The 72089-nt window shown below is 35.9% G+C and overlaps 1 protein-coding gene across 7 annotated transcripts; it reads right to left on the bottom strand.

The window, feature by feature from the left end:
• Positions 1 to 16641: 16641 nt before the first annotated feature.
• Positions 16642 to 47160, bottom strand: LOC140956447 (uncharacterized). Of its 7 annotated transcripts, none has more exons than XM_073413167.1 (30): positions 46976 to 47160; positions 46481 to 46829; positions 45945 to 46214; positions 45505 to 45665; positions 43531 to 43596; positions 43125 to 43242; positions 42921 to 43030; positions 42716 to 42811; positions 41975 to 42098; positions 41022 to 41089; positions 37337 to 37423; positions 37027 to 37179; positions 36859 to 36954; positions 36649 to 36708; positions 36426 to 36544; positions 36202 to 36289; positions 35501 to 35605; positions 35317 to 35421; positions 35184 to 35236; positions 35025 to 35088; positions 34768 to 34902; positions 29013 to 29125; positions 28831 to 28924; positions 27600 to 27819; positions 26694 to 26824; positions 26008 to 26154; positions 24460 to 24588; positions 19767 to 19865; positions 18931 to 18969; positions 16642 to 17188 (listed from the first exon to the last, which is right to left on the bottom strand). In XM_073413167.1, the coding sequence occupies exons 3-30, from the start codon at positions 46183 to 46185 to the stop codon at positions 17051 to 17053; spliced, it is 3159 nt and encodes a 1052-aa protein (XP_073269268.1). In that variant the 5' UTR covers positions 46186 to 46214; positions 46481 to 46829; positions 46976 to 47160; the 3' UTR covers positions 16642 to 17050. The 7 variants fall into 7 exon arrangements, with proteins under 7 accessions (XP_073269268.1, XP_073269270.1, XP_073269269.1 ...); XM_073413169.1 differs by having other exon boundaries at positions 45945 to 46265; positions 46771 to 46829; XM_073413168.1 differs by having other exon boundaries at positions 46771 to 46829.
• Positions 47161 to 72089: the final 24929 nt, after the last annotated feature.

Raw genomic sequence — 72089 nt, 5'->3', positions numbered from 1 at the left:
CCATGGGTATGATACTCAAACAATGAATGAAGGGAATGAGAAATATATGTGTCTTACCACATATAAATCAGGAAAGAAATATGTGATTGAAAAACTACCAATGCTCCCTACTGGATTGCATTACCCACATATAAGTCCCATTGAATCAAACATGGTAGTTGATAATGCTTCAATATTAACCAATTGGTATGATCGATTAGGACATCCTGGTTCAACAATGATGCGAAGAATTATAGAAAATACACATGGTCATCCGTTGAAAGACCAGAAGATCTTTCAGAATAATAAGTTTCAATGTAAAACATGTTCTCTTGGAAAACTTATTATAAGACCATCACCAGCCAAAATCCAAACTGAATCACCAATTTTCTTGAACGTATTCAGGGTGATATTTGTGGACCAATTCATCCACCATATGGACCATTCAGATACCTTATGGTATTGATAGATGCCTCCAGCAGATGGTCATATGTATGTTTATTGTCAACTCGAAATGTTGCATTTGCAAGATTACTTGCTCAAATAATAAAATTGAGGAATCAATTTCCCTATTGTACAATCAAGAAAATTAGACTTGATAATGCTGGTGAATTTACTTCCCAAACTTTCAATGACTATTGTATATTTATGAGAATCATTGTTGAGCATCCTGTTGCTCATGAACATACACAGAATGGATTGGCTGAATCATTGATTAAACGTCTGCAAATGATTGCTAGACCAATGATTATGAAAACAAAGCTCCCTTTCTATATGGGGACATGCAATTTTACATGCTGCTGCATCAATTCGCATCAGACCAAGTGCATATCATAAATACTCCCCATTGCAGCTTGCATTTGGTAAAGAACCAGACATTTATCATCTGAGAATTTTTGGATGTATGGTGTATGTACCTATTGCACCATCTCAAAGAAAGAAAATGAGACCTCAAAGAAAGATTGGAATTTATATTGGTTATGATAGTCCATCAATAATTCGATATCTTGAACCTCAGACAGGCGACATGTTCACAGCACGTTTTGCTGATTGTCATTTTAATGAGGAAATCTTCCCAATGTTAGGGGAGAACAGAAACATACAGAAAAAGAAATTACATAGTATGTATCATGATTGTTACATTCGGATCCAAGAACAAAACAGTGTGAAAAAGATGTACAGCAAATTGTGCACTTGCAAAGAATAACAAATCAAATACCAGATGCATTTACAGATGCAAAAGGGGTAACTAAATCATATATACATGCTGTAAATGTTCCTGCTCGAATTGAAATTCCGAAGAAACAAATTGAACAAAGTCATGATGTCGTAAAACGCCTGAAGCATGGAAGGCCAGTCGGTTTCAAGGATAAAAATCCTCGAAAAAGAAAATTCATAGAAAAACAANAATTCACGATAAATTGTATGTTGAGCCAATTGATATGAGGCCAATTAGAGTGGTTAGATAAGACATAGAAGTGTAACTTTCATGTTGAGAGAGTTGCCAAAATATGAGGAGAAGCGACGTTGCGATTCGGTTTAGTTGCGAAGAGTATTGTTGGTTCAGAGGAGAGTGCACCCGCACTCCAAAAGTTAGTGCACCCGCGGTGACCAGAGTGCACCCGCACTCCAAAAGTTAGTGCACCCGCGGTCCACTGTTTTGGAATTTTTGGAAGAGGTGCCGAAGGCATAGCGCACCCGCGGTGCAAGGGCTAGCGCACCCGCGGTCTATGAACAGTAAAAACGTGTTTTCGAGATTTAAGTGATATAATAGAAGAGTTGGTTCACTTTTCCCTCATTTCTCTCCTCACTTCTCGATTATTCACTCCAAGGAAGAGCTAGGGTTCTTATCTCCTTCAATTGTTCCTTTGATTCAAGCTTCTTGTTGGAATTTTGAAGTGAGATCAAGTTCATTTTGGGTTCAAGGAGCTAAGGTAAGCTTATGGTTTAGTTATTGTTGGATTTTGATGTTGGGGGAAATTATGGAGATTGAGATTGTGTTGGTTTTATGGATTCTATGGTATGGTTGTTGGATTATTGAGTTGTTAATGGTTCTATTCATGGTTTATTGTTGTAGGTTTTGTACCAAGAGTTTAGAACCAAGTGTTGCAAGTGTTGTAAGTGGAATTCATTCCTTGTGCTCACATGAGTTATATGTATTGTATTTCAATGGTTTTAACATGCTATTCCCTTTCATTTGATTCATGTTATGCATTGATACATTTGTGGTATATTAGAGGCATTTTATGTCTCAACTATGTTAAAACGAATGCAAAAGAGAAGAGTCTTCAAAGTGTTTGATTTAATGTCCAAGAGAGAGTTCAAATGATTTATTGGATTAATAAATAGATAGTCAGAGACTGCATGCAATTAGTTGATCAACGACCATAGGCTTATATCCCGACAGAGTAATCGATTTATATCGATGGGATATAGGTACAGAGACAGAGATACTATTTAGAGATCAATCCAACAGAGAAAAGAGAAATACCATCGTTATAGTCATGTTATACTATGATATTCTATATTTCAAGAGTTAGATGGTATTTAATGATTTCAAAGTCATGTTTTACAGAGTATGATTCATGTTCATTGCTATGTAAGAGTTCCACTTGCTGAGTTTTATAACTCATTCCAGTTATTTCATGTGATGCAGATAAGAGTGACGGACCAGGACGTTGATTGGAGCCGAGGTCATATGCATAGAAGATGGAAGAAGGAAGGAAGAAGATGTTTTGATATACATGATCAAAATGATGTTTTGTATTTTGGTACCATACTTTATGGATCATGTATATACTTTTGGGTTGTATAATTTGAAATGCGTAATGTCAAGAAAATTTAAATCCTTCTTTCCTTTAAGAAAATTTTAAATTCCGCTGTTATTTTAAGAAATCGGTCGAAGGTGTTACATTTAATTTCTTAGTTTTGTGGCTTACCGGGGTAATTAGAACTAACAACTGGATCGAGATTCATGTTTGAGAGTAGAAGTCGGATTATTCTAAACATTGACACGATTCTGAGCTTGGCACGCACAAAATTTTTTGAGATGAACGGTGGGACCCTGCCACCAAAGCAGCGAGAAAACAATGAGAATGACGAAAGCATGCTGCAAAGTCCAGTAGGTTTATGAACCATTGGAAGGAATGCACTCAGTAGATACTTGAAAAGGGGGATATATGATTTCTGATTTTTCATATAATGATTTTAAACATGATGAAATTGAATTTCTCAAGAAGCTTTTGCCAAGGAAAGATGTAGATCATATGATGAATATTATTGTAGGAGTTCATTATATGAATGGAATGCACGAACAAATTGTTGGGAACATGGATATCCATAGAAAAGATTTATTTGCCTAATTTATAGTCCAAATTAATTAGGAAACATCAATATTGTTATCTTTTGGTTTTATAAACATGTATACACGAATTTTTGACATTATCATTGAAGATTATTGATAGCTTTGTGAGTTTTTATCTCAAACCAAAAATTCTTGGCTTTGTTCTTTTCAAAAATAAACTTATCAAATTTTAATCTTTTGGCGTTTTTCAATCGTTCTTCACGCGGATCGTCAAAGATGAGTTTATTGAAGGTTCTCTTGAATTTGTTTGTTCTTTATCGTTTTATTTGTTATTAAACTTTATAATAGTTTAGGGATGAATTGCACAACTTTACTTGTTTCAAAAATCGGGACAAACATATGCAAATCCTTTTTTATTGAATCGAAAGTGGAAATACATCCAAATTGTGATTGATTTTCCTATGTACAAGGATTCATATCAATAGTAACCACAAACAAAATGTCGAGTTTTGAGAATCATTAGGGAATTGTCATCACCACTATTTCGATGCATCTCCAGGTCACTCAGATGTGGAGGAAAATATTCTAAATCCAGATTTTGTTCATTTGAAAGAAGATTTTACTCAGGAAGATGGTCTAATGAATAAAGATGAAGAGTTTTATGTTTCCAAAATTTACCGAATGATATGGATAGCTCGGGGGCTGGGCAAAATAGAGGAACATGATATGTTGATTAATCAAGAAAAGAAAAAAAAATTGAAAAAGAATGTGATGAAAAAGTATTGGATTCTCAAAGAAGTGATATTTGATTAAAAACAATGGTGCCTAAAGGTGAAGAACAAGAATTATCTCCAAGAAGTCACAAAGAAGTGTTGGGTACCCTTTAATATTATTTTTAAAGTCAAAGAGAGAAAAGATAAATGTTTCAAGATAGAGGATAATCACTATTATAGGAGGAAGAAACCTAAAAGTTGGGGGATTACAAGATATAATAGAGGATCCATGGCCAAAAGTTCGGCGAGACAATACCTTGGTGGAAGTTCATTTGCTAAGCAATGAATGATAGAATAAGAGCTGACCAACAGAAATTCGAGAAGGTGCCTTGGAAAACACCATCCCCAGTTAAACAAGAAAAAAACGAGAAGAATATGAAAAAAATGATGAAAATATATTTGATTCCCAAAGAAATGATATTTGAGGTAAAATACTCATGTTCAAAATAAGAAAGGAAGAATTCCCTCAAGAAATACATAAAAGAGTGTTGGTTGCCCATAGATAAGATGTTTGAAATGAATGATAGGTATACAAGAAGTTCAAGCAGAGAAAATCATCATTTTAATGGGTGTAATGCACTTGAAAGATGGGGGGAATACAAGGGACAATAGGGGATCCATGGCCTAAAGGCCAAGGAATCAAGAATATCATCGAAAATCATCAAATATAAAACCAAAGAGCCAAGAATATTCCGGGAGATCAAAAATTGGAAGATCGGGGATCATTGATTATGGTGGAGTATTATTGGCCTCAAATATAAGAAATCAACAAATCGTTCTTCAAAGGTCAAGAGAGTCAACTTAGGTCGAAGATTGTAGCTCAATATGGAAGATCTCCACGATATAGGTTGGGGGATCAGAAGCATCTTCAAGTCAATACTCAAGAGATTACCGATCCTCTTACTCAAAAGATCAATTCAAGTGATATGTAATTCGTACTTCCTTCTAAATCGATTAAAAAAGAATAATGGATGGTGGTAACCTTCCATAATTGTCAACTTCCACCTACTAAAATTTAACAGAGATTTTTTGAATAAGACAAAATTGGGGAAGGAAGGAACAAAATTAAAGATATTGGGGTGGAAGGATGATGATGAAGAAATGATACTTGAGGGAAAGATTCATGAAGAATAATATAGTTTCTAAAAAAGTAATGGAGTTGTAGTCGAAAGATCTATATGTGTCTTGTACTCAGATGGAAGATCAGAGTTGTCAGTGTATTTAAGGTAAGTTGTCTTTGAGTCTTAAGATGAATTTGAATTTAATCATATTATATGCTTGGATTTTTTGCTCTGGATTATGTTGTTGTTTGGTGTATGTAAAGAGAATAATTGCTGCTCTGTTTAATTCACTGTGAACTCTTCAAAAATTTTAGAATAGGAAATTCACGATTGAATTCAATCTTATGCGTCCCTTGTGTTTGCTTCAGTTTTGGTTGTGTGATCTTTATAAGCCTGCATATATTCACATGAAATTCTGGTTAATGGACGATTACCTGTCTGAAATTTTAATATTCCTTTAGCTTAGCCATCCATTCTATATGATGTCTTGATGGAAAGTATATTGTGCAACTATTTTTATTAGTTTTGCTCTATTTTGTTTATAACGTGTATGAAAGAATTATGTAAGGATGTGAAGAATATGTTTATAAGCCATTCTTTGCTAAACTTCTTTGTAAATAATAGTGAAACACTTGTGAATAAACAAAAATGATTTCTCGTCAATTTTATGTAGTTTATGATATTCTTGGAGAGTTTTTTTTGGTTTTGTTGTCCAAGTTAATAGTAAGGTAGAGTTGGTTGTTGCACACCTTGAAGATTTGGTGAATGTTGTGAAAATGTGTTGGTTGGTAAGAAAAATCAGGTGGTTTGTAACAAGTATTGATTGACATGTTTGTATATAATGTTGAAGCAAAACAGGCTTGTTAGCCGTTTTTTTAGTTTTTAAAAAAATTTGAGCAGATTTTCCCCTGCAAATATGACATGCCAAAAATACAAGTACATATAGACAAATCCCAAACAACATATATAATGTTAGTAACTTGTTTTCAAGAACAAAGTTAGGCTTTCAAGTCACTTTCTCAACTCTACAAATCAGAAATACTCTTGCCAAACTATGAAAAACATGTACAAAAATTATGGCTACTATTTCTAGTCTATGTTTTTTTTTAATTCTTCCAATGTGTGGTATTTAGTATGTGCTCAGCTACTAGCAAATTTTCCACCTGGAATTGATCATTTCTTTGAAGTTGGCCAATGACATTCCTATATGACAAACTTCTTCATTTTCATTGGACTTTGAAATTCTCATATCCTCGTCTTTTTCTTACGGGCCATTTCTGTAGAATAATTGAGAACCAGGTGAGAAATAATGGATTAATGATCTACAAAACTATGGATGCTCAAGTAATATTGTAACATAACAAAATGAAAGAAGAACATCTACCAAGCAAGATGTATGTCGCCCAAGAGAATATTTTTGCTTCAAAGCATAGTATCCAAATAATGGTTTTTCCCTCAAGTTCCAAGGTCTGGATGAATGTAGTGTAAATGTGATACAATTGGATAGAAGATCAAAAAAATGTTGATGATAAAATTTATTATTGTCAGAGATATTGTCATGAAATAATATCATATGCCGTGAACTTGAGGAAAGTAGAATCCAAGTATGAGTTTTTCTTAAAAGTTATTATTTGTAACTCTTTGTACATATGCTTGTTGACTCATAGAAGAGGGAATGAGATTTAACTCAAAGAAAAATAAATCCAACCAGAAACTTAAGATCTTGATAGATGAAGTTCCAAGGTGAACCACAAAACAAACATTGAATACACAATTCTAATTCAAACAAAATATTAAACACTTGAATGAATGAGCATAAATGCAGGAGAAATTCAAAAGCATTTGTGTCATGAAGAATGAGAAAAAATATTGAAATATACCTGCTTCTTGAAGTGGTGTGACTATATGCGAAGGAGGTTGAGGGTGATGATTTTCAGAAATTTGGATGTTATCACAAAGGCAATGTTGTAACGACCCGTACTTTTAAGCTATTTTAAAATTTACGAATTTTTTTTTCTTAAATAAGAAATAAACCTTCAAATTTCGATTTAAAATAAACTGTTCATCCAAAAAAATTTGTAATAAAAAGATCACAAATAGAGTTTGCTAAAGAAAATTTCACGTTTAAACATCATAAACCACTTCATGAAAATCAGAGTATTTGAAACAACATGTATAAAAGTATTCATAAAAACATGGGCGGTCCTCGGGTTTAGCCTCCTACGCAGTCCAAGTCGGCTTATTGATCTACACCCATCGTCTCCTCAAAGTCATCCTCACCTGCATCGATCAAGTCTAGTGAGCCTAAAGACTCAACATGTATAAACTGGAAATAACAAGTAATATGTAATAAAACCACATGTATATTGAAAATAGAGCATACATACTTGAAGCTTGAACATACATACATACATAGACGTGCCATCAACATAAACTTTTCGTAAACATGCTTGCATCATACATAAACATCATTATTTTGAGTAGAGATCTTTCAAATCAAGTGACTCATACATAAAAGTGCCTGATCAGACTAAACCACGGTACTGGGCTGGCAGGGAAAGTCCACTACCACATACATGATATCCCCGTTCATGCTTTAATGGGTGGATTGGTCCCTGTTCATGCTTTACCGCTTTCCAATCCTTATCTAAACCTGGTCATGTTTTACCGGGGTGGAGAGGTCCTCGGCCACGTTCACCGACTTCCAAACCCATTCATAATTTGGTCACAAGACATTTAGCATACCTCAAAAATTTAAAAGTATTTTCTTTTGCACATCGAACACACTTACTTGGCATTGAGGGATTCGTTTGGATCTCGCTTGGGGCCACTACTGCACATACTAACACGAGTTCAAACATTTATCTTTCATAGCTTAGACGTAGGTATTTGTGCTCATCACGAATTAAATAAATAGCTTATGACATTCTAGATCACTCGGGACTTGGCCTCGTTTAATCATCATACTAAACCATGCCATAGAACCCCAAAACAAATCCTCTATTTTATATTCATAACCACAAAACAAATCCTCTATTTTATATTCATAATTAAAAAATAATAATTTTTTTTTAAAAAAAGGGAGTACACGAACCACGTGTAAGGGTCCGAGTAGGGGTCCGGGTAGGCACTGGAATTTCGCACTTTTGAAGGAAAAAGGACACGGACTCCGTGTCGGGGTTCGGGAAGGGGTCCGGGTAGCCTCTGAACTTGCAAACTCTCAAAAATTCACTAACTTATTGATCCATTTTTCCAATCCAAGCCTAGGGACCATGAAATAACACCTCTAGACTCATCCTAGGATGCTATTACATTGATTCAAACCCGTACATATACCCCAAACGTCCCCAAGCATCGACAAGAAACTTCAATACAACAATAACCCGTAATTCGACATCATTTCTCTTCCTACGACTTCTATTACATCCCAAGCCAATCCCGACCCAAACGAACCACCAAATAACACCTAAATACATCCCATAACATATCTAAATACAGTAGCACCAGCCCGGCGGTGCCCAACAAAGCCTGCAACTCAAAAACTTCAAAACATGATGAATATCATTTTCATAAGATCGCAGGTTTGAGCAGTCACACGAAAACAACCATAACTCACTCATTTCTTATCCAAATATTTTGAATTTACTATTAAACCAAATGTATCAAAAAGTTCTACGTTTTATATGTTAAAAGTTTTTCAAGATAAGCGACCAAAAATTCGCAGCACACGAAAAGACAGCAGAATTTGAGTTTTCGATCCAAAAATCATTTCAAAACCGATCCAACCATATTTTGCTCAAACTTTTCACAACATACATGAAATTTCACGCATAATAAATAACAAAACATATAATATTACAATATCGATGTAAGAATGAAAGAATATACATGCCTTTGATCTTTAAAGCTCACGATACGGTGAATATCGAAGCGACACGGTGCGGGAAATGATCCGGGTGACTTGAGGCACGATTTTTGCTGCAAAATCAACGAATAATTTCTGAAGGATATTTGGAAATGAAGGTGCGGCTGCTACTAGCTTAAGAATCCTAAGCTTGCTTTAAAAAAAACAATTGAGAAAGCAATGAAATGTGTGTGTGATATCGTGAGTGAGTGTGTGAGAAAGTGTGTTTGAATACATGAATGTGTGTGTGTGGTGTGTAGTAAACCACATGGGGTGTGTGAGTGAGCAACGTGTGTGTGTGTTATTGGGTAGTGGGTTAATGTGAATTAAGGTTCTAAATTAATAATTAAGACTACTAACCCACTATCAACTTTGCTAAAAATCTCAAAATAAATAAAATAAAATTCACAATTGATGAACTTTGAAAGTTTAAAATCTTAAAAAAAATCACCTAATATTTAAATTAGGCTTTAAAAATACTAAAACTAAATAAATCATTTAAAAGGCCCCCAATCCTAACTTAAAATAAAGTAATACATTTTAAAATTGCCAAAATCGTCGCTGGTCTCTTTTCCTCGATCCCGCATCGAATATCATCTGAAACAAAAACTCGAGAAAACATTTTAATGTGCATCAAATAAACATAAATAATCAAAATAATACAATTTCATAAATCATGCATCTCTAAAATCCTTTTAAACTTTAATAATTTATTTAACAATTTAAATAAATGCATATGTTTTACGTGTACTGATTTTTGGCTCTACAAATGTACTCGGCAGTGATACTACTAGACTTGTGATCTCCATGAGCGGTTGATTGGTTGTTCGAAGGTGAAGGAGGATCGGTTGTGATTGCAGTAAAGAATTGGAGGAGTTTGATGGAAGAAAAACTGGAATGGTTGACACATGGTTATTACTGTGAAATTTAAAAGATGAAGCTGGAGTTGGAGGAAAACCACATCTTTTTTCTGTTTTTCTCTTCGTCCTCATCATATATGTCGTATTATGCATTTGAACCTAGTACTTGTAAATGGACTTGGACAATTGGGTTGAATTAATAAATATATCCAAATTGGATTTGGAGGGGGCATTTGTTAGCCACAGAATTATAATTTACCCAAGTCCTGAAAGCCCAGAAAAACAAAAGGCCATGGAGTTAAAGTACTCGGATAGTTTGAGAATCTGACCCGCGTTGTTGAAGAAGTTAATCCACGATCCACGACCAGTGATCGCAGAATTTGGGAGAAATTTCTTAGAGGAATGAACAAAAAGGAGATGAAAATCAGACAAAAACTTGTGTGAGACGGTCTCACGGGTCGTATTTGTGAGACGGATCTCTTATTTGGGTCATCCATGAAAAAATATTATTTTTTATGCTAAGAGTATTACTTTTTATTGTGCATATGGGTAGAGTTGACCCGTCTCACAGATTAAGATCCGTGAGACGGTCTCACATGAGACCCACTCTGAAAATCATCAGAGTTTATCTTAGTTCATTTATTTCTAGTTATCAGTAACACAATTCTCTTAGTTTTTAGCATATTTTTTCAGACTTTATTTTCATTTTTAGTTGTGAAATATGGTGAACACAATTCATAATAGCATAATTAATTTTGTTGTTGTTCATGAATTTGTTTTATGTAATTTCTCAAATTCTTCATCCTGCTTCTTAGTTTTGTGGCTTACCAATGAAGTTAGAACTAGCGATCAAATCGTAATCCACGTCGTTTGAACGTAGAAATCGAATTATTCAAAACTTTGGAACGATTCATGTCCGCAAACTTTGTGATAAACACACACACATATATACATACATATGACCTCATATATTTTGCAAAAGTTAGGAAAACATGACATTGATAATTAAATGGCGTGACGAAATTTCTTAAGGAGATGATTTGATTGGTTGTGCAGCCTTTAGGTACATATATATATACCGCACCATACTCCAACTTGATATATTTTTGTAAATATATATTGGTGGATAAGAGTTGTATCTTACGTGCCCAACAATTTTAACTTGTTTTCTATTTTCTTTTCACCAAGAAAACAGTTTTTTATTTTATTATTGAATCAGTCTTTTCCAAATTTAGTAAGACTAGATTGAAGATATACGTAGTTTCGAGATTTAAGACTTTTACATATTTTCATTTATTATATGCTAATCAATGTTGGGCTAAAAACAAAATTAATAATTTAGATATTGATGAAAATCTTAAAGATAAAATCAATAAAATAATAATGGATTCTAATCAGAATTCAGATAGTGAATCTGATAATAGTTTAGAATCTTATAATTCAGAAGAAATTTTAGATAATGATTACAGTTCTTCAGATCAAGAAGAATGTGATAATTGTATACAAGGAGAATCTTGTATCAATAATTTAAGTGATATTGATAATAAAAATGATGAGTTTTATAAACTTATGTCTCAATTTAAAGATTTAAATATTAATGTTTTAACTAATAATAATATTTTAGAATTCCTTAAAATGATTAAGGATCCCGTATTAAAATCTACTATCATAGATCAAATGGAAAACACTGCTTCAACAAGTAGTGGAAATAATATAATTGTTAAACAAGAACAAGCTTATTCTATGAAAGAAATAAAAAATATTTTACAACAAAAATATAGTAAACAGAATCCTGTTACTATACAAGATTTGGTAAAAGAGATTAATAATCTCAAAGAACAAATAAAAATTTTACATCAGAATAATACTCATTTGAGCTATCGTATCTCTGTTATTGAAAATAACAAAGAAGAATCTGATATTATTGATAATAATCAAAATATTTCATTTAAATTTTAGAATTTGATGAAATATAAGGGTTAATGGTTGGACATAAGGTTTAAAGACGAACCAGGAAATAGTAAACACAAGGTTCGAAGTTAATTAAGAGGCATAAATTCATGTTGTAGCCCTTCAGCCTGCTTAGCCGAGAGATGGCGTTTAAGGCGTTCATGGGTGATTTTTATGAATTTATGTTTCTGAAGTTGTCTTCGGGAAATCCTCTGTTGTTTAATTTCTCTGGTATATCTTTTGTAATTCCTTTTATGTTTTGTAAAATTGCCATAGCTGAACCTTATATTCATTCTTATTCTGGAAATTAAATACCTCCTTTTATTAGTTCAGTGATTTGAATATGGTATATAGGCTGAAAACCAATAATCTCCATGTGTGCGAAAGCCACTAAGGAAACATTTGGTAAACAATGCCACGTATCAGATTCAATTTGTATTCCAAGCCTCACATGGTATATAATCAAAAGTTTATTATAAAAACTGATTGTAAATCAGCAAAATTTATGTTTAATAAATATAATATAATATATAAATATTATGTGTGGTATGTTTATGATATATTTTTATTCTAATTATTTTAGTAATGAATCTTTACCAAAAAAATATGTTCAAATATTTTATTTAGTTATGAATTTTTGCACTAAAAGTGAAATATATGTATAAATAAATTAAAATGTGATTTATCATGTTGTTGGGTTTAGTTGAAAAAAATGGAAATCAGCTTCTTAAAGTGTTGAAAGTACTAAAACATATGTGTAATGAAATTTACATATCAAACATAATATTAGGGAAATCTGGGAAAAAAAAATTGGTGCGGTTACTCTAATATCCTCAAACATTATAATATATATATACTAGTACATCGACGCGCGCGTTACGTGCTTGTATAATTTTTTTTTTTTTTATAGAAATTGAACCTATAACTTGATGCATAAGAAATAAAGACTCTACCCACTAAACTACATGTAGCTTGCATTAAAGTTTTAACACTTTATTTATATATGTAATTATTAAAACAGACCATGACACCAAAATTAGTTACTCTAAGTGTCTCAAACTTAATAATATAACACACACACACACATATATATATATATATATAATAATACAATAATTATATAAATAGTATAGAGATGTTTCAAATTACTTTAATTTCGATATTAATAATCGTATATAGAAGATGGATGTGTGTAAATAATGAAGCAAACTAACCATCAGTTGAAATAGGAAATCAAATAAAAATGCCAGGAATGTGAAATAATGCGGAAACATGACGGTTCTAAAATGTAAGATACATATTTATTTAGGGTATAAATTAGTCGAATTAAGTTGAATATTTTAAAAAAAAATTAGGACTCGAATTGAGTATATTTGAGTTCGAAATCGATTCGAAACTCGAAAATTTTAAACTTTTTTGCTCGAGTTCGGCTCGAAATATTCAAATATATTTGCAAGATATTAGAACTATTACTCGAACATTATTGTTCGAGAAAGAAGGTTCGAAAACTCGAAATGTATATATTTGTATATAATTCATAGTATTTTTAATAAAAATATTAAGGTTTGTTAGCGGTTCTCAACTATCGAAAAAAATAATTTTGGCTCGAGTTTGACGAAAAAAGATCGAAATACTCGTCTCGAGCTCCATAACTTCGAATAAAAATCATATATTTATTGAGTCAGCTTGAAAAACTCGTGAACTTGTTTAATTTATTTACAAACCTAGCACCAGCAGTTAGACACGTTTTTGACTCTTGTCTTAATCCGTTGTTCTATAATTAAGATAGCTAGGGATCTAGAAGAATTAGAGAGATTGAAAGCTTTTCGCTAATTGAGAGAATTTATTTTTACTTTAGAAAGGGCTTTTTGTAATTGTTCTAATTTGATAGACTTGAAAACTCAAAATGTCGAAAATTAAAGGTTAGAAATCCTCAGTTTCACACATTTTTTTCACATTACATTGCATAAATTAACTCTGAATAAGTTGATAATTTTTTAATCAGAATAGTCGTTCACCTCTTTCGTGCTAACGTCTCGGTCCACAGAATCTTCTGCTCCACTCGGTACTCCAAACAATATTATATTTTGCTCCAACAAATCTCGTTTGCAAGAATCATTAAAATTAAATGCAGCAAATATCATGTATAGACAAAATACAATAAATCACATACAAAAAAAGATTAATATTTCAAATTGAAAAAGAATATATCAAGCAACGATAAACGGTTAAAAAAATTAATTGTTGATTTTTTTATTTAAAAATATATGTATCGAATGTTTTTCATGTGTATTTTGTTTATACATACTGTTTGGTGCATTTAGTTTTTAATCATTCAAATAAACATGACTTGTTCGAGCAAAATGTCGCATATTTAGAATTTATATTATGCATTAAATAGTATATATAACTACTTAATAAACAAAATACTTGACAAACAAATCTTTTATCAACTCTTAATGGTGGGCCCAAAAGATTCAAATAATGGATTCCCTAAAAGCACTAATTTATGAAATTATATGAGAAATGTTTGCAACATTATTTTCTACTAAAAAAAATCAGTTTGTTGTATTTATTAACCCTAATTTTTTATTTTGTTTAATTTAATTCAAATCAGAAAGCTGGTCCTACGATGATTCTGAGTTTTCAAAAATTATTGTGATATTTTGATAAATAAATAAATAAATTATGAACACTCCTACCCACAATATTTTTGTCCAATCCAAAATTTCCTTTCACAATACATCAAAGAATTTAACGTCTAGTATGAATAATTGTCGATAGTGAAAGAAATAACTGATAAAGAGTTTTTCCTATCTTTCAAGAAGATTTATGATAAGATCGAGGAATTTTATGGTCTTGAAACAAATTTGAGCTAGAAAGTGATTTTTATCACATTTGAAGTTGTTAAGATGAAGTATTGAAAAAAGACAAAAACAGGAGAAGTCTTGGAACAAGGTTAGACCACGCCTTGTGAGTGCTTCGTGACTGCCTTGTTACTGCGTAAAGAAGCTCAAAATTGATGATAAAAATACCATAGTGATATTTGATTTATTGAATATTTTGGAGAAAGGAAAACATTTAATTTATATTATGTTTATAGATGGAGAATTATGTTTATTTTTGTAATTTATATTTTCTCTATCTTTTCTCTCTCCTATCTACTCGTAAAAGACTACAATCTCATGAGAATTCACCATCTTGATGTGAAGAACAAGATGGAGGTAGACGATTTTTTCTGAATAACGTGCAACATTAGATTTGTCTTTGAAGATGACGACCAGGGGTGGAGTAGAGGAACAGACGCACTTGACAAGCAAGATTCATGCATCATGACTGAGATTTCTCCTTTTTATTTTTATTTCTTTATCTTCATGAATTCAAACATTAGATTTTTGTCAAGTTTTGATTTATGGAGTATCCATCTTATGACTAGTGCCACAATAGGACCAAACTTATGATAATTGTTTGCTTATTGGATTGATTAATATTTTGATTTATTTTATGTTATTAATTGATATTTGCGTAGATCTCTTGTAGTTAATCTGACCAATTAATTGCATGCTTTTTGTTTGATCTTGACTCGAAAGATAATAGATTGAAAATATCTTCAAAAATATTGATCAACGCATGGTTAAGCAGACTAAAAATAGTATTCGGTTTCAGTGTACGATTTTAAACAAAGATCTGGAATTCCGTAGTTGTTGAATGCATTTTTATTTAATTAAATTCAATTATAAATAATTGAACTATTAAATAAAAATAGGATTCTTAATTCTAGAAATAAATTAATAATTAATAAAGAATTTTATCTTATAGGACCGAATGGTTACCACATTACCAAAAGCTATAGCTGGTAATAATGATGCAACTCAAATCTTTTAAATCGCACAACAGCTCAAGCACCACAATTCGATCGCTCTACCAAGCAGGGACAATTATTGCACCCAACAATCTCGCTCTCAATAATTGGACTCCTTGCAATAAATGATAATCAAACCCATGACCTTGGCTCTGATACCAATTGTAGGACCGAATACTTACTACTTTACCAAAATCTGTAACAGGACCAAGTGCTTACCGTTTTACCTTCGGTCCTACACATCTCGACTTTAGAATAATTCTTGTTTTATCAAGTCTAATACATGACAATAATTTATATTTGATACCGTTGTCTCTCTGGTTCAATTTAAATTTCTCCTAAAACTTAATTTTTTATTTAATTGAATTGTGTTATTTGTTTTATAATAATTTAATTTATTTTATTCAGTCTAGTTATTCACAAAATCATTTTCTTTTATTTAAACTCGATTAAATTAAATAGATTATATTATAGTAATTCGATAATGATCTCATGAGAACAACTTAAACTCCGTCAAACTACATCATCACTTGACTTAATCTACCTGTTAGTTTTCCAATATTATTACGACAGTCGGTCTCATCTTAACCGGGACAGAATCATTATCGAATGAACATACCCTTAATCTTAACCAATCAAAAACTTGTCCCCATCTTTTTTTAGGGTAAAAATAAATCAATAACTCGTGACAGTTTAGACAATAATCATAAACAAGGTAAAACTCATAAATGGTACACCAATATTTACACAAGATTGCACACATTCATATACATAGTTTTGATTTCAGAGTAAGTGAAATTTTGCCGGGACACCTTCAAGCCGCACCCAAGGAATCTTGATCAGAAGGTTGGTTATAAAATACTGTGAAAGAAGATGAGATTTGGGTTGCACCACGAATGCATATCCAAATGGTAGATTCCAAAAATAATGTTATTCAGCACAATGAGATCTGTAAAGCTATTGCACCAAATTCAACATTTTGTATAACCGATCCAATATTGTTCATAATCTCTGTAATTGACTAATGAAAGAATGAAATGCACCAGTGCAAAATACCCTTCAAACTAATTCTCCTACGGAACTAAAATCTTTGAGAGATAATGTACACCTACTATACAATGCCAAATGACAACAGCCACCAATTTAGTCATGGCCACAAGTTCTGTCAAGATAACCAATAGTAAATGTCACAATTGACATTTGGAGCCATATGACAAGAAATAAATGTCGCCACTATACTCCACACAATCCCGTATAAGAGTCTAGTATAACTTCAGGCGATTTGTTTACCAAGAAAACCAAAACCATCAAAATGCTGCAGGAGAATCATCTCAACAATTATTAGAGAAGGGTGGAGCTACTTGACACGAAAATCATGCCTAAATACGTTAAGATTTTGGGTAAACTTGTCTCTGTTCTTTGAATCCAAGCTTCGGGTGATATCAACCATCAATTTGTCAAAGCAAGAGGCAAGACGTTGATGCTGGTCAACAGCCTGCAATATGGCATAAAATACAATGATCATACTGGAAAGACATTTCAACATGAAGTTTCTCAAATGATCACTGGAAAGACATTTCAACCTGAAGTTTCTCAAGTTAAAGAGAAAATCCGTGCGTGAAATAAATTCAAACGTATTTCATATATAATGCTATTTGCCATGATACTCAAATATATGCATATCATGCCACGAACTTCAAAGGCCTATCGGTTATAACAGAGAACATAGTACATTTTGGGTTGTAGAAAACCTGGGAAATTTCTCTCCCAAGTGTAACAGTTAAGCATTGGGTTAAACATGAAAAATTAGGAATTGCCTAATTATATTCAGGCATTAAATAATAATATCCTGCCAGCTTGAGGATATTCATGAGTCAACAGAAAGAACAAGTAATTCCTTTCCTCTCAAATGTACATACGACGTCCAGACACCAAACAACTAGAGTATTTGTCAAACTGCAGTAGAAAACTAATTAGTTCCGATACTCTCGGTCTCCATCTCCACACCCACAATCACTCCATCCCATAACACTCAAAGGACGATGTAATGCTCTCTTAGGCACCTACGAAGCCACCACAGCAGCCCCCGTACCCGCCAAAAACATCTTAAATTACACACCAATGTCAAGAAACACAGATGACGATATGCAACCACCGGCAATCAAACAAATAAAGACGGATAAGGAGAGGAGAAAGTGTCTGATACATCGCATGAATACTCTTGTTAGTGAGTTTGCAGAGTATATCGTGAATCCTAACTTTAGCTTGGGCTGATACTGGCCTTGAAAAAGATCAAGCATAAAAAATTTCCAGCATCTTATCCAACAATGGTTCAATATATTTATGCTAACTGCTAACAATCAAAGATGATATTCTAACAAATTTGTTACTCTCAAGATTACGATAAACATGTAGTTACACTACGATAATTATTTAAAATGAACGCACTTAATAACTAACAAAAGAACCAAGAGATTTATCCATTTCGACATTCATCTTGTGGGTAGCAACATTCTGTGAAGATTTTACGAGTCCTATGTTATGTCACATTTGTCTTCCTATCCTTGCTTTTCAGGATTTAAACATGGAACTTGACAAGGAAACCCTAATCTAGATTTTTTTAACCTGTACATTGTTCATAAAATGTCATAAACGAGAACATAAAGAGAATAGAAAGAAATGGTGTCAAGTATGAACAGGGCCATTTTGGGAAGCCATGTGTGATGCAATGCTTGGTTGGCCGAATTTTTCAGCACATCCTTACCATAAAGAGTATGTTCAAGATGTAGAAAACTGAAAATATCAAGTGCTCATAGGTATGTATACCAATAGAGACAAAAAACTATCCTAATATACAGAAAGAAATCCCCTCATTCATGCTCTCCCCCATATCCACACGGCCTCTCCCAATTTATTTGAATAGAGAGGGCAGGAGAAAGGTCAATTTCCTTGAATTGTCATTTTGAATAATCACTTTTAAGTATTATAATCTATCCCATTTCACCCTCACATTAACTCTCCTTGCTTTATCCTCTTGATTCATTCTCCATGACAATTCAGAGCTACTAAACACAAACAGAAATTCTAAAAGTGGTTTATTAGTTCCTTGACTGAATAGATTCATCAATCTTGAGCAAAATCCTCATAGTTTTTGCAATTTGAGATATAAGCGAGTAGAACGAATAACAAAACATTCCACCAACATAGGAACTTTAAGTAAAACAGCATAAAGGTCACCTGCGAGGCCAAAATTTGAGTTTTCAAGTCTGTAAACATCTGCATGAAATAGTTAGATTCAATTAAGTATCCACATATTGCCAATACTTGAAGCAAGTGACTTGAAATTTTAAAAACAAGAGGTGGAATCCACAATAAAAACAATCTCTGAGACTGACAACGAACACAAAAACTTTTTTTCATGCAATACTCATAATTAACTGATGTCAACATTATTTTTTGGCAAGTGGTTGTTCATTGCATATGTTGGACAACATGGCTTGAAAGAAATAGAAAAATTTTTGAAGACATCGAAGAAACTACGGACAGTTGCTGGGAAGAAATAAAGATCAATATTGCACTGTGGATTGGAAATCATCATGATTTTAAGAATGTTTCAGTTTTAGATCTATTGAGAGATTGGGAATATGTGTATCATTGAGATAGTTTGATATTGTGTGTTTCATGACGAGAGTGGACCACTAGTCCACTTTGTACTCTTTCTTATTCTATTATTAATAAATTATGTTTCTTATAAAAAAAAAAAAACTGATGTCAACATTTGATCAGACCAACCATGCTAGTAATGCAACACAAATTTCTGATTCTCTAGCTAGTTCACAGATTCAGATTTCAGAGAATAACTTAACTGATGGAATATGTCAAAAAATGAAAGAAACTTAAAAAGTCGGGGAGGAATGATTGACGAATTAGTAAACGCAAGGAAACATCACAACTACATGATATGATGTTGGCTCGATAATCAAATATAATTTGACATCTCGAACATAAACATCTAGACAAATTCGACAAATAATTTGAATTAAAAGCAGAGAGTGAAGGCCAATAAGAAAAACCTGTTCATTTATCAGCATCAAGCTCAACATTGGTCTACTAAGACTCCATTGGTTGCTGCAGTCCTCAAATAAAACAATCTCAAAGAGGGTTTTAAGTATCTGAACAAAAGAAAACATGGAAGTTAGATTAAGATAAGAAAGCAAAAATCAATAAACAAATAACGACGACGACATTCAGTACGTGATCTGAGATGAAAAAAAATAAGTTCATCAACAAACATTTGAAAAAGCTTAACGCTTGCTGTAGTAACTGTTTCTAATGGCAAAATCTAAGGATATACAACAAGCTTGCTAGCTCATTTTTATCCACTTTTATGTAAAGCAACCATGGGTCACAAACTAGCCATGAGAAGTTACTTCGCACCTTCCATACCCAAAGCATGCTATTTTCTGTGATCAGCAGCAGTCCTAATTTACATTTCCAAAGGATTTTTTTGGACAAAGGAAATGCCTCTTAGATTGATCTCAAATATCTTTTTAGGCGGCTGGGCATCACTCAATAATCAGTAAAGGTAGCAAATGATACAAAATGGACATGATATGGAGTTAAGTCAATTGATTATATTCAAATAATTCAAAAACAATCAAAATGGAGTGTTTGATAAAGTGTAATGTTCAATACTACTTACTGTACATCTAGAAAAAGCAGCGAATGAATATTGCACAAGCACGAGAATTTTAAAAACTGTTGAGTGTTGGTTGAGAAAGGAATAAGGCCCCAGGCCCACATGGCTTCTTGACCAATGTCTTCAAGAACACTCGATGTGATGAAACAGGATATTCTAGAGGAAACTAACGAATTTCAATTTAATGGTTTATCAAATACCGCTGATAGTTTTACACTTTCCTAATATCTAAGAAATTTAAAGGGCAAAACTAGTCATTTTATACCTAGCAGACTTTTTTTTATATAGGAAACGATATCATTTGAATTGAAAAATATTAATTACAAAAAGCGAACCTGCGTCCATGCATAGTTAAGTGAGACACTATGTCATATTAACATAATAATAGATTCCAAACCTACACAAATCTGAAACCGAGAACAATTTAAACTCCGCGCTCTTCGAACTCCAACATGAGACCTTAGATTTAATCTTGTCCAAGCATTCTTCAAACGAGTCTTCAAAATTGTCAAAAATCCTTCTATTCATCTCCAACCAAACGGACCAACATAGACAGTGAACCACCCCAACCCAAAAGATTCTACCCCTCCTACCTAGATCACGTCCTAGATCTGCTGCGAACAAATCCCAGATAATCTGGGGATACCCAGCTGAGCCCAACTACGCCAATGCTTTGAACCAAAGATGCCTCATAAAAGACAATGAATTAGCAAGTGATCCAGAGTCTCCACCTCTAGCCGGCTCAACAAACACCAACTTGGGCAAAGAAAACAATTAGGATACCGCTTTTGAATCTTCTCGCACATTGGTAATTTACCAAAACACTGCAATCCACGAGACACGAGAACACTTGAACTTGGATGGGATAGGCGCTTTCCAAATGGTTTGATGAAGAGGAAAAAAAGGCTAACTATTGTCTGGAAAAAATGATTAGAAGAATAACTTCACCGAAAAGTGCACTGATGAATCTCAAACCCACTTCCTAGTGCCTTCGGTACCCTCGATCAAACTTACCCTCTCCGATGATCCTAACAATAAGCTTAAAATCGTTAATTTCGATCAAACTTACCCTCTCCGATGATCCTAACAATAAACTTAAAATCGTTAACCTCCTCATCCCCGAGAACCCGCAGAAAGTGAAAGTCCCAAGATAGATTGGAATGGTTGAATGATGAATTGAAATGCACAAAGCATCAAAATCTGAAATAGAGACGGGAAAAGATCACGAACCATTTGTCCTCCCAAAATCTAATCTTATTCTTCCCTAAACACAACCCTTGCTAACAGAAGAAAAGCCGGTTAATCCCGGAAATAAATTTCCAAAGACTCCTAAAGCCCGCATCCACCCATTATCTTGTAACTCGTATTACTGACAACAATTTTCTTCCCAAACAACTCCCCCTCAAAGGAAAATCTCCACCACCATTTCCCTAATAGGGCCCTACTCCTCCTTAGACAAATATTACCGGTACCAAAGCCTCCTCGCTCCTTTGGTCTACAAACTTGGTCCCAAGCAACCAAATGACAATGGTGGTCCCCGTCGGGTCCATCCCACAAGAAATCTCTCATAATCTTCTCCATGGCTTCCGCTACTTCCCGACGCACCTGAATAGAAACAAAAAAACATTGGTAAATCGTTCAATATCGTTGAAATCAAAGTTAATCTACCCCTTCTTGATAAGAAAGCTTTCTTCCAACTCGCTAACCTCTTAGACATCTTGAAAAACGACTGACTCCCAAATAGAGGCTTTTAGTGAATTCCCTCCAACAATTACCCTCGGGCCTACAATTAATAAGTATCGAGAAAGAGACACTCATCAGACATCCTTTGATCCATCATCTCCAATGCTCTCCAAAATCTTTCTTAAGTAACACAAAATCCAAAAAACTCCAATCGACATTGTCATAGGCTTTCTCAAAATCAACCTTTAAGACCCAACCACTACTCTTTATCCTAACTTCCTCCACGCCCTCATTTGTTATTAGACAACAGTCTAGGACCTGTCTACCTTCGATGAAAGCACCCATAGACTCGGCTATTGTGAAAAGAATTACTTTTTTTAATCTTAGGGGCAACACTTTGGAAATAATCTTGTAAACACTTGTTACCAGATTGATAGCGCGAAAATCCTTAATTTGAACATATTCTTGTTTTTTTGGTATCAGACATATCTATGTTTCATTGGTGATGCCACGAATAACACCCCCTTAATAAAATTCATTTAACACCTTCATCAAGTCTCCTTTGATTTTGTCTCAGCACTCTTGATAAACTGCTATTGTGAACCCTGGTCTGGTGTTTTTTCCCCATCACTTTCAAAGACTACTCTCTTAATCTCCTCCTCGGAAAAAGGACTCTCAAGCTCTGTCCTAGATTCACTATCAATAGTGCTCCATTCCACACCTTCTATACCCAACCTCCTCTGTCTGATTTCATATACAGATTTTGGAAGAAATCTAAAATCTAATGGGTGAAACTCAATTTCTTCTTCGTTTTGTATGATCGACCCATCGGTAGATGATAGTTACAATTGCCAGAGTTGTCGGAAGATGGTTTGGATTGGAGAGTGGTGATCGATTGTGAGCTGCTAAGGGAAGTAATTATTGTTCAATGCATGCCTGAGGTGGACATTTACTTGAGGTGCATGTCTGATATGACAAGACATGAAACTCTTCAAGATTAGCGAGGATGGAGTGTCACCAGGCTCACTTGATTGAGCGTGCACCCAACATAAAGTAGCAAGTAGACATTAAGGGCATTCTTTTGGAGGCTGGCCATCTAGAAGTTGTCAAAGAATTGCTTTCTGGAGTCTTGACAAGACAACAATGCTTTATAAGATACATTCACGGGCGTCAAAGGGAAAGAGGAATGTTGGCATAGAAAAAGATTTTAGGGGGATGAAAGGGAGGAATGGGTAGGGAAAGTTTTCTTTCAGATCGTATTTCTTAAATAGACCGGTTTCTCACTCTTTGATAGTTATTTTTAGGGAAATATGTGAAAAAGAAAGGCCCAATATTACGATTGTGTGTTATAGAAGGCCCCAAAAGAAATGTTCAAGCTAGGCATGGGGAGGAAAATTAAAAGAGAGAGGCGTTAGTAAGTTAGTTATTCAGAAAATCATTAAGTTAGTTATTCAGAAAATCATTTTTTGAGTTTGTTACTAGCTGTGATAGGGTCTCTCCAGGGAAAACATTAATCAATACATCACAGTTCCAGTGCTCATTCTTCTTTTCTTCATTCTGTTCATTTATTTCACTTATATTATTTCAATTATCACTACAATTTCATTGAACCAGCAAACAGTTATCTTAGGTCATGCCAAGTATTTATTAGGTTTCATCGCTAAATAAATCAAATACTCATGATGTAATATAAAGAAAAAGAAACCAGAGATCACATTTTCTCTTGTTGTTATGATACATAATTTTTTATTGAGATTTTATGGGAACTCAATTTCTACTTGGTCTCACCCAAAAAAGTAACAAAACAACGTGAGACTGAAAATACTATTGATTGGGAGAAGAAATGGGAATAACTATGAATGTGCTGCTAGTCAGTACTTGGGAGATGTAAAGTGAAACACATAGTGATGAGATTCAAACTTGTGAGAAAATCAAGCATTGGACTGCTCCACAAGGCCAAAGCTGGAGAAGCTCTTAAAGGAATTCCATTTAGCTTGATATTCATTGGATGACATCCTATATTGCCTGCCACTAGAGTTGTTAATATCGTATGTTTCATGTTTTCATAAACAAGTCTGGGTTACATAAATATCAATGGGGAAAAAATCTAATATTGCATCACAACATTGACACATGATAAATAAAATACTGTCCATGTCAGCCAGTAGTTTTACATACATACAAATCAAAGCAAGCAATCCCAAGCCTTTCATGAAGAAAACTCAGTAAAAATTACCAGTCTAGGTAAGTTCAAATATTAGAATAAAACAATCCAAGTTGAGAAAACTACAAGCAAAGATTTTGTCAAGTGTACATTCAAAATGGCTCAAATTAATGGAGAGTATATCCAAAAAGTTTAGATAAAAGTAGAAAACACAACTTACTTCAGGTAGTAGTGCTGAGCATTCTGTTATGTGCCTCACAAGATTAATAGCAGCTGGTGATGATGGAGCCTCCCCCATGGTAATGTTGTTGAAATAGAAAGCGGCCAAATTATCAATGGCAGATGCACACTGCCCCATAAAATAGAAATATAAACATTAAGTAAAAGCAATGAATAATAACCGACATAAACATTGCTTTCTAAAATTTCAGAAAGATGCGATGAAAAAATTTGTGACATACACAGCAACAACAATAACTTGAGAATTTGAAAAGTTAGAAAGAACACATGAAACTATAGCAGATAGAATTCGAACAACGATGTTGTATAAACTGATACCATCCCGGTAAATGATTATAATTCATTCACACATCATAACATTTGCAGATTATCATGCAGAAAGCTAAGAATCATCACTAACGAATCATCACGAACATGTGCAGCCAGGTCATTTTAAAGCCAGATATATTGGTGGTGGTGGCAACAATAAAGCAAATATTTGCACAAGCCTTCACCCTTCTTTCCAACGTGTAAATCACGGGAAATAGAGGGAATTTTCAAGATGACTAGCAAACTGAACCAAGCAGCCTAGCATATATAAATAATGTAAATGAGGTCCAGTTCTCATGGGAAAATATCTGTTAGCTCTATATTAGATTGCAGTAACCGGAATCACAACAAATTGTGGCCCCCTTTTAAGTTTACATGTCAGACGCACTGAATATAAGTGATTCTGCCAAGAAATTAATTTTCACAGTGAAATGACAACAATAAAGGTAGTTTTCTTTATCACCAAATTTTTTAAGAGTTAAAAGGAATTTGTATTCTCCCTAATTTACCCATTACAAATGGTTTTGATAAACCCACTATCCCAACATTTGGTCTACTCAACTCAGAAATTACGACAGCAACATTGAAAATGATTTTGAGATATTGTTCGAATATGCATTTTCAAAATGGATGTGATATGTAGAAGAAATATATAATGACTCTATGAAAAAGCTAAAATGAGAGAAGGGTTGATAGGAAAACGTAGAGAGGAAAAATCATCTTGTAATAATAGTTTTAAATGATTGATTTGAATTGTGAAATGATTTGTAGAGTAAAAATAGAGGGGGGGGTGGGGGGGGGTGAAAGGATTTGTTTGGAATTTCAAATACATCTTGGGTGAACTAATTACACCCACTCATTTAAATCCATTTATTGGGCTTTGTGATCACGAATTATAATCATTAACTGATAACAAAGGACCTTTTACAAGCCTTGTTGTACTATAACATACAATCCACAACAGGCATGTTGCCCACAATGAGAAAAATAAAAATGATAAAACTACGAACAGCCAGCATCTATTTATGAATTTCTATACAACCATGCATGTATCCGAGTCCACTTAACATGCGTGCATGAACGAACAACATGAACAAACACAAAGACGCAAAACAGAGGAAGAATACAGATTGAAGACTCATGAAAAAGCTAAAATAGGAGTTAGATGTGTAACGATAAAAATAATACAGTGTGCTAGGAATAGATTCATCTAACAAACCTGAGAGGAGATACCAGCATCGAGACCTTTGAGACCCGACTCAAGTGAACCGACAATATGCATGAAGGTGTGTATATCAAGGCTCAACACAAAAACAAGATGGCTGTTAAACAGAACCTCCACAAAGGCAAAGTAAGCCTTCGTTAACTGCAGAGAATAAGAAAATTATGAGAAAACTTCATGGACAGGAATCGGACTACGCAATTACAGTTCATAAAAGAAGAAAAATGGATGTCAAAATTATCCTTAACGTTTTGATATTTTTGTCACTCTGCAGAACCAGAAGGATAGATTTTACAATAACTACTTCGTTCAAAATATGCTTCTTATTTGGTCTCTAATGTGCTTTCCAAGAACTACGAGTCTCCTAGATTCACTTGCATTTCTAGCTATCTTTTCAAGAATCAGTGGAAATATGGCTGCTATGAAATGAAAAATACAATAATATTGTTGGAAGCAATTTTCCTTAATTTTCAATAGTTTTCCCTGAAGCATACCAGATTCAAAACTGAAAGGAAAACACACTGATCTAGCTACTGGGCCATTGCATGAGCAGATCAGAACACAAGTCTGACCAAGTTGGTCACAAATGCACAGTCTAGCGTGGAGACGGAGTAGCAAAGGCTAATGTGCTTCAATCAACAACCATGAAATCTTCCACAAAGATATCAGAAACACAGACAAACCTTTCTGTAAGCCAAAATGTCAGACAGTGGAATTGATAGAGTCATCTTAAGGGCAATATCAAGTACATTAGCGAGTGCTCTATCTCCGTAGAGTTCAAACACACCAAAATTCACATAATTTCCTGCAAGTGCTGTCATTCCATGGAAAGAATAGATATTTTAGAAGTCAAGAAAAAATAACACAAGATATCCAAAAAAATGCTAGATCTCCCAGCTGGCTATCCAGCTAAGTATGCAATCACTTCTCCTGATTCTATGCTTTTAGAAAATTTGGAATAACAAGACATTTGGAGAGGAACATTGATTAGGAACTATCCTTTCTTTTTAGTTTTTATCTAGTTGTGTTAATTAGGAACTATCTTCCATTCCAAGATATGGCTAACATCTGACTGAGGAAAAATGAAAGATCTAATCAATAGAACTGGTGCACAGAGATCAACCTAAGAGCTAGATAAGAGTCATATGCACATGAATGTGTCATAACCTCAATGTACAAACTGGATTGTAAAACAAATAGAAACTGCTATGTGAGGTGATGTTCTTAGAAATCTAGAAATAAAAAAGAGAACTGATCACCTGCATGACTAATGAAACTTTGATAAAGATTACTAAAGCACAACTCTCATGTTCTAAAGTCTGATCGTATATGCATACGACCAAGAAATCTAAAAAATGGAAGACAAATTAATGAACTTAGACGGATATGAAATGAAACAATATTTCATCAATAAAGATCATAAGATACCAAGAAAACAACCTCAATTTATTTCAAATCTTGAGGCCATGGAAGACAAATTAATGAACTTACACGGATATGAAATGAAACAATATTTCATCAATAAAGACCATAAGACACCAAGAAAACAACCTCAATTTATTTCAAATCTTGAGGCCATGGACCTTTACCTCTTGAAAGAATAGTTAAACAAATCCATATTCCTTTGTATTTGAACGCATATACGTCAGTAACATTTGGAATTGTTAAAACCCTCGAGCCATACGCGACTAGCAACTTGCTAACTTCTCTGAAAAGAAGTATGCCATTCGGAGATGAAATATCAAAAGTCAAACGTTGTGCTTTGTTTAATACAAACTCGGCCATGAATTTCAGCAATGGAGTTGTCACCTATGCGGAACAGAAGTGATGTTATAATCTCGTATTAGAGAGTAAAGGATTAAAATAATACAACAGTTGCTAACACAGTATATAAAAATGAGGTTAGTCCCACGTACAGGAACTCTCCTCATAAGACTAGAAGCGAGATATGCCTCCCTAGGCAATGGCCGTAAAAAAGCCAGTAGCTAGAGCAAAATGATTTAGTAGTTCAACTACAGCTAAAAGAAGAGAGAATATACACAGCCATTACACAATTTTTACCTCACCAGGTCTACCCAATTGAAAGAACACTTTGGCCCAATATGCTTAACTGAATTGGGTTTGAAACCAGAAAGTTGAAAATAAACTATTCCCAAACATCTAATTTATAGACCTTTCATGATTTCTTAATTTTTAGTATATCTTGTCCGTTTTTAGGGTCATCAATCATTATTTCCAACAACCAATAGTGAAGGTTTCCGCAACATCCAAATGAAAAACCCATGTTCACCCAACATTTGACAACCTCTAAGCCATGAAAACATACTCAACTGCTCAGACTTCATCCTCAATTTTCATCTCCGATCTAGCTGGTTTCCGGAGCAAACTGCTGCCACCTAAGAATTATACTGAAATAGCGGCTCCAATCTAGGGTATTGAATTGAGACAAAATCCCAATCTCTCTGTCATGATAGACCCGCCCCTTCAACAGTGCACTATGTTGGCAGATGGACTTTCCGATCATTCTTCCCATGATTACAGATGCTTACCCTTTAGTAATTAATATCTATTAATGCAAGGCCTTTCAGTGATCAATCCTATGGCAGAATGAATACAAGTAGTTACAGTATTTTCGGTCCATTCAATTATACTTCCGAAGATCCTGCATTCTATGCCAAGACATGCTCGTCCTTAACAACAAATAATTAGGTCTTATACAACCACTTTGATTTTTTATTTCAAATTGATAGAAGGAAGAAAATAAAAAATAAATATGTAAGAAATGTACTAGTTAAGAAGGGATTGAGAAAGAGAGCTAACTTCTGGTGTATCAGACCAATGTGAAATTCCCCTTAGCAGAATAGGCATGTGAGCAGGATAAATCCAATCAAAGAGAAGCCCATAAGTTCTGCGACTGAAAATAAAGAAGACAATAGTAGGTGATACATTAAAGCTACTAAATATGCTATCAGAACATGTAGTACATAACAGTAAGCACTAACCTATTGGTGGCCATTGCAATCCCCCTTAGATCTCTCATCAACCCAATTAGTACATACTTCACAGAGTCGGTTCGAAACAAAGAGTCAGGAGTTGATTCCAAATTGATGAAAAGCTGTATTATACACAATTAACTTTTGTTGATTCCAACATCAAAGGAAAAATGAATCACATCAAATTGATGACGACAATGAGTAATGACAAGTGAGCAAGAATACATAAAAATACAAAACCTTCTCTCCTTCTCACAAATTTTCTCTTGTTTGTAGTGCAGAGACGACATCGATTTTCTTTTCTTATTTATTTTCGTTAAGAAACCACAAACCAGGAGAGAGTTAACCAAGGAAATCCCAATAGTTGCATTTGTTTGTTAAAGATTTCTCTCTGATTTGATATCCCTAATAGCACCTTACGAAAATTAATTTACCCAACTCAGCAGATACAATATGAAAAACTCTTCCATTGAAAAAAAAATCATCTCTTAAAATTAAGTTGCAAATAGGAGAAAAATAAAATATTACTGTCTCTGACATATCTTCACGTGTTCTAATTCAATTCATTCTCAAAGCATTACATATGAAATTTATTGGAAAACTGTACGCATTTATAACATAATAGCATCAAATTCAATGACATAAACACCATTAAACATAATTCAATTTACTATGTCAGTCACCTTTTAATCTTAAAAACATAGTCAAACAAATCTCACCATGTTCACGATTAAGTTTAACTACATAAAGTTATGTGTATCACTTGTCCACCACTGCAATTAATTACTTTTAATTAATGGATATAATATTGTTTCCTATAAAAAAAAAGTTTAACTACATAAATTAGCAATCAGGACAAAATGCAAATCACCATTCAGAATATCAACATTATATATGGTACAATTTTAATCATCAATTTATCTAGTGAAGTGTTGGTATAAAGAAACAAGCTAGTCGAAACAAGGAAATATTATTCTTTTTAACCATTTTAGTAACAAATTTGAGATATAGCAAACAAAACTTTTCTGCATCTAAGCTGCATCAAGTATTCTTCATACAAGTGTCAGACACAGTATCCACTTTTTATTTTAACTTTAAATTTTTAATGCCGTCAAGAAGCATCTCCAAGATATGTCCACAAAGTGCCCGAGAGGTGAGAGGACACGGTGTCATAGGCGTATCATATTATTGTATCAATTGAAGTTGGTAGTACATAGACATCATCAGCCTTTTAGATACTGAAAATAAAAGGTAAAAGTGGGTTTATCGAGCACATTGACACTCAATCATGTACAGCAATTGTTTTTTTGGCTACCATGCCACCACATTCATTCAATTTAGAGAAGCATTGAGCGGACTTATTATTTTGCAAAGCTACTAAGGAGATATGGGAGATAGGTAGATGACATACTAGTTACAAAGTTTAAGCCAATACAGAGATGAGTTATTAAGATTAATATCTAACAAAACTAATCTTGCGTCCTCCAAAAAATACTCTTTGTAATCTCAAAAACATAAACAAAGGCCTGCTATTTCACATGAAATGTCTTGCTAATCAATCGGGAAGAAACATCACTGATCCATATAATCGACAATCATATCGACGTATCCATTCAAGAAATATTCTGATAGAATAAAGATCAATTCAGGACATACAAGAAAGCATTTGATACATAATTGTGAGAAAGTCTACGTTAGATGCAAATCACTTTCACCTTTCCAAGAGGCTATTGTTAGGGGTAGTTCTTCGGGGAGGAGGATCAGGTATTAACCAATGAGGATTTAGGGATCGACGAGGACTAGCTTTATAATGCTCCGGCCGAAGACCTCTTAAACAATTTTTTCTCTCAATTTAATTCTTCCTTAACCTTTATCTTTCTTTGGTTCATCAAAGCCGCTACTGCTGAAGATCACACCTATAGCAAAAAGTGTTGCCTCAAGTTTAGAATCCATCAGTCACAAAGAAAGAGCTCCTCCCCTTGATTTTACTTTGAATGAGCCCAATTTTCTTGACACAAAGGTGGATAAGATAAGTTCTTGCCTTAACCTTTCACCTCAAACAATCTTTTTCTCTCAATTCCAGTCTTCCTTCGCCTTTATCTTTCTTTGGTTCATCAAAGGGTGAGGAGAGTACTTTAACAAAATCACTGAAGTTTGAAAAGTCGGAAGATTCGAGTAATAAATTTCTAGAAGAAGCTAGTGCGGGTTTGAATTTAGAGGTGGAAGTGGATCAACATGTTCGGAGGCAGCGATCAGATGTCTATGATCAATGTCTATCTCAGTTGGAGTTGGAGAAAGTGCCGCTAGTAAATTAAGGAGGGAACATATCGACTACCTTTAAAAATAGAGAGTTAAATCGATTGGTTTTTGAGATAAATTATGAGAAAGAGATGATTCAAAGGGTCTCCGAAGTGGTTAAATGAAGATATTATCTTGGAATATAAAGGGAGGAGGTTCGAGTAGACGTAGGAGATTGATAAAACGGTTGTGCACAAGGAAAGGCCGGATATCTTAGTTGTACAAGAGATTAATAGAGAAGAGGTAGATAAGAGCTTTATAGCAAACATTTGGAAGTCGAGATTTGTGGAATGGTTAGTATTAGCAATTGTTGGGAGATCAGTGGGTATTTTGGTTGTGTGAGATGCCAGATTGGTGTCAGTCAAGGATACTTGAAAGTTTGCTAGGCGAGTTTTCTGTATCTACATAAATTGAAAAAGATGATGCCACCAAGTTATGGTTTTCACCTGTTTATAGGTGGTGCAAACCGAGGGACATACAATCTTTTTGGGATGAATTGGCTGGATTGAGAGTGATTTGTGCGTTGGTGTGAAGGGAGGATTTCAACGTGGTCTAATCTCTTAGTGAGAAATTGAATAGTAACTCCTTGACCAGCATAATGCTTTGCTTTGATTCTGTAATGACCTGAATCTTTATTTGAAAGAAGTACCAATTAAAACATGATTAAAGAGATGTTAATTAAGTATTATTAAGCAAGTGATTAATTGAGGAACAATTCGTTGAGATCCATCGAATTAAAATGGACCACTCAATCTACTTCAGATTAGATTATCACGAGAAATCCAACTACACGAATGAGATTATGACACGTGACATATAAGATTGATTTCGGATCTTCTGAACTAGTATGGATGCAATCTATAAATAGAAGTTGATTTCATTTGTTTACTCAACCGCTTTCCTTCGGCTTCTCTCTCTAGTTTTAGCCATATGCCTTAGGGTTTTAGCTAGTTTCTAGGGCAGTTTATTGTCGGGAAGCTTCGAAATAGTGTCGACTCGAAGAGGGGTCGGCGAATCGGGATGAGCAGATCGAGACGTAATCAGCTGGCTGACGACGGACGCATGTATAATCCTAAAGCCTTAAATAATGATTTAAAGAACATTAGGAAGAAATTTGAAGCATATTTAGTGATTCTATATCTGACATGATAGTGGATTCACAATGGCAGTTTACCAACAATGCTGGGATACAATTAAAGAGTACCTGATGAAGGTGATTAATTAATTTTTTGAAAGGGGGATTATCAATGGAATAACCAATAAACCGACATCTATTTGATGCCAGAAAAACAAGAATTGGTTCAAATTAAGGACTTTCAGCCCATCAGTCTGGTCTAGTCTTCATTAGATCATTGCTAAAGTTTTATCACTAAGATTAAATAAGGTAATACCTCGTGAACTCGCAGATTCTCAGAATGTCTTTATTGAGGGCAGAAAAATTCTAGATTGTTGTCTAATTGCAAATGAGTTGTTTGAGAAACATATGTTGAAAGACACGAGTGGATGGATCTTTAAGGTCGATTTTGATTTGGATTTCGTTTTGCTCAAGAAAGGCTTTGGGATAGAGATGGCGTAAATGGATTAAGGGATGCCTATCAAGTGTATCTTTTTCGATTATTATTAATGGCGGGCTTGAGGGCAAATTCAAGGGTGAAAAAAGACTTAGGCAAGACGACCCACTATCATCTTTCTTCTTTAATTTGGTGGTAGATGTGTTGGGCAGATTGGTTAACAAGGCAAAGGAGACCTTTGTAGGGGTTGGGAAGCAGGCATAGAGAGGATGGAATGATACGCTATTTTTTTGCGGAAAACGAGTCATGTGCAATTTCTAACTTAGATTTTACACTTTTTGTTAGATGTCGGGTTAAAGATCAATTTGGAAAAAAAATGCTTTATTGGGTATCAATTGCGAAGCACGATGTGGACAGGTTGACATTTGAAATTGGTTGTGGGAAGGTATCTAGGTCTATAAGATACTTAGGGGTTCCTATAGAGCAGATGGGGATCACTACGACCACTGGGTGGCTAGGGATCAAGTTTGTAGACCAAAAGAACAAGAGGGTTTGGGTATTGGTAATATTTGTATTAGAAACAAGGCTTTACCAGGGAAATGTTTTCTACTGAAGGGGAGTCGTTATGGAGGAAGATTGTGGTTAGAAAATATGAGACACAAATTTTTTTTTTTGATGAGAAACATAAATTTTATTAATATGGTTCTTTAAATCAGTTGGAGTGGTGGTCAATGGGGGAGATAAGATTAGGTTTTGGGAAGAGAGATGGTGTGGGAATTCCTATTTTCATAATCTTTACCCGTCTTTAGTCCAAATTTTGACAATACATAATCATACTATTTCTTCCTTTGCATATTCAATTCTTCATCCAACCTTTCTACTCTTTCTTGGAATTTTTGGATCCCAAGGATAAGGAGGCAATTGAGTTTCGTTCTTTGATCAAGACACTAGAGAGGGTCATATTGATCGAGGGTGCAGAAGATATGAGTGAAAGAATTAAGGATTTTTCAGGACAGTTTTCAGTATCTTTCTTTTGAGATTCTAGTTATTCTTCTTTTTCTCTTTATCAATCAATTTGGAAAGCGCCTATTTCATCCAAAGGTGCAAGTATTCTCGTGGATTGCAATGCTTGAAAAATTACCAGACTGAGATGTTGCAAAAAAGGTCACTTCTTGTTCGCTTTGTCCAAATTGGTGTGCATTATGTTGACAAGAGGTGGAAACTCGGGACCATTTGATCATCCATTGTCTTTTTGCACGTTGTCTTTTATTTAAAGCTTTGGCGGAGTTCGACTTGATTTGGGTATCTCCGAGATCAACTTGGGATTTATGCAAGGCAAACATCGGACAGGATTTGGGGAGGAACAATTTTTTTTGGAATTTGGTTGTTCACTGTTTGAGCTGGTCCGTGTGGATGGAGAGGAATGTGAATATCTTTGAAGATCAAGAAGATTCGATTGGAGAACAAGATTAAATTCAGTGTTTCATAATGGAGCTCGAGGACTGTAGAGCTCAAATCGTTCTCGATCTCAGATTTGTACAGAAATTGGAATCTAGTATTATGTTAATCTATTTTGACTATGGATCTCATTTCGTCTTATGTTGACCTCTGGTTCGCTTTGTGTAACTAATTTTATTAATCAATATAATATCGTTTCTTATTTAAAAAAAATCTCAAACAAAGTTCCACAATAGCATGGCAGATTTGGTTCAATTGAACTGCAAGTGTAAACTATCATCTCCCGCCTAATTAACCAATTAATCCCATTTAAGATATAATTACGCATTGTCGTGATCCAATGAGAGAGAAGAACTTCAGATTAAACTAGAGATAAGTTCAGGACATGCAGACACGCGTTTACAGAACTAAATGCATTCAGATGTTAACATTAAAATAGATGCCCATAAAGAAGGATAAAAGAAGGAAAAAGGAGGAAGGGAATGGACTAGCAGTACCTGTAGCAGAGGATCCATTGAAGACTTAAAAACCAGAGCACTATCCTCCAGGAATATTAACCAGCCAATAGTGTAATAGAACGTTGTTCTGCTGCGAGAACATCTATTTTCCTCCAGAAATGGAAAATGTTCCCTCTAAATATAGGAATCCAGAGAGATATGGTAAGTAAATATAAAAAGGATGGGGGGCCACGTCCGAAAACTTTAAATTATCAGATCAACAATTAAACAGGAAAAAATAATAAGGGGTCTCTTACAGTGTGATGTGCAATTATGAACTTTACTGTATCCAACTTGAGAAGTAATTTTCCAGTCATATAACTGCAAGAAAATATAATGGCTGGGTATTAAAAAAAGTACACTGAAGAAGACAAAATTTAATAATTTTTATAAAGATTGAAAAAAAAAAATCAAACCCGGATGCCAGCTCCAAAAACAAACTCAATGTGTGATCAATAACCTCCTCACACTGCAGTAAAACAAATTTGAGATACAAAGCAAAATTCATGGAACAAGATCAAAAGAAAGACAAATATAGAACAAATTCACCTCTGTATAACACTTGAGGTTCGTTGCAACTTTGCGAATAAAAAAATCCAACAGCAATAGATGATCATTAAGTCCGATAAGGTCAGATAATTGGGCATACAACTGCTGCACCAAACACAAAAGCATTCTTTACATGCAACCATGGTAAATAACTGATACTCATTAAGTGAAACGGTGATGTAACCTTTGATGAATGCATAGCATGGTCGCCCACATAAGATTTCCTGAAACTCTGGAAAAAGGTAAGTATTGCTCGATCAAGTCTTTGCTTGCTTAATTCACCATATCTCTGTAAAATGCGAAAATGACAAGAATGCTTCAGCTTAGAGGGAAAGATGGTATTGGTTTCATAATACCCAGGTAATGTCCCAAAGATGTTTTAAAAATTCAGTAAAAATAATAATTTAAATCGCAAGTAATTGAGATTTAAATAACACATTGCACCACTGGTTTTCCAAAATATGTGAATTGTAAAGCAATGTTAAGCTGAAAACCTCACTTAAACATATGGGATATTCTTGTTCTTATTCAAACTAAAACCACAAGAAAGTTATGTCAATAAGATTAACCTCAGAAGGTCATCACAGGAGCAATACATGGGGTATCAGAATAACAACACTGTTATATCTTGATGTTTCAAAGAACCACCCCTTAAAATAATTAGTTGGAAAAAGATATTGGATGATGTCAATCATGAACCATTAGTACCGTTCTACTAGGGTTGTAAATGTAACTTTTATCTAACTTAGGGTATGTTTGTTACTATCCAAACCAAAGAGTAAGTGTATTTAGGCTTAAACTCAAGAAACTTTCTTGTAACTTATACTAAGTGTAAACTCTAAGGAAATACAACAGTCAACAAGATTATTTTGTTTCATGGGTAACCTGGCTGTGTAATCCACTATCAGCAACATTTACAAGCCGCAAAACACGAGCTGAAAGTTCGGCGTCCAGTATCTCCTGTGATTCAGCACTGTATTTGGAAAATCAAACAAAAAATATTAAAACTACACTCAAAAGAACCAATAAGCTGACAAGATGGTAGGATATCAAGATTAGAAAAGCTGACAAGATGGTAGGATATCAAGATTAGAAAAGATGAATGTCACCTGCACCCAACACTCTGCTTTATTTTTAAAATAGCAGCAATTATATGTACAATCCAAGCAAGCTTGGCTTCAACTACGGAAAGTTCACTATTATCTCCAGTCTGAAGCTGCGCTCTTTCCTATCAAAGGAACAGAATATTTTGAAATATAAAGCATGTCTAATCAGAATCCCACGCTAAAATCCAGTGTAACTAAATTTTATCTTGAATAAATATCTGTATACCATGTACAATTGTAAAATAGGCTCAAGGATGTTGATAATAAACAAGCTACTGCTTCCATACTGAAACAAGTAGAGAGAAATAACACAGATTAGAAAATTAATCAAGTCAAGTGTTGTTGGGGGGGTGGGGGTGAGGTGGAAACGAAATCAACAAATCAAGTTTTTTTTTTTTTGGATAGGAAACTAAAACAAATCAAGTTTATGTACAACCTGAAATCTGCAGAGGTTAGGAAAGCAATCCAGCTGGTCTTGAAGAAGGTCAACATTGTCCAGTGGATGTTCTGATACATCATCTGGCAGGCCACCCTACAAACAAAGAGAAACGACAAATATATTGGTACCAGAAACTTTGTGATGCAAAAGAAAAAAAATTGTCACCTGAGCAGAATCCAATCTTGAAGTGATAAATCCTTCAGTGATTTTAGGCACAAATTCGTCAAGCAAGCTAGGTGCATCACCCTTCAGGTAGGGTACAGAACTCACCAACCTAGACCAGAGCCCTAAGAGATAATACACACTGCTACTGGCCCACTGCAAGAAGGTGGAGACTCCATTAATTTTATTGGCATAATTTTAGCGATAGAAGCACAACGCTGTGTCCATTACTTCAGGGCAGAAATTATTCACTAAGAACAGAATCATGCCAATTTGATAAAATTTATGATATATAAACTTTGAAACAAATCACCTGCCAGGACTGCAGAGATTTTGATGTGAACTCGGCAACTAATCGTATCCAATCACCATATCCTTCCATGGTCACAAGTTCAGACAACTGAAATAGTATGATAATCACTAAAACTCATGATTCATAAGAAAACATTTGATGGAAAGTAAGTGCACATAATGAAAATCAAGAAATCTCCATTTACAAGTAAATAAAAGAAATTCATTGTTCCAGTAGTAGACAGCCCAAACAAATGGAAAAAAACATATACATGAATGAACAGGAGAGGCAACAAACACCAGAAAAATTGTCAAAAAAATAAATAAGTAAAAAGCACTATTTCAAAAAAAACCATCGGGAAAAAACATGTCAATATTCATGGGAGAAAAAAGGACACTAAAATCTTAAATAATATGCATTTTACCCTTCCTGTTGCAGACGTGATGTGAAAAATTAATTAGGTATTTTCAAACTCATTAGTGATACTTACAAATAACTGAAAACTCTTTAGCATGATACTTAAAAATAACTGCTATCCCATTCTTTGTCAGGGAATAGCATTAATGACTTATTTTTGTGAAAAAATGTGAAAGACAACCTTTTTCACTGATTATTTCGAATAGAGAATTGCTACGTATCCAGCCATATATCATCCAATAAATTAGGAGAATATACCACAAAGAAAGAAACTAATCTCCAGATTTTATCACCAATAATATTTAGGCTACAACTGGATTTGATTCCTTAAATTGAAGACTCAGTTGACTGAAATTCGGATCAACTTCATTTTCAACACTCCCCCTCAAGTTAAAACATCATATGCCTCATCTTGGACAAAGATCGAAACTCAAACGACTATTTTTTCTTCGATACAATCACTCCGTCAAATAAGCATACTTCATTCAGATTCTCCCAAGCACCACCTTCATGTGGTTACTGCACAACTTCTGATTGCACCACAAAATTCATAACCTTCGCCCTAAAAAAATTCAACACCGAACATCTTTAACTGTAGAAAGCTTCAAAAGTCTGACCAGCGACTAAAACTATTAGAGACTTAAATTTAAATATTACTTAAAAGTATAAAAAAATATTAAATATAAGTACAAAAATCATCCGAAACTGCTACAAAAATAAAATATACAAATCAACTGAGTTACTGCCACGGACGCCAAAGTGGGTTTTGGTTGAACCTGTAGATTGGGCTGCTGCATTTATTATTATTAATATTGTTAATAATAATATTATGATCACATGTAAAACGTATAAAAAGATAAAATAGAAGTGTGAATGACCCCAAAGTGCTACAAAAATAAAATATACAAAACGGCACAGTCTGTTGACACCAAATTTGGTCTTGGTTGAAGCCTGTTGGTTGGGCTGCCGAGTCTATTATATGTAAAAATAACACCCTTTAGGTAGGGAAAAAAAGTTTAGACCCAGGCGTGATTGGGCATCTACCAAGGCTTGCTCTGAGGTGTGCACACCTATTCCTTTATGCGCACACCTATGCAAGGCTAATGCGCCAAAGATATCCTCAAGCACACGGACCAATACCTGGTGTGCCTCGTGCCTCGTGCCTTGGACGTGGCAGTGACAACTATGTTCATGCTACTTGTCTCATTCGGTAATTGCTCTTTCACATTATAAATCGGCATTTTCATGTTAAACAGTAAAGTGAATTGCAGGTGACAAAATGGCGATAAAACACAAGCAATTGAGATACATGTTATTGGAATATGATGGTGCAAGAGGCCTGAATGCTCCAACATATTGAACAAATATTTGTTTCTTTCAAATAAAATTTCATTTCTTTGGATAGAGAGGAAAAAAGGAAAGAGCAATGTATTTTTCTACTTTTTTTGGGATAATTGTTTCACAAGTAGTAAACTGGTAGTGCAGTGGTGATGACCGAAAGACAATGCCACAACGGTGCGTGGCTGAAGTAGAATATTTCAATGGCAGTTTATTTCGTATTAATTTTTTTATTGAAAAAGAACATTTTCATTGAACAGTAGATTTTTGGCTTGGTGGTTGAAAGAATAAAAGTTTAGCTGGATACTTTTATCTGCAACAGCCATAGCATTGAGTAGCTGCAACAGCAGATCAGATTTGGCTTTCATTTTTTTCTTTCAGAACATTATGACTATGATACCGGCGAAAAAATGTGAAACACAATCTTTTTCATTAATTATTCATTAATGAAGAATGGAATAATTTACAGGCATATATCTTCCACAAAACTAGGAGACACCAAAGAAACTTATCTGCATATATCACCAATAATATCTAGGCTACAAGGAAAAGATTTTAGTCTTAAAATCAATATTTAACCGCTGAAATTCGGGATTAAATTAATTTTTCGACAATCTCTGAAAAGAAATGTCGAAGAAGAGAGATCGTGACAGCCTAACAGCAAGTGTATGTATGACAAAAAATATTACTGCCCTCCCTCAGATTTTCCACATGGTGCCATATCAGATCATTCCTCCATCAATTCATTTCTAAATTTTATCTTTGAGTGTTAATCAAACTGGTGGCAGACGTGAATTAACTTTTTCCCATATAAGACCTACAATATCAACTCATCCTGAACTTCATTTACAATTATGAATACTTTTCTTATCAATTAATTTGAACAAACAGAATTAATGGGAGAGACATCGTGTAGGCAATTTAAAGCGTTCATAAGCATTGGGAAGGAGACGAGAATTTCGGGAAAGAGTAGATTACGGATTACCTTCAAAACAACTTTCTACGAATAAAAAAAGGTTAAGAAAAGGAAGCCAAATGTTTCCTTAGGGTCTCAGATAAATGGTAGCGTCTAAAAATCAATATCATAATTCATAACATCTGATGATGTTTCCGCAGAAAGTTTACGCGAATTGGGAAGACAAGATAAAAATGCGGAGAAGAGGTGGTTGGATGTGATGCAGAAAAGTTAATGGCAGGACCCAAAATGTTTATGTTCTATAGGACATGATGAATCATGGACTCAGCCCAACCTTCTCCGAGCCTAGGTGAGACGTCGCTACACCAACCAAGGACAATATTACAAGAGCCACACACATGGGAAGTTCAACGGTAATAGCGTGAAGCCATAGAGTTGTGGACTCTAGCTTTTGTTTCCTTTTGCTTTCTTTAGATTTTGGTTTTGCATAGTATTGGTCTTTTATAATTTGAAGTTTATTAGGATTGGTCATTTGAGTTTTAGTTTGTTAGGGAGTCTGTCTATTTTCTGCATAAATACTTGGTTTGTTGATTTATAAAATTTAAGCTTAAGAATTTATCCTCAATTGTGAGTCCAAGATCGTGAGGTTCTCAGATTTAAACGAGCCTCGACAACCCTAATCAAACATAGGCCGAAACGGAAGAAAATCTCAGAAAAACAATTGTACAATCATAGAGAAAGGCAGCATAAATTGACCCGTGACTAGATCCTAAGGGCGCGCACATAACATGGTGCAGCATCAGTAAATCAAAGAGCAGAAGTGAGTATCTTTATACTTCTGAAACTAACTTCAGCTTGTGTCTTAACTTATTCAACTATAAGTTTTAAAATTTAGAAACAAACGTCCAACTTACATCAAAACAAACGAATTATGAAGAGAACCATAAGTGGAAGAATAACTGTAATTGTTTACAGCATGTAAAGCATAAAAATAGTTTACATACAGACATAGTCGAAATATTCTAAATTAATTACCTGATAATTAATTCTGAATCGTCCAAGAAGGCGGCAAAACTCATGGTAGTTATCATGATCAGCAAGACCTGATTCCGATTAGCAAAATATCCATCCATGAAACAGTAACACACAAAGAAAAATGAACAAAGACCATCCCAGCATGGAGCTTAGAGTCAAGTAGTCAACACAAGCAACTAATCTCAAAAGGTATTCTCATACTTTCCTGCCAAATCACTAAATTAGACCCAAACAAACACAAACTTAGATCGTCTTCCGAAAACTTTAATTACATGGAGAATCTGGTGTTCAAAATTTTTACGACTGCTGTACTTTCCTACCACCTGTCTGAAACAACAACAAGGTAAGAACTGGTTTATTTGAAAATCCGCACTCATTGCACGCACCAGGATGAGAAAATAGCTAGTATCTATTCTATTAGAAACCATCCAGTCAATACATTGCGTAAAGAGTGCCCACTTTGAAGATTCTCCTATGCAAATAGGACATGAGGGTGGAACATAAACACAAGCTCCAGAATAAAGCAGTCACCAAAAATCAGGCCGGTAAAAAGATTTAAATGAGATACAATCAATCGTTGATAAATTCTTCAATTTATGTCCAATAAGATTTCAACGTCCTATAAACCACTTAGGGGGAAAAAATAATTCCATGCCGTACAAAGAACTCACAAAAGCCCATGGAGAACAAGAAAGGAAAAAGAAGTCGGATGGACATGTCCAAGGAACTATCAATCCGCATTCCTTTAGGCACATGTCACTAACAATAAATGCAGAACAAAGACTACCACTTCGAAAGGAGCAGAGGCGAAAAAACTACAGAGCCAGTACAGCTGTCGGAAATTATAATTACAGCCATTATATTCAACTGAATGCATCAAAAATAAGAATACCAGTACAGAAGATTAAGAAATATATCAAAATAATAACATTGAAGGCACACAGATCACATACCTTGCCCTGTTCGTAAAATTTCTTTGGTTCCCGACATCAGATGGTCCAAGAACTTGGAACGTGCAGCATCATTGGTGAAAAGAGAGCGCCTAACAGAAGCCAATCGCACCAAGCACTCCAGTGACTGAAAATAAAATAAAAAGTTAATGTCTCAAGTATATTAGATTAGAACGTTAAAAGGCAAACAATTTTTTTGAAGGTGATCAATTTAATAATCAGGTAATTAACAGCAAAAACAGAGAATCAGAGTAGAATTTTGAAATGGCACATAAAATAGCGAAGGGGGAAAGGAACATAAAGAAACCAAGTGATTCGGCTTCGACTACGTGCATGGACAAATGCCACCGAAGGGTACACATCTTTATTTCTCAATTAATTTGAAAACAATCATTGCCATAGTAAGAATCTTCAAATATCAATTGATGCAGAAAGTTACTCCAACTAAATCATCAGAAAATCAAATCACATTTTTATAGTAACTTTTTCAAAAATATGGTTTTCACAAAGTAAACTAGATTTTAAAGAGACAAAAGGTAACAGCTTGAGTTTTCTTTTATCAACTCGTGATTGACCCACACCAAATTGAAATTCAAGTAGCTGATATATTTTAACTTTACTTGAGAAAGCTATTCACAGTCATTATACAATTCGAAGAGGCTGAGGAATATTATACAAGAAAATGAATAAATCAATAATTATTAGATGATTACATCACAAAACAATAAGAGGATATGAACCAACCTCTTTTGCAATTGGCGGCTTTGTAAGTGCATAATAGTCAAAAAATATTTGTATGGTGGAAAAATCTTCTAACACAGACTTCCAAGAAGATGGAATCTGCATAATTAACGTCGGCTGAGTAGCATCCTCGACCAAACATAAAATTCATCTACCAGAAAACAAATCAAATATAATTTGAACCCCCTTACTGAAACCTAAAATATACCTGGACAGTCCCAAATTCCTCAGAGCTTTCGTCAATTGATGTCCCAACAAAATCAAAAGATAAACATTTAAGTGACAATGACAGTGCCAATTCTTGCAAGCGGCTGACGACTGCATGTGTCGATAATAACAGTTGTTCATATGACACATGTGACAAAAAAATGTATCACATTATTCCGAGATGCATAAGCATAGAGCACAATACCATCATTTTTAAGCTGATGTAATGAAGTTAGAGATATCTGGAAAATTTGAAAAAGACTCTGATCTCTGAAGGAACAAGCCACCCTCCGATGATGTGATGAAGGCATTCCTGGGTTGGGCTGAAAGAAAAATGTCATGAAGCACAAAAAAAGATTCAGACAACTACAAGTTTCACAGAAACAGAGAGAAAGATAATGAAGTTTCCACAAACCAAAACAAAGAGAAGGGAAGCAATATCAAGTTACTGAATGATATGTACGCAAAAGCGAAAAACAATGACACCATGATGTCTGACGGAAGCAAACAGAAAAAATTGTTTTGCCAATTTTATTTCATGGTTCTGTTTTAAATCTCTACTCTCTTACAATAAGAACGAACTTGAACAAAACGTAAGTGTAAAAGCCGACCTGATTCATCTCACAAACAAGCTGATTTAATATCTTTAAACCAATAGCATAGTGGTCTGGCGTTGCCTGACAAATAGAAAATTTCATAAGAAGTCATGCTCAAACAACTAGAAAAAGTAGTTAAGAAATAAACAAATGAAAGCTTTATCAAGTTAAGATATACATTATTTACCAAAACAACTAAATCTGATCTAAGAAACGCAAACAGGATAGCACCTGTTTATGTTACAAGCATATATATATATATATAGTCATCACATACCAATCTAGGGCTTACTTCCAATTTCAAAACTAACTCTTTAGTCTTTCCCCCCATTTTTGGCAGCTTTTGGTGTACATGTTGCAATAATATATATTTGGAAACTCTAATTGAAACGTGTACATCAAAATCTGCGAAAAATGGGGAGAAAGAGTTAGTTTGGAAATTGGAACCAAGCCATAGATTGGTGTGTGATGACGAGATGGGAAGGGAATGGGTATTCCCAATAGATGTCGATTTTACGTGTCTGAGTACGTCGTTTTGAGTCCGTTGCATGGTTTTGTCGTGTCAAGTCCATATTTCGTTCATTTAGGTATCGTTTGATTCGCTATATTATTTATCTATATTTTAATCCACATTTTTATCCAATCTAATCTCATATTTGATGCACCATATTATTTATCCATCTACCAATAATTTATCTTACATCAATCAAATCATCAATCATTTATCTCACATCAATCAAATCATTGAATTGAAATTACATTATTACCCTTATTAAATAATATTATAAATATTTTATTAATATTTTCAAAAAGACAAAATGATAATATCACATTATTTCAAATTTAATCAAATTAATCAATCAAATCAAACATTATATTAACTATCATTTTTATATATTTTATTATTAAAAAATATTACTTATCTCCATACTATTTGTTTTATACTACAAACCAAACGGTATCATATTTCATAGTTTGTGTACATGGGACACTACTTACTTGAATTGATTGTTGTATAGGCAAAAGTGGCAAAAAGACAAACTCAAGGTGGTGGAGTAAAAACTGGGCAGCAGAGGTTGTGCTAGGACCACAGAAAATTACGACCCCAGCACGAATTGACGTAAGTCCTAAGCCTGGGACAGAACATGTCACGCTAAGGCGGTCAAAAATTACCGCCCGCGAAACAAAACAATGGACAGGGCTAGACTAAAACAAGTAGCGCTAGGGCAGTCAAAAAAGCGCGAGGCGAAGATAGACAAAATCTCCACGGATCTTTTTGGGCGGAAGGATAAAAGTTTGGACTCTAATGTGCGTATAAAAAGAGGAAAAAAACAGAGGAGAAGACGGAACAAGCAGCCGTAGGAGGAAGAAGGAGCCGCCACAATCATCAGCCGCCAAGGAACGAAATCTGGGAACGTGAAAGAAGGGACGAGCCGTGAAGAGAAGAGGGAACAAAAACCGCACACTCGTTTTTCTCTTTTCTGATTATTTTCTTTCTTTTAGTTAGGATTGAGGGGAACCTACCTCCTAGACATCTATGTCGTGATTGAATTTTATTTCATCATAGGATTGGGAGGTCCTACCCCCTAAACTCATTTTTTCTTTTCTTGTATTATAACATGATAGAATAACATAATTAATGGATCTACAATTTGCATAGACATATAAGGTTTGATACATGTTGATAGCCATAGACCGAAAATCGAAAGCTAGAAAATTTCACCGTTCGTTAATGTGATTACAATTGTTAAATACCACAAGGACATTTGATTACTGCATTTTGTTAATTAGATTAATATAGCTCGAAAGAGTAAATTGATAGATTAAGGAATCTCGTCAACAACATGATTTATGAGTTTACTTCAACTATTAGGACGGTACGTATTCACACTAAGTTAAAGATATCAAGATGCTTAAAAAATTAATGACATGAAGAAAGAAATCTTAGTTGAATATAAGATAGCTACATAATATGAGGAAACAAACTACCTGGCTTAAAAAGTTGATTGATTCTTTTGCTACATCTCTAAATCTATCTTCATCAAACCATCCAAATTTGGTGAGACGACATAAAAGCTGCACTAAAGATCCGACCACAAAGGACTGCAGCTCAGGACCTCTGTTTGCTAGGTAGCTTATTAGGTAATTTCCTTCAGAGAAGTAAAAATCCAGTGAATTCAGATGAAACAAAGATTATAAAAACCAAACAACAAACACAACTTAAAACTTCGATGATAACAAGGTTGTGCTTTTAACTGGTTGGGTGTCAAGTATAATGAAACTAACGAAACTCACAGATACGCAATTTTGTTCATGAAAACATGCTAATGAACTTCAATTAGACTCAATTAAGAATCGTGGGTAGCGCAAAAGTGCAACAAGTTACTTGGCTCGATAAGACAGAAACTGTAAGATAAATAGTGTATTACGGATATCAAGGCGTAGCTGCAAGGAGAGACTGTGCTCAGTCACTTGTTTCAACAAGCTTGAACTAGCCAACATCAATGCATAAGGCGTCAAAGCATTGTCCAGAATAAACTGACATTGTGAAATGTAATCAACATTTGTAGAAAAGCATTTCAGTGTATTCTCAGCATGAATTCGCTCTGTTGAGTCTTGTGAATTGTAGAGCCTTTCACACAACACCTCCAACTGTGCTAAGCTCTCCATAAATACTTAAGCCACACCAAAACGCCCTCCTGCAAATGCCAGATGATCAAGGACCCGAACTCACCCAATCCAACCTTAGTCTACAAAATTTCCCACATTTTGCAGTTACAAATTCAGATAGAAAGTCAAACATACATGCCATAAATAAATATAAACAGAAATGAATCGAAATGAATACACATCCATCATTAGTAAAGTGGGTGGGTGCAACTAACGAGTGGCAGCATATCAATAAAACGCTTCCAATGCTCAAAATACTAGTAGATACAAAGAACAAAAAAACCCATGCACGCACAAACATTAAGTCAGATAAAACGATAGAGCAACAATGCTCTCATACAGCCCGAGGGAAGGACAGCAACAGTGGAATTGAGTACACTTTGCATCAATTTGTGTACCACTTCTGAATGATTGCCCCTTTGCATACTAAGTTTGAGGAAAAATAAAAATCACGCCCACATATATAATACAAGCTGCAAATATTACATTCATTATCTGTAAAAAGATACAAAAGCAGTGGTATTGTTCTCCTCCCCAATAATATCTCAACAAAAATTGAAAAAATAAAAATAGAAAAAAAAATACAACTATTTCATGTAATGCAAAAGAGCTCCAGATAAATGAACCCTGTTCAGCATCAAACCCTGACAACAAAACCAAGGAAAAAACAACAATAAAATTAATCCACGTTTATTCAAATAAAATTATCATTTTTATACTCAGATTCGTAGGCGCACACAGAGTCAAAGTACAATAAATCGAATCAATTTGTGAAGAAATCGAGTATAACCTCCAAATTGTCCCCAGAACCGACAGCAAAGTAGGAAATCGATTTGCGATCGATGCGGTGGGATTCTTCGAACTGCGGGATGGTTCAATTAAATTTTCTATTTTATTTTAGTTTTTCAGAAAGCAAACGACAGTAAAGAAATGGAATTGCTGTAAGAGAGAGAGGGTGAGAAAGAGACACGTTGTACAGATTACACACGCACAGCGTAGGTTATACAATTTAACCCGTCATAATTTTATATATTAATTTTTTACATTTAATCCCGTTTTAATCTAACATTTTTAATATTAATAACTAAATTTTGACTCAGAACTCAACTCAGGTCCAACTTATATGACCATTTTTTTTTTTGGCAATTCAACTAAAATTTCTAATCTTATTTTACTCATTTGGTCTCATGTCTCAAATTTTTTTTGTGTCCTCTCTTCCGGTTAGATTCTTATACTTTTGTTGGCGAATCATGTATAATATTCTTCTTTACCGCATTCTATCATTTTTAGGGGTGGTATACCGTACTGTACCGTACCGAAAATTCTATACCGTATATCGTACCGAAAATTATGGTATAAGAAAATTCACACCGATGCCGTACCGAAATTTTTGGTATACCAAATTTAGCTCTACTTCCCCGTTCTTCTCGCATTCTTTTCACTTGAATTCTTTCGCTGATATACTGTGAAATATGGTATTTGTACTACCATCTCATAGTCAAATATGGGAAACTTGGGGAGTGACCCAACATATAAATTTACCTAGGCCACTCATCAAGACTTTGAAAAGAAGGTTGACAAGGGAAATGACAGCTGTTAAAAGAGACGGACTTGGTAAAACACTGAGCAAGTCGTAGTTTGGAAAGTCGGCTATCGAGGATAAAGTGAGTGATGTTAATGATAACTTACTGTAGAACCCGTAATTAGACTACGTATAAGTCATGCATAATTCTAGTATTTTAAATTAAATTGATATCATTGCATGAGTATTTAAAGTTAATTATTGTATGCAGTAGTTTAATTTTTTATCTTCTCAATTAATTCAGTGAGGCCGGACTGGAGTTGGAGTTTTGAGATAAAATTTAAGATTCAGAAAATATTTCCAGAATTTAATTTAGCTAGCTAATAAGTTAATTTAAGTTAAAAAGAGGTTTAAAGAATTTTTTTAAGCAACTTGAGGTAAGTAAGAAATAAATTAATTTAGGTTCCATAATTAAGATGTTAATTCCTTAAATTATTTAAAGGATGGGTAAGGCTCTAAAGGTTTAAAAATACACTAACTAAACAATATTTCCCTTCATTTTATTTCTAATTTTCGGCCACCCCTTGGTGGATTAAGCAATGATATGCCAACTCACCTTTGACCCATTCTATGTTATTTTAGCATGCTAACTTTTTTAATTATTAATCCACCTTAATTAATTATTACTAAATCATTATCCTAACCTAGTCTAGCATGTAAAAATCGGCCACCCCATCCATTTCTCTCCCCAACAAATATTTTTTATCAACCAAAATTCAAATTTCAAAATAGGAGACTTGGTCTTGCATTGTTCCCATTATATTTGCAACCATTTCCTCACTCTCCTAACCATCATTCCCCATCCCTCATCACCGAAATTCAGAGAGGATACATAGTAAAAATCGTGAGCCACATAGCAAGAAATAGGAGAGAAAACCGAGAAAAAGCACTCCGTCTCCTCCGCACCGAGTCGTCTTATTCATTCGTTTTTCTTTCAAAACGAAACCAAGCATGTTTATATTCTTCCTTGCTCTTCAATCAAGTCATAGTAACATTTTTAAACATTATATGATCATCATTTTCATGGCATAACCGAAATACATCAAGAACTTAAAAAAAAAAAGAATGCAGATTTTCGGCCCTTCATTGTGCTCTTCACGGGTTTCCCTTGTTTTGATGGTTTCAGGGATTGGGTCGATTCCAGGCTCCCAAGACGGCTCCTAGACATGCACTATAATGGTTTAGGACCATGTTGATCCATTAGTTTGGCCACCATGCTTGTTGGAAATCGAAGTGACAGCAACCTCCCCATAAGTGCAAAAATTTGGTTCGAAAATTCTGTTTCGCTTGTCTATGGATGGATCGAACCTTGGTTGGCTCTTGAGCCTGTAACCCTGGTTTGAACACCTCCCTACATGCCTAAGTCGTGACCGAGTCGCCTTTTTGAGGCTTGGTCCATGGTTGCATCAGTTTTAAAATCAAAACGCAAGAACAGCCCCTCCCCTTTCTCGGCCCCTTTTATTTTCCAGCAAGTGTAGTTGAGTTGTATGGTGTTAGTGTTGATCTTGGTTGGCTCTTTAGCCATTAGCCATGGTTCACACCATGCCCCATGAAGTCTAGATCGTGCCATGGTCAATCAAATGGCCACTAGGACGATCCATGACAGCAAACGAAGCAAAACACCACACGCATGCAAGGGTGCTCTCGGTTGGAACTTTCGGGTTACTTCTGGAATGGTGCGAATTGTGGCTGGCCGAGGGCCCTTAGCCATGGTTCAAATCATTCTTTGGGATGTTGGTAAGAGGTTTTGGTCGGTGGTTCAAGCCCCAATGGTCATTAGCCTCGCAAACGACGCAAGGAAACCAAAGCACAGCTGCTGTATTTTGTGACAGCAACTTGCTGCGGCGGTTCAGTGGCTCGTTTGAGTTCTTGGTTGGCTTTTAGCCTATAGCCTTGGACTTGACAGTGCATCATCGAGTTAGGAAGGTCATGTTTTTGGTCGTTTGTGATTCGGCTCATTTTTGAGGTAGTACGAGAATTTACGGTGCGATGTGCCAAATTGACTCTCGAAAGAGCGTTTCATGTTTTGGCCTCCATTCACCTAGATTTCGGCCCTCACCATTTTAGGAGCATTAATTCATCATTTTAAGTGTATTTTAATCATGACTATACGAGGGTTCAGTGTTGGTTCGGGTTGTTTCGGAGTCATGATTAAATACGAGGTCGTTGGGTGTCATTGTCGCATTTTCGGATTTAATTGCATAGTTTGGTCAAGTAAATAATTTGCATATTTTTCACGATAAAAGTTAGGTCGCAGCGAGCCTGGGAACGATCCAATCCATGTGGTAAAATAATACAGGATATTTAATTATGCCATTTAATTATATTACGTGCATAAAAATAGAAAATACTTATTTTTGAGATTTATGCGATATTGTTTGTGGTCATTTCACTATCATGGGAGCATTATTTTACCCGGTCGCCAGTTACTGGTCAGTTCAGTTCAGTGCAGGGGCCACTTGCGTAGACCATAATCTCACCAAGAAAATTATTACAAGTTATTTCAGTACAGGTCTCCAAAGAGCAAACATTTTCACTATGATTTTCAGTTCAGTTATGCACGTATTATAATTGCTCATAATAAGTTATTTTCACATTATGCCTCATGACATGATGTTTTATCCCATGCAAATTTTACTATATTAATTACTCGTTATTTATGATATATGCATGCTGAGTCTTTAGGCTCACTAGACTTGATTGTTGTAGGTACTGATGAGGTCGGGGCCGAGGGCGGGGACCAGTGAGCCAGCTTGGGTCGGCAGTAGTCTCACCCGAGGACCTCAATTACAGCACTTGCCATTTTTTTATGATCAAACATTCTTATCAGTTGTTGGATACTTTAACTTGTTATTTTGGCGAGTAATAATTTCTTCCGCTGCTATTTTGAACAACTAAACTTGATTTATCCGTTGATTTTGTGAATGAGGCAATTTTATTTATTTTACAATGAAAACTTTAAATTTTCCGCAAATTTTCAAGCAAGGATTTTCGGGCCTTTACAGTAGGTATCAGAGCCTATGTTCTTGTAAAGGGTTACACTACTACTGACCGCGAGAAGCTCACAAAGCCACGTCTTCGGTCTGTAAGTTTTACATTTCAGCATTTTATTTAAAGCATGAATTATTTTGACAGCATGCTTCCATGAAATAGTTTACGTTCAGATTCTTTAAGTATTTATTTAAAATAAATTATGGAATTATGCATGTTAGTTACGTATGGGTTATGTATGGAACAGTATGCCTCCTAGACGCCAGGTTGGACGCCCGAGAGGTGGTGGTGAGCACCGTCATGAGGACGGTGGTGAGCACCGTCATCAGAGGCAGGAGAGGCAGGGACCTCAACCCCCTCCTCCTGATATGAACACCCAGATGCTAGCTGAGATGAACCGGTTCTTCGCACAGTTTGCGAGGAACAATGCCGTTGTGGCAGCTAGGCCGACAGGGCCCGAGGCTGTCTATGAGAGATTTATGAAGATGCGTCCGAAGGAGTTTTCTGGGACGTCTGACCCCATGATTGCCGTGGGATGGATCAAATCCCTCAAGGTTATCTTCGAGTTTATGGAGCTTGGAGATGCAGACAGAGTCCGATGTGCCACCTATCTGTTCAGTGGAGATGCCCGCTTATGGTGGGAAGGAGCGTCAGTAGCCCTGAACTTGGCTACGCTGACTTGGACACGCTTCACGGAGGTATTCTACTCCAAATATTTTGTTTAGTAAGTGCGCACCAGGTTGACCAATGAGTTCATGAGCCTGAGATAGGGAGATCTGACGGTTATGAAGTTCATCCGTAAGTTCGAGAGGGGTTGTCATTTTGTGCCCCTGATCGCGAATGATGCAAGAGCCAATATGATGCATTTCTTGGTGGGTCTACGGCCGATCTTGCGCCGTGATGTTAGGGTGTCTGACCCTACTACTTATGAGGTCGCTGTCTCTAAAGCTCTAGCTGCAGAGCAGGATCAGTGTGATATCAAGAGGGATCGCCTAGGCAAGCGCCCAGTCCAGGTGCCGCACCGCCCTCCTCCTCAGCAGCATCAGCAGCAGAACAAGAAGCCTTTTCACGGGCCGCCTAGAAACAGAGGTCAGCAGCAGCAGCAGCGGGGACGCCCAGCTCCGAGGACTTTTGAGCACCCAGTCTGTCCCAGGTGCTCACTACCATCCTGGAGCATGTATGTTTGGCTCAGGAAAGTGTTTTAAGTGTGGCAGTCCAGACCACATGTTGCTGCAGTGCCCTTAGAGGAATCTGCCTACCCAAGGTAGAGTTTTTGCTCTCCATGCGACGGAGACGAACCCCTATACTATGCTGTTGACAGGTATCTTTAAGCTTTAAGTTATTGTTTGAATTTCAGCGTTTTGGGAACCAGGATTAAGATTTTGAACTTAGAAACTGATATAGGATTGCATGCTTTTTTCAATATTATTTTTGGAATTTAAGTTAGAAGAACTTTGGCCTCTGCATGTCTATAGGATAGTTCTCGAGATTACTGGGTTCAACTTAGAGTTCCAATCTTTCAGGGAGAATTTTCATAGCTGGCTCAGCTACAAAAGCCTTGATAGATTCAGGGGCCACTCACTCATTTATTTCGGAGGTCTTTGCTAATTTCCTCAAGGTCAAGACCGTTGGGCTAGATGTAGCCTATTCAGTAGTATTGCCCTCTGGTGAGGAGATGGCAGCCACCAATGTGATCCGAGACATAGATCTTGAGCTCCATGGCAATCTTTTTTATGCGGATCTTATCGTGTTGTCGATGCCAGAGTTTGACATCATCCTGGGGATGGACTGGCTATTACGGAACAGAGTGTTGATAGACTTCCGGCAGAGATCTGTTCTTGTCCGACCGCCAGGAATGGAGCAGTTCTTATTCGAGCCGGACAGGTACTTTCCCTTACCGCGCATTTTTCCATATGTTCAGGCTAGGAAGCTCATGCATAGAGGGTGTCGGGCATTTTTAGCAACCTTTATATCTGTCCCCGAGGAACCCAGCCAGTCAGCCTTAGATGTTCCAATTGTTAGAGATTTCTTAGACGTTTTTCCCGAAGACGTCTCTGGTCTGCCACCCGAGAGAGAGGTGGAGTTTTCCATTGAGCTTATACCAGGTACGACTCCGATATCCAAAGAGCCGTACCGGTTAGCGCCGACAGAGATGGCAGAGCTTAAGAAGCAGATTCATGAACTTCTCGACAAGGAGTTTNTCTTAGACGTTTTTCCCGAAGACGTCTCTGGTATGCCACCCGAGAGAGAGGTGGAGTTTTCCATTGAGCTTATACCAGGTACGACTCCGATATCCAAAGCGCCGTACCGGTTAGCGCCGACAGAGATGGCAGAGCTTAAGAAGCAGATTCATGAACTTCTCGACAAGGAGTTTATTCGCCCGAGTTTCTCACCATGGGGCGCGCCAGTCTTATTTGTGAAGAAGAATGATGGCACGATGAGACTTTGTATTGATTACCGGGAGTTGAACAGGTTTACAGTGAAGAACAAATACCCACTTCCGAGGATAGAGGATCTGTTTGACCAGTTGCAGGGAGCTTCTATTTTCTCCAAGATTGATCTGCGTTCAGGTTATCACCAGTTGAGGGTGAAAGATGCCGATGTTTTGAAGACAGCTTTCAGGACTCGTTATGGCCACTACGAGTTCCTTGTGATGCCGTTCGGTCTGACGAATGCGCCAGCGATATTCATGGATCTCATGAATCGCGTATTTCAGCCGTATCTTGACCAGTTTGTAATAGTGTTCATAGACGATATTCTCGTCTACTCCAAGAGTCAAGAGGATCACAGCAGACATCTGACCACAGTTTTGCAGACCTTGCAGAAGAACAAATTATTCGCAAAGTTCAGTAAGTGCGAATTCTAGTTAGAGAAGGTGGCGTTCTTAGGCCACATTGTTTCTAGCAGTGGTATCGAGGTAGACCCAGCAAAAGTTGCAGCAGTCAGAGATTGGGTTGTGCCGCAGAATGCATCTGAGATCCGCAGTTTTCTTGGGCTAGCAGGATATTACAGTAAGTTCATTCAGGGATTCTCCTCTATCGCAGTTCCACTCACATCGTTGACCAAGAAGAATGTGAAATATGTGTGGAACGATGAGTGCCAGAAGAGCTTCGATACTTTGAAGCAAGCTCTTATCTCAGCGCCAGTTTTGGCCATGCCGTCAGGGCCCGGCGAGTTTGTCCTTTATACCGATGCTTCGAAGCTCGGTTTAGGATCAGTTTTGATGCAGCATGGGAAAGTGATAACGTATGCTTCTCGACAGTTGAAAATCCACGAGAAGAATTACCCTACCCATGATCTAGAGTTGGCCGCAGTAGTTTTTGCCTTGAAGATTTGGAGGCATTATTTGTATGGAGAGAAGTGTCAGATCTTTACCGACCACAAGAGCCTCAAGTACTTCTTTACGCAGAAAGAGCTGAATATGCGTAAGAGGCGTTGGTTGGAGCTTGTGAAGGATTATGATTGTGACATTAGCTACCACCCGGGTAAAGCTAATGTAGTTGCAGATGCTTTGAGCAGGAAAGTCGCAGTGATGGCTCATTTGACGATTCAGGGACCTCTTTAGCTTGAGATGCAGAGGTTTGATCTAGAGTCATATCCTCAAGGTAGAATTCCCCGTTTATCTACCTTGACTATCCAGTCCTCTCTTCTCGACCGTATTCGCAGTGGCCAGCCAGCAGATGAGCAGTTGGCACAATGGAAGCAGAGGGATGAGGCCAAGGGCAGTATTTTATATACAGTCAGCGATGGTATAGTGAGATACCGAGACAGGATGTGGATTCCTAGCAGTGATACTATCCGAGCAGATATTCTATCATAGGCCCACATGTTGCCGTACTCTATTCATCAGGGAGTACGAAGATGTACAGAGATCTGCAGCTATTGTACTGGTGGCCAGGGATGAAGAAGGACATCAGGCGTTTTGTATCCGAGTGCCTGACTTGTCAGCTAGTGAAGGCGGAGCATCAGAGACCAGCAGGTTTGCTCAAGCCTCTCCCTATTCCAGAGTGGAACTGGGAGAATGTTACCATGGACTTCGTGACCGGTTTGCCGAAGTCAGTCAGAGGATCAAATGCCATCTGGGTGATTGTAGATCGTCTTACCAAATCAGCGCACTTCTTGCCTATTAAGACGACTTTCACCATGATTCAGTATGCGGAGTTGTATATCCGGGAGATAGTCCGACTTCATTGTATTCTAGTTTCGATCGTATCCGACAGAGATCCTAGATTCACTTTCTCCTTTTGGAAGAGTTTACATTCGACCATGGGGACAAAGTTGCTGTTTAGCACAACTTTCCACCCACAGACAGATGGTCAGTCAGAACGAGTTATTCAAATTTTAGAGGATCTTCTCCGTGCTTGTGTGATTGACCTCTCAGTAAGTTGGGAGGCGAAGTTGCCATTGGTAGAATTCACCTATAACAACAGCTTCCAGTCGTCTATTTGTATGGCACCGTATGAAGCACTGTATGGCCGTAAGTGTAGATCTCATGTTCATTGGGACGAAGTAGGAGAGAGAGCAGAATTGGGTCCAGAGATTATTCAACAGGCTGCCGATGTAGTAGTCAAGATCCGTGAGAGGATGAGGACTGCTCAGAGTCGACAGAAAAGCTAAGCAGATCAGAGAAGGAGAGACCTAGAGTTTGTCGTTGGCGACCATGTCTTTGTGAAGGTAGCACCTATGAAAGGTGTTATGCGATTTGGAAAGAAAGAGAAGCTCAGTCCAAGATTCATTGGACCGTTTGAGATCCTCGACAGAGTTGGGACGCTAGCTTATCATGTTGCTCTTCCGCCGAATCTGGCCGGAGTACACAATGTGTTCCACGTCTCTATGCTGAGGAAGTATATGGCAAATCCTTCGCATGTCTTGAACTTTGAGCCGTTGCAGCTTACCCCGAACCTATCTAAAGAGGAGAGACCAGTGCAGATCTTAGACAGATAGGAGAAGAAGCGTCGGAACAAGTTGGTTAAGCGAGTCAAAGTCAAATGGCTCAACCATTCAGAGGAGGAAGCTACTTGGGAGTCTGAGCCAGAAATGAGAAGTCGGTATCCCGAGTTATTCGGTGGGTTCTAATTTCGATGACGAAATTTCTTTTAAGGGAGGGAGAGTTGTAGAACCCGTAATTAGACTACGTATAAGCCATGCATAATTCTAGTATTTTAAATTAAATTGATCTCATTGCATGAGTATTTAAAGTTAATTATTGTATGCAGTAGTTTAATTTTTTTATCTTCTCAGTTAATTCAGTGAGGCCGGACTGGAGTTGGAGTTTTGAGATAAAATTTAAGATTCAGAAAATATTTTCAGAATTTAATTTAGCTAGCTAATAAGTTAATTTGAGTTAAAAGGAGGTTTAAAAATTTTTTTTAAGCAACTTGAGGTAAGTAAGAAATAAATTCATTTAGGTTCTATAATTAAGATGTTAATTCCCTAAATTATTTAAAGGATGGGTAAGGCTCTAAAGGTTTAAAAATACACTAACTAAACAATATTTCCCTTCATTTTATTTCTAATTTTCGGCCACCCCTTAGTGGATTAAGCAATGATATGCCAACTCACCTTTGACCCATTCTATGTTATTTTAGCATGCTAACCTTTTTAATTATTAATCCACCTTAATTAATTATTACTAGATCATTATCCTAACCTAGTCTAGCATATAAAAATCGGCCACCCCATCCATTTCCCTCCCCAACAAATATTTTTTATCAACCAAAATTCAAATTTCAAAATAGGAGACTTGGTCTTGCATTGTTCCCATTATATTTGCAACCATTTCCTCACTCATCTAACCATCATTCCCCATCCCTCATCACCGAAATTCAGATAGGATTCATAGTAAAAATCGTGAGCCACATAGCAAGAAATAGGAGCGAAAACTGAGAAAGAAAACAAAGTAGCGAAGCACTCCGTCTCCTCCGCGCCGAGTCGTCTTATTCATTCGTTTTTCTTTCAAAACAAAACCAGGCATGTTTATATTATTCCTTGCTCTTCAATCAAGTCATAGTAACATTTTTAAACATTATATGATCATCATTTTCATGGCATAACCGAAATACATCAAGAACTTAAAAAAAAAAGAATGCAGATTTTCGGCCCTTCATTGTGCTCTTCACGGGTTTCCCTTGTTTTGATGGTTTCAGGCGTTGGTTCGATTCCAGGCTCCCAAGGCGGCTCCTAGACATGTACTATAATTGTTTAGGACCATGTTGATCCATTAGTTTAGCCCCCATGCTTGCTGGAAATCGAAATGACAGCAACCTCCCCATAAGTGCAGAAATTTGGTTCGAAAATTCTGTTTCACTTGTCTATGGATGGATCGAACCTTGGTTGGCTCTTGAGCCTGTAACCCTGGTTTGAACACCTCCCTAGCATGCCTAAGTCGTGACCAAGTCGCCCTTTTGAGGCTTGGTCCATGGTTGCATCGGTTTTAAAATCAAAACGCAAGAACAGCCCCTTCCCTTTCTCGGCCCCTTTTATTTTCCAGCAAGTGTAGTTGAGTTGTATGGTGTTAGTGTGGATCTTGGTTGGCTCTTTAGCCATTAGCCAAGGTTCACACCATAACCCATGAAGTCTAGATCGTGACATGGTCAATCATATGGCCACTAGGACGATCCATGACAGCAAACGAAGCAAAACACCACACGCATGCAAGGGTGCTCTCGGTTGGAACTTTCGGGTTACTTCTGGAATGGTGCGAATTGTGGCTGGCCTAGGGCCCTTAGCCATGGTTCAAATCATTCTTTGGGATGTTGGTAAGAGGTTTTGGTCGGTGTTTCAAGCCCCAATGGTCATTAGCCTCGCAAACGACGCAAGGAAACCAAAGCACAGCTGCTGTATTTTGTGACAGCAACTTGCTGCGGAGGTTCAGTGGCTCGTTAGAGTTCTTGGTTGGCTTTTAGTCTATGTCCTTGGACTGGACAGTGCCTCATCGAGTTAAAAAGGTCATTTTTTTGGCCGTTTGTGATTCGGATCATTTTTGAGGTCGTACGAGAATTTACGGTGCGATGTGCCAAATTGATTCTCGAAAGAGCGTTTCATGTTTTGGCCTCCATTCACCTAGATTTCGGCCCTCACCATTTTAGGAGCATTAATTCATCATTTCAAGCGTATTTTAATCATGACTATACGAGGGTTCAGTGTTGGTTTGGGTTGTTTCGGAGTCATGATTAAATACGAGGTCGTTGGACGTCATTGTCGCATTTTCGGATTTAATTGCATAGTTTGGTCAAGTAAATCATTTGCATATTTTTCACGATAAAAGTTAGGTCGCAGCGAGCCTGGGAACGATCTTATCCAAATGGTAAAATAATACAGGATATTTCATTATGCCATTTAATTATATTACGTGCATAAAAATAGAAAATACTTATTTTTGAGATTTATGCGATATTGCTTGTGGTCATTTCACTATCATGAGAGCATTATTTTACCAAGTCGCCAGTTACCGATCAATTCAGTTTGGTACCACCCGGTCGCCAGTTACCGGTCAGTTCAGTTTGGTACCACCCGGTCGCCAGTTACCGGTCAGTTCAGTTCAGTGCAGAGGCCACTTGCGTAGACCATCATCTCACCAAGAAAATTATTACAAGTTATTTCAGTACAGGGCTTCAAGGAGCAAACATTTTCACTATGATTTTCAGTTCAGTTATGCACGTATTATAATTGCTCATGATAAGTTATTTTCACATTATGCCTCATGACATGATGTTTTATCCCATGCAAATTTTGCTATATTAATTACTCGTTATTTACGATATATGCATGCTGAGTCTTTAGGCTCACTAGACTTGATTGTTGTAGGTACTGATGAGGTCGGGGCCGAGGGCGGGGACCAGTGAGCCAGCTTGGGTCGGCAGTAGTGTCACCCGAGGACCTCATTTACAGCCCTTGCCATTTTTTTTATGATCAAACATTCTTATCAGTTGTTGAATACTTTAACTTGTTATTTTGACGAGTAACAATTTCTTCCGCTGCTATTTTTAACAACTAAACTTGATTTATAAGTTGATTTTGGGAATGAGGCAATTTTATTTATTTTACAATGAAAACTTTAAATTTTCCGCAAATTTTCAAGCAAGGATTTTCGGGCCTTTACACTTACTCAGTAATAACTTACCAAGTTCCAGCTTTTATTTTCTTCAAATTTGTTATATTTTATGTTTTCGAATTCTTGCATATTCTTGTAGATACAAAATTATGTTGGGAGTTTGTTTTTAATGCGTCATTTCCATCATATTCTTTTATTTTGGTGCATATTAATTTAGAAGACTAGAACTAAAGATCAGATTTAGGATTCACTTTTGTTTGATTTGTTGAAGTTAGCCCCCCGAGTTTTTGCACTATCATTTACTCCTTGACAGCCATTATTAGCCACATCCTTGTATGGTAGTGACTGATATAAAGGATTAATCACCACATTAATATAATTCACTGGTGACTTATTATTTTCATTTTTGTTTCTTTGAACATTTGATTGATTTCTCTTGGCAAAATCATCTTTTATTCTGTATGATGGTCTGTGCTATTTTTATAAAGACTAGGGAGTATTGAGATTGAGCGGTGAATATCACCTACCTTGGAACTCCCCATACATTCTTTTACCTTCTTGGGTTGATTACTCCCGTGATTCGCACTCACATATCTTCTCATCGTCTGCCTCAACACTGCTTTCACTTATGCCATGATACCATTGGCCAGAAGCTTTGACACTTCTATTTCTCTTGCTTTGGTTTGAGGCTTCTACATTCCCATGAATGGGCTACGGCCATGATGTTGATCTTCAGTCTATTCGACTATGTCTTGAACATAAAATTTCCGTGCACTTTCTTCAACCATATCTTCTCCAAGATTTGGTGAAACTTCCACTTCCCTCGTAACGAAACGTCCACTACTCGTTTTCTTAAACGTGCTAGAAATTTTTTTTCTCCCTCTTACTAAATCGGCCGAATACATATATATACTTTAAAAATAATTTGTACCATTTAAAAATAAATCAACCATCTAAAACTTGAAAATCAAAGGAATAGTCAAAATATAAAACCATCCAACATTTTACCAAACCTAAAAATAATATTTGAAAAGTATAGTACATACTATTACCTCTCAAAAACCACTCAAAACATAAATAAATAGTCGTAAAAATCTTTAACATAAACTTAAAATCATAAGTCATAAACATAAGTGCGGAAAACTAGCGTTGGTCTTCGGGTTATGTGCACATTCAGTCTAGCAAATTCAACAATCAAGACCTCCATTAACCTTACCATCACAATCACCTGCATCAATCACACCCAGTAAGTCTAAGAACTCAACACACCATAATCTTGATAACAACATAATACGTATACAGATCACATACAACAGTGAAAATACTTGTACTTAAAATATCGTTTTCGTCATGATGCATAAATTTTAAACATAAACCTTTTCATAAACTTTTACATAAACATTTTTATAACTACGTAAACATATTCATATTTATCATAAACATATTCATATTCGTATCCATATTCATATTCGTATTCATCATAAACATATTCATATTCGTTTTCGTTGAATTCAGATCGTTAATTGTGACTTTCGTATTCGTATTCGTATTGGAAGATGGATCCATATACATGTAACCACAGTACTGAGCGGCGGGGACATCAGCGACACTCTCACCCGTCAACTGGGCCTTGGCCTTACGTATTAACATATCATATCGTGTCAATTGAAATACGATCGTCGGGCTCCCACTGGGCCTTCTCCCTCACGATATCTCCAACATATCATTGTATTAGTCACAATTACTTCACTTCCTTCAACGTTTCGTATTCTCATCACTTCATAAAATTAAACATGCATATAATATATTTCTTTTAAACCAAGCATTCAACATATCTTTTAACGTTATCATTTAATCATAAAAATCCATAAACATTTACAATAAACAATTTAACATATTAAATCATAAGAATCCATAAATGTTTAAAATCAAAATTTTAACATATTAAATCATAAACATTTAATATAACCATTTTAACATATAAAATTCCATAAACAATTAAAATAATCGTTTTAACATATAAAAATCCATAAACAATTAAAATAATCCTAAAATTATATAAACATTTAAAATAATCATATTTGCATATAAAACAGCATTCAGGGCACTGTCATGACGTTTACTAATTTTCGCATGTAAAATTATCGTTTTACCTCTAGACGTAAAATTTCACGTTTTTGACATTTTCTTAATTTCTTTGATCTAGATCATCCCAAATAATTATTTAAACTTACATGAATTTTCTCGTATTTTTATTTAGCTTAAATTAAGGACTTTTAATTTAAACTTTAAATATGACATATTAATGCGTTTTAATCCCGAATTAAACCAAACTTTAATATAAAATTCTCATATTAAAAAATTAGACTTTTTTATAATTATTTGGCCTTCATGAACCATGACTCGACCCAAGTGAGCCATGTTTCGATTTTAAAACCATGAAGAAGACCCTAATTCGAACCAACCTAAACCCTTCGAGCCATATTCAATTTTTCTCGAGCCAAGCTCAGACCACCTCGAGCCAAACCTTGCCCAGCCACTCTAAGAACCCTCCTGGACCCTTAGAACCAAAAGACCCAACCCCAAGCTCAAAAATCGAAGCACAACATAAGTTGCAGAAACAACCGAGAACCCACCTAGTCTACCCTTGAGCCATCTTGAGCCAGCCTTGAACCAGTCCCCTATGGACACTTGGTGTAAAGACCTCTTAATTTGTGCTTGAAAATTTGCGGAAAAATTAAAAATTTTCTTTTAAACTAAATGAAATATCCCCTTCATAAAATAAACTGTTAAATAATGTATAATGTTTAAAAATAGTAGCAGAAGAATTTAATGTTTGCAAAATAAACGTTTAAAAATAATCCAACGACAAAAAAATGTTTGATCATAAAATAATAAATGCTGAAAAATGAGGTCCTCGGGTTCCACTACTGCCGACTCGAGCTGGCTCACTGGTCCCCGCCCTCGGTCTCGACCTCATCAGTACCTACAACAATCAAGTCTAGTGAGTCTAAAGACTCAGCATGCATATATCGTAAATAACAAGTAAATAAAGAATAAAGTCGCATGCAAGTGAAAATATCATGTCGTGAGGCATAACGTAGAATATCGTGTCATGATTAATTATAATACGTGCATAACTGAACTGAAAATCATAGTGAAAATGTTTGCTCCTTGGAGCCCTGTAATGAAATAGCTTATAATAATTTTCTTGGTGAGATTATGGTCTACGCAAGTGGTCCCTAAACTGAACTGAACTGAACTAACCGGTAACTGACGACCGGGTGAAATAATGAGCGTCTGATCAGACTAATGCCACAGTATACTGGGTGGTACATAACTGAACTGACCGGTAACTGGCGACCGGGTGAAGTAACCGGTAACTGGCGATCGGGAGAAGTACTGATAGTAAATTGACCACAAGCAATATCGCATAAATCTCAAAAATGAATATTTTGCACGTAATATAATTAAATAACATAATTAAACATCCTGTAATAATTTTACTGATTGAATTGGATCGCTTCCAGGCTCGCTGCGACTTAGATCTAACATGAAAAATATGCATGTGGTTTAACTTGACCAAACTTGCAATTGAATCCAAAAACTGAGGCAATTGCCTAACGACGTCGTATTTAATCATGACTCCGTACCAACCCAAACCAACACCGAACCATCATATAGTCATGATTAGAATACGCCTAAAATGATGAAATAATGCTCCTAAATTTACAGTACTCGAAATTTAGTGAATGGAGGCCAAAAACATGAAACGCTCTTTCGAGAGTCATTTTGGCACATTGCACCGTAAATTCTCGTACGACCTCTAAAATGATCCGAATAAGGAACAGCCAAAAACATGACCTTCCTAACTTGATGAGGCACAGTCCAGTCCAAGGCCATAGGCTAAAAGCCAACCAAAAACCCGGAACACGCCTCTGAACCGCAGCACGCTTGCTGTCAAAATTACAGCAGTCGTGCCTTCGCTTTTTTTGTGTCGTTTTCGAGACTTCCGGCCATTGGGGCTTGAACCACCAACCAGAGGCTCTTACCAAAACCCTAAGGAATGGTTTAGACCATGGCTAAGAGCCCTAGGCCAGCCACAATTCGAACCACACCAAAAACAAACCGAAAAGCCCACCCGAGAGGCACCCTTGCGGCCGTGAGGTATAATGCTTCCTTTGCTGTACCGCGTCGTTCCAGTGGCCATTTGATTGACCATGGCACAATCTAGACATCAAGAGGTATGGTATGAACCGTGGCTAAGGGCTAAATAGCCAACCAAGATCCACACCAACCCATATATTCGAAACTCACACATGCAGAATGAAAGAAATCGATGGGGCTGTTCTGGTTTTATTTGGGAAAACTGAGGGAGCCATGAACCAAGTCATGAAAGGCCGACTTGGTCATGTCCTAGACGTGCCAAGGAAGTGCTGAACCCACGGTTATAGGCTCAAAGGCCAACCGAGATCCGAACCACCCCTGGACAACTGAAAACAGAAATCGCGCCTCCAAAGTGCAACATGGATGAGTTGCTGTCCCCATTCGGTTTTGCTGGGGTGAATGACATGCAACCAATGAATTAAACCTTTCCTAACACACCCTTACACATGACCAACAACAGCCTGGAACACCTGGAACAAGCCAACCCTGAAATCGAAAGGAAACATACCCGCGTGAAGCACAAAGTAGGGAACCGAAACATGCATGTTCATTTTCTGAAAAATTCTTTGATATATTTCGGTTTTTATGTAATAAATTCATGTGTTTGATGTGTTTTAAAAATACTACTATGACTTGATTGAAGAGTAAATAAAAACATATACATGCCATTGATTTGTTTTGACGAAAGCAAAAAGGAACACACGACGCGGCGCGGAGGAGATGAAGCGCTTTTCTTTCTTGCTTGACTCTCGACTTTTGAAACGTCTGCCCTTTTTATTGCTTTAAAAGTACTAATTTTTTTTTATAAAATTCGGCCCACACATAGAACACATGGAAATATTTTTATAAAATATTTTTGCCCTTTTAAATTAAAACCTCAACCAACTAGCATTTAAAAATTCCAGTGAAATAGTCATAAAGTAAAATCGTCTACTGTTTTACCAAACCTAAAAAGTAATAATTTGAAAAGTAAAGCACATACTAAGCCTCTCAAAAATCTCTCAAAAGCATAAATAAATAATCTTAAAATCTTTAACTTAAATCATAAAGCATAATGCGGAAAATGTAGCGCTGGTCCTCGGGTTGTGTGCACCTTCACTCCAGTCGGGTCAACCATCAAGACCTACATCAAACTCATCTGCATCCACCACACCTAGTGAGTCTAAAGACTCAACACACCATAATCTTTATAACAAATAGTACGTATATAAAACCACATGCAACAGTGAAAATACTTTTACGTAAAATAACATTTCATGATATGCATAAATAATTCTTAACTATTTTCCGCAACATGACATGACATGAAAATCGATGGATCCATCTACATGAAACCGCAGTATTGGGCGGCGGGGACATCAGCGACACTCTCACCGGTCAACTGAGCGTTGGCCTATCATTATCGAATAGAAATACGATCGTCGGGGCTCCATCTGGGGCCTTCTCCCATAAATGGGCTCCCTCTGGGGCCTTCTCCCCTTACAACATTTCCATTCTTCCTCAAACCTCATAACCTCATATTCGCAATAATGGAAACACGATCGTTGGGCTCCCATTGGGACCATCACCCTCACGACGTCGCCATCATTAACAAATTAGTCACAATCACTTCACTTCCTTCAACGTTTTTCATTCACATCACTTTAGAAAAATCGTGAATAATATTTACATTTTTCATTTTGAAACCAAGCATGCAACATGTATTTTAAATGTCTTCTTAAAATCATAAAAATTCTTTAGACATTTAAAAATCATCATGAATATTCCATAAACATTTAAAAACAATCATATTATCATAAAAACAGTATTTTGGGCACTGCCATGACCTTTACTAATTTCTCGGTGTGAAAAGACCGTTTTACCCCTGGACTCGTCATTTTACGTTTTCGAATTTTTTCTTGATTTCATGACTCTAATATGTCCCAAATAATTATTTAAGCTTACAAGAATTTTTTCATAATTTTATTTGGCTTAAAACTTAGACTTTTTCAAGTATCTTTACTTAATTGTTTTAACGGTGTTTTAATCTCGAAAAAATACCAAACTTTAATATAAAATTCCTAAATTCTAAATTTAGTCTTTTTATATTATTTTAGCCCTTATGGACCATGACTCGACCCCCGTGAGCCGTTTTCCAATTTTTTTTCTTTTAAAAACCCTATTTGACACCTAAACGTAGACCCCGAGCCATCTTTTGATTTTCACGAGTTACCCCCAAGCCATGTCAAACCAAAACTTGTCCAACATGCCAAAGTACCCTACTGGCCCCTAACCTTATCAATACAACCCACCTAAAGTCAAAACGAAGGCTCCCTCTACTGCCTACATGCTGGCCGAGACTTTAGAAGTGCAAGGACTCTACGTTGCTGCGTACAGGACCCTAGCCGACCACCCTAGCCATGAACCCGCATGCATAACCTTACCTAGGACCATGAGGACTCTCCCTAACCCTGCCCAGAAAGCCTGGAACGAGCCCTCCCCTTTCCCGCAGCCGCGCACCCCATGCACGTGAACCGCTGCTTCTCGGGGAGGAGTCCTTGAGTCCTTGCCTGCAAGGACTCCTCCCCTCACTTCCAGACCGAGTCCTAGCATGGCTAGGACTCTCCCTTGACCCAAGACAGCCCCTTGTCGAGCCCTAGCCTAAAGCCAAGGCCGAACCGTCACCTCACCCATGAACCCGATCGCCCCATCCTTTGACAGCAATATTCGCTTGTTCTTGTTCCCTTTTTCTTTTCTTGTTACAGCCAATGTGTGTGTGGTGTGTGGGACTCTAAACCAAGTATAAACCTTACCCAACCAAACCTGGACATCATGGCAGCCCCTTATTATCATAAAAACATGTTTCAAGCATCATTAGATAACATAAAAGTCATGCACATGAGAAGAACTTCAACAGAAAAAATTCGAAACTTCATGCTGTCATGCAAACAAAACTTTAAAACTATATTACGACATGATGGATGAGAAAAAGAAGATTAAGGCGTGCCTTTGTGTTTTATACGCTCGAAAATCCGTTGACGACGAAGAACGGGACGCGACGAAGGCTTCTACCTTGCTACCTTCGAGAACCCTTACCCAAAACTTTCAAAGTGCCGTGTATGTGTGCTGCCGTGAGTGATTGGGAGAGTTTTCAGAAAAGAAAAGTGAGCGGCTGATTATTAGTTGCTAGAATAGGGTTTGTGACAATTTTGTTACACTTTAAATACTAATTTATTTACTAAGTAGGCTTTTAGGCCTATTAAGCCATAAAATTTAAGCCCATTAGTTTTAATTAGGATTTAATAAAATAATAACAAAGTTTTTCTTTATTAAATATGTGAATTTATTAGCCGGGTTGCCAAAAAGCTCGTATTTTAGTTAAAAGACCAACACCGATAAAATTTATGTATCGGCGTATAAAATCACCTCAAAACCCTTTATTTTCAAAAATATTAAAAACATCGACCATATTTTAAATAATTTAAAAATAATGATTTAAAAACATTTTACATTTTTTTTTCAGCCCTCGGTCCCCGTTCCTCGATCGTCACTTGAATATTCCTAAAAATACCATTTTATGCATGATAACAATAAAATCTCATTTAGCATATAAACAAGTATGTCACATAATTAATTAGAAACTAAAATCAATTAATTACTCAATTTTTCATAATTTCCTAGATTCGCATGCAGTTGGATTACGTCGTCTTAATTTTTGAACCTTACAACTTTTCTCTCAAATTTCCTCTAGTTTTTCTCACGGTTTTGCTTAGGAAATTGGTCTGATTTTCGGTGGAGAGGAGGGGGGAGGGAGTCTAGGAAATTAAATGGGAAGATACAAGATAAAATGGAAGGGAAATATTCTTTCTATCTACTAGTTTGAGAGATAAGAAAAATAGAATGATATCAAAGATTTTTTTTTGAGGGATACTAGAGGTGCATATGGACGATTTTAAGGTCTAGGTGCAAAGGGAGAAATGGTTTAATTAAATATTGTTAGTGATTTAAAAGTTGGGGAGGATATCTATCAAAAAACGCTTAAGGGAAGATAATTAAGAGATGAATTGCCAACTAATAAAATCTTTCAAACTTAAAGGAGGGCCGATTTTTATCTTTTAAAATGAGTAAAATATTGCTTAATTATTTAATCATTGAAAATTAAGTGTTGAAGGAATTATCTCCCAAGAGAAGATAAGGAAATAAATTAAAGATGGAGAGTTGAAATATTTCAATCTTTTAAAGTGCTATGGCCGAAAATCATCATAAAAATGGAGGGAAAAATATTTCTTAAATGTTGTATTTTAAATCTCTAGTGTTTTATCTACTCATTTAATATTTTAGAGAATTAAGGAATTAATTATTGAACTTTATTTACTACTTATCTCAACTTATTTAAATAATTCCATCAACTTTCTTTTACAATAAATTTACTTATTATTTATCTTAAATAAATTTTAGGAAATGTTTTCTTAACATAAAATTTTATCTCTTTACTTCAACTCCGGTCCGACCTCACTTAATGAACTGAAAAGCTAACAATTAAACTACTGCATAAAATGAATAAATTTAAAGACAAGAAATTTAATACTAATGCAATAAAACCATTTTAATTTAAATACTAGGAATTATGCATGACTTAAATACGTAGTCAAATTTACATGTTCTACACTTGGCACCCTTAGGAACCGACCCTAAGCTCGAGCCGCAACCACAGCAACAGCCCTCTGGCCGAGCCAAAATCTCCCGCCACAGCCCTCTGGCCGAGCCAAATCTCCCTGCACAGCTGCACCACCTGCGCTTGACTTCTTGGTGGCTTTCGAGTAGAGTCCTAGCTTGCTAGGACTCCTCCCCAGCCCCTGGTCTCGAGTCCTAGCATGGCTAGGACTCCTTCCCTGACCCTAACACAACCCAAGCCAGCCCTGGTCCCGGCCCTGACCAAGCCAAGCCCCATAACCCTTACAACCGAGCCCAACTCCCCCATAACAGAAAGATGGTACCAGCTTGTGTTCATTCATGTTGCAGCATTTTTGTGTGTGTTATTAGGGCCCTAAATCTTGTGTAAAACCATCCTTTAAATCCTAATACATGGCAGCCCCTTTAACAACATAACAATCATGTTTTTAAATCAAAACACAAGTTTTAAAAATCATATAATATGCATGTATGAAAATCTTCAAAGGTGCTCTTTGTTTTCATGCAATTTCATACATAATTACATAATATGGTGTGATGATGAGTGAAAGAAGAATATGGCGTGCCTTTGTGTTTTAAACGCACGAAGTTAAGTTGACGAATCGAAGAACGAGACGAGAAGACGTTGGCTTGAAAAACTTGAAGGATTTTTGAACTTTCCTCTTGATTGTTATCCTTGAGTGCCGTGAGTTTGAAAGAGAAATTTGGAGTGTTTAGGATTTGTAGGGGAAGAGGGCCGTGACTTGTATGGTGTAGGGTAGGATTTTAGTTTTAATTAGTAATTAAAATCCTAACCAGACACTAATTGCTAGTTTAGGACCATTAACAATGTTAATTAGGCCCACTTAGTCCATTAGTGTCTAATTAAAATATTTTGTTTAATAAAGCTTGTGAATTTATTATTCAGGTTGCCAAAACGTTCATATTTTGTTAAAAATCCAACACCGATAAAAATTACGTCTCGGCATATAAAATCACCTCAAAACTCCTTACTTACAAAAATAAGAAAAAACATCAACATATTTTTAATAATTAAAAACTATTATTTAATAAAAACATTTTCCATTTTCCACCATCGGTCTCCGTTCCTCGATCGCAACTCGAATGACCTTTAAAAATACATAATTAACGCAACAATATAGAAAAATATATTTTAAATATGTCAACATGCACAACATATTTAATCCATGTAATTAAACATTTAATTAAAATAAAAGAGAATTTAATAGCTTGTATGCATGTGATACACGTGGACCTTAAAATTTTCGGGGCGTTACACATAATTTCATCGTCTTTGGCGGCATATCTTTGGTCCCACTGGGTGTTCCAATTTTGTTTGCACAAGTTTTTTGCATTGCGGGCATGCTAAGTGCTAAAAGCACCAATTCATATAAAAACCATAAAAATCTAACTTCTACAATTCAAACAAAAGTGAATCCTAAATTCGATCGTTAGTTCTAATATTCTAAACTAATATGCACAAAAATAAAGGAATATGATGGAAATTATGCTGAAATTTAAGAAATAAACTCCCAACATGATTTTGTAACTACAATAATCTTCAAGAATTCAGAAACATAAAATATAACAAATTTGATTAAAATAAAAGCTAGAAAATGGAATGAAAAGCCTAGAAAGTAAGTAAGCTTGAAGTAAGAAAATATGGAGATATGTTGCTGGAACAATTTGTTGAGCGACTTGTCAAATTGTTGTCCTCCCCTTTGCTTATACCGTTGCTTTCCTTTTTCTACACGGTCTGGGCGGTTCCACTCTTACATCATTCCACGATATGCTCTCTACGATCTCACGGCTTGTGTGACCTATTCAAACCGCTTTTAATGGGATTCTATGTCTCTGTCAGTTAATTCAAGTTCTATGGCTTTGGCCCAATTTAATTTTTGGTGCAAACAATATATATATAAATTCATATCCACTTTGCCCACTTGCAACCATCATATCCATTAATTATTTCAAAATTATCATATCCTCTTTCTTCTTCTCTTCAAATTTCCTCACCAAAATGGACATGCAACATATGCCAAAGTTCCATCTAATTTTTTTAAATTTACTATCCATTCACACATTTCCTTCACCATGAACCATCTCCCAACCACCACGCTATCTTTCCTGCAACCTAGCCTTCAACTCGTAAGCTCCAGCCACCTAAAATCTAATTTTCCAAATTTCTTCTTAACTTCTCAATCGCTGTTTTATCTATTCTGCCAAGCTTAACTCCCTGTCAGCAATGACCATCATAGTCAATTCCTACCAATCCATTTCCACATCTTATGTGAGCGATGTCAACCAGAATTCACTTTGCTAATCATTCCGTCTTAATAATGTTTATGAATTTCCCAAATGATAATCCATTAAAATTTTATTGCTTCCATATGCTATCCAATCGAACTTCGCCCAAGCTACCACCACGAGCCATCATTGTGATCCTCCATTTTCACGTGTTTCTACTTCCACCACTTTAATCTCGACGAATCCCTTAGCTCATTTATCTTCTTTTACATCCTCACATCGCAGGGGAGTGGGTACTCCCTTGTTTATATGTTGTCAAATTTGATTTTCTTCCTTCATATTTAAACATTGAGATATATAAAGCATTGTAAAAGTGATTCTTTTTACCTAGGGCTCGATTGTTATCGTGGCTCCTAGCTTCTTTTGTGGTTGATTGTAGAACTTATGGATATCGTATTTCTCGGTACCATGGAGTTGCTGAAAGAAATTTTCCACAATCGGACAAGGAACATATTTCATTTGCCAAAACTTATTGGCCTCATAAAACGACTCAAGCAGAGTGTCTGAAAAATGGAAGAAACTTTGTCACATTTATCGTGGATACTTGTGAAATTTACTTGTCAATTGTAGATAGTATACTTTTGCATCAACTTGACCCCTTTCCCATCATGAAATGCATAAGAATATAATTTGAACCCTTTTCTCAGAATCCATATATGCATATTTTGCTTCACTTGGGTTACTTCCCAAAATACACTTATGTGCATTACACTAGCATGTGAGGCTCTGCTTTATATATGGTGATTGTGGATATTCTTGGTGAGTTGTGAATGTTTGTGCTATTTTGAGGAGTTTGAAATGATGATGATATTTTGTCATTCATTGGCCAAATTTTGAAATAGTTTGATGATCTTGATTGAGTCGTGGAGTTTCTATAATGTGAGGTTGCTCTTTTTTACAACTATATCCAGTTTTGGCGTTAGTTCTAAACTTACCAAAGTAATCACTATAATGTGTAGTAAGTATAACTTCTCTTTATTGTGTTATGGAATTCTATGGGTAATAGATGATTTGCTTAATCTAAACTGTGTATTCTTTGGTTCATAAGTCTACAGTTGAGGTGACTTCCATAGCTCAAATTTTCGGAGCACCATCTACACCTACTGTGACAGGTATATCTTTGGCTTCCCTAGCTTGTTCACTTTGTGAAAGCCTATGTATTTAGATATTGTTGGTCATTGGTTGGCCTTCCTGTAACTTGACTTGTTGTTGCTCGATTAGGGAGTTTGATGTATTACTTTATTGTTGCAGATTCTTCAAGCTATGGATCAACCCACAAATTCAGGAATTCCCCCACCAACATTTTTATGCATTATAATTAGCCAAAAAATTCTCTTCATTGTATATAAACTTGCAGTTTTTAATCCAAAAGTTATTATCGGATTGGACGTTGACAAGCCATGCGTTGGCATAACTCCCCATATCACTTGGCCAAAGATTGGTGATTTCCCGGAGCTAAACATGTGATAATTGGTTGCAACACATGTAATTATAACCTTATACTTGATATTTGTGTGTCGCATTTCATCTGAATCTCATTCCCCTTCCCAAGTAGTCATTTGTGTGCATGCATCTTTCTTCGTATATTACGCATGTTAGTTTTGTCCATACGCATGTTAGTTTTGTCCATGGCAATAATAGTCTATATGCTGGTCATACTTCCCAATAGTCTGTTGCCAAAAATTGGTCACTTTAAAGAGGAATCTATCATGTGACAGCAAATGCAACCAAAATGTAAGCTATAAGATCTTCTTTTTGTGTTATATTTCACTTGGGTCACACTCCCCCAGCTCAAGCATCCACTTGCATGTATTACGCTTAAGTTGGGCCCTTTCTCACATACACGTGTTGTTGGTGCATCGTATTCTCGCACCCAAGGAACAACATAAGTTTAATAATTTGCATCTCGACGATCGAAATGTTTCTTGGGCGTCGTGTGTTTAACATACTATTCATAGGGCATTTGGACTCCAAACTATTCCGTTTTTACGCGGAGATAGTTCTTCATGTAAATCCCTACGAACGGATAACTCATTTGATAGCCTAATCGGGTCCACAATCAAAAACTTTGTTCCTCGCTTGGATTGTACTAGTAATCGCAAGCTATTTGTGCGTTGAGACTGTAGTCTCCAA

The sequence above is a fragment of the Primulina huaijiensis genome, chromosome 14 (genome assembly GCF_012295235.1).
Source record: "Primulina huaijiensis isolate GDHJ02 chromosome 14, ASM1229523v2, whole genome shotgun sequence".
Taxonomy (NCBI): domain Eukaryota; kingdom Viridiplantae; phylum Streptophyta; class Magnoliopsida; order Lamiales; family Gesneriaceae; genus Primulina; species Primulina huaijiensis.
Note: the sequence above shows the minus strand (reverse complement) of the source record. Positions and strands in the feature narration are given on the sequence as shown.

Excerpts from the sequence above, each read along its gene's own strand:
- LOC140956447 (XM_073413167.1), bottom strand. The coding sequence starts at position 46,185 with ATGGAGAGCTTAGCACAGTTGGAGGTGTTGTGTGAAAGGCTCTACAAT. Across the intron at positions 42,812-42,920 it reads AGGAATTTGGGACTGTCCAG|ATTCCATCTTCTTGGAAGTC; the intron begins GTATATTTTAGG and ends TTAATTATGCAG. Across the intron at positions 35,422-35,500 it reads ATGCTATGCATTCATCAAAG|CAGTTGTATGCCCAATTATC; the intron begins GTTACATCACCG and ends TGTTTGGTGCAG.